The 71,875-nt window shown below is 46.2% G+C and overlaps 1 protein-coding gene and 1 long non-coding RNA gene across 2 annotated transcripts; one reads left to right on the forward strand and one right to left on the reverse strand.

Annotated features, from left to right (window-relative positions):
• Positions 1-3,715: 3,715 nt before the first annotated feature.
• Positions 3,716-8,555, reverse strand: LOC134372034 (uncharacterized). Its single transcript, XR_010022889.1, has 3 exons — positions 8,471-8,555; positions 3,878-4,010; positions 3,716-3,785 (listed from the first exon to the last, which is right to left on the reverse strand). It is a non-coding gene; the product is annotated as an uncharacterized LOC134372034 (long non-coding RNA).
• Positions 8,556-16,124: 7,569 nt separating this feature from the next.
• On the forward strand, positions 16,125-59,715 carry TUNAR (TCL1 upstream neural differentiation-associated RNA). Its single transcript, XM_063090277.1, has 2 exons — positions 16,125-16,470; positions 57,337-59,715. Exons 1-2 carry the CDS (start codon positions 16,459-16,461, stop codon positions 57,520-57,522), a joined length of 198 nt encoding a protein of 65 aa, XP_062946347.1. The 5' UTR covers positions 16,125-16,458; the 3' UTR covers positions 57,523-59,715.
• The last annotated feature ends 12,160 nt before the right edge of the window (positions 59,716-71,875 follow it).

Here is a 71,875-nt window from a genome sequence, read left to right on the forward strand (position 1 = left end):
CTCTGTGTTTGCTTTCCCCATTAGACTGTCACACCCACCTAAGGACAGAGACCATGTTTTTGTTTTTTTGTTTGTTTGTTTTTTGTATTGTTTTTGTTTTTGGTTTTTGGTGGCTGGTGGGTAAGGGGATCTGAACCATTGACCTTGTTACCAGCACCGTACTCTCCCAAGTGAGCTAACTGGCCAGCCCAGAGACCAGGTTCTGTATATGGGTCTATCCCTAGTGTCTAGCATGAGGCCTTAAGCTTTAACAACTGAATGACCTGAAGGACTCTCTGACCAAATCAATGAATGACAAAGCCCAGTGACACATGCCCATGGTCATGTAGAGAGTAGCAGAGGAGCAGGGCCAGATCCTGGTAAGTGGCCTTCCAGTTCTCCGTTCTTTCTAACACTTCCCAATGTAGATAAGGAGCTGGGCCGTCCAAGAGTTTTAGGATTTTTTTCCAGGTTTCTGGAGTGCCACAAAACATACCAAACAAGTAGGAGTTGTCCCAAGCAACCAAACCAGAATGTGTTTGCCCGTGATGCCAAACTCAATCACTCATCAGTGGTTTCTTCTCTGGAAGAACGGTATCCAGGGCATTGCTAGTTTAACCTTGCATCCTGAATGACTGGTTCACAAAACAGGCAATGATGCCCTGGAAGGAAGGCTGCTGACAGCATGGAAGATGGGAACAGAATTCAGAGCTGGGAGCAGTTTGGAGTAGTGGCAAGAGCCCTGGACAGGAACCTGTGTTATATTTCCAACTCTGTTACTAATTTACCAGTCTCTCTGGGTCTTGGCTCACATTTTCATAAGATGAGAGAACAGGAATATATTTTCTCTAAGGCCTTTCGCATATCTCAGTTTCTGTACATTTCTATCTGTGGAGCTCATTTTGTAAAGACATGAATGACTCAGCGGTTAATAAAGAAGACAGAACTTTTCCAGTCAGGTGGTAAGTAGTAGATTTATTTTCCAAGTCTTCAACCATCAACAGCAAATGTAATAAAAATAATGATAATGATAAAACGTGGAGGGTTTCCTAAAAACAAGCCTACTATGTTCAATTTAGAATTAATTCACTTACAAGTAATATCCTAACCATGATCTACCCCATTACCTACAAATCCTTCTACTGATCCCTGTCTCTTATTCTACTAGAAACATCCTTCCACCTTTTCTTTTTTTTTTTTTTTCTTTCAGTGTGTGGGGGGCATAGGGCCTGCCTCAGTCTATCTATACAAAATCCTGGCAATAGCAGGTGTGCAATAAATGTAGGTTGAAGAAATAAAAATTGCACTTACATTCCAAATCTTCTTCCATCAGTGATGAAATTCAATTACAGTCCTTCCCAATTATCCATACATAAACTATATCGTTTAGTCACTGCATTGGTATTCCATGGTCCCACACCTTTAAAATAAAAGGGTTAACTTGATAATACTCCCTTCTGAGTGTAGGATTTTAAATTTCCAAGTGCTTTCAAATTCATTATTAGTGAATGATAAAATCATTACTGGTACTTTTGTGGAGTTTTGAGGTTCGTATAAGACTTTCACATCTGCCATCTCATGTGCTGTGAGGCAGCAGTTATTGTCCGCACCTTTCAGGTGAGGTAACTAAAGTTCAGGGATTAGAAGTGACTTGCACAAAGTCTCACAGATGGTCAGGGGCTGAGGCAGGGCTGGAGTCTGGGTGATCTCCCCTCAACACTGCAGAGTGAGGCCCACTGATATGCTCTTCTCCAACTCCTCACCCATCTACTGTTGCCAACAAAAGCCAACTGGAAGGGTCTGCAAATTCACAGATTTGCTTCAGTCTTGCTCCCATTTTCTTCTTTCCTTCGTTTTCAAAGAAGAGGTATTTTGCTGAAACATTGAAAGTGATTTTAAATAAGGGAGGAAAGCAAGAAGAGAAGATGGAAGGAAGGAAGGAAGGAAGGAAGGAAGGAAGGAAGGAAGGAAGGAAGGAAGGAAGGAAGGAAGGAAGGAAGGAAGGAAGGAAGGAAGGAAGGGAAGGGAAGGGAAGGGAAGGGAAGGAGAGAGGGAAGGAGGGAAACCCCTTACAAGATGACAAAGTGCACTTACATAGATTTATTTAATTCTCATAAGAGGCCTCTGAGGCAAGCCTATGGTCCTCATTTTACAGATGAAAGAATTAAAACTTAGATAAATCTCTTGCCCAAAGTCACACTGTTAGTAAAAGGCAGAGCCAAGAAATCTCATGGACTTCATGAGATTCCATTCAACAAGATGAGAAAAAGAAAGAAGAAAAACCAGTATAAGCCTCATGTGGACCCTTTCTCTCCTTTCTCTCCTTCCAAACAAAGCTAGGTTGAAACTGTCTTATCTGATAACAGCAATATGGGTCAATAATTTTACTTTACTATACTACGATGAAAAAGAAAAAAGCTAAAAATGGCTCTCAGCTTTTGAAAGATGTGGCTCTGCTTAATAACTACCCATTTTGCCTATGCTTTTATAATGTTTCATCTTTATTGCTGATGTTTGAAAGATTTTCTCTGTGAGTTACACTCATTTCTAATTAACATCCTTTTGGAGTTTTACAATTTTTGATATTTCACAGAAAACCAAAAGAAAAGGAAAAAAAAGCTGCAAGATGTAAATTGGTGGAGAAAGCAAATTCAGCCCTTACACAATGCATTTAACTGCTTAGTGGGAGTGATTTGGCTCAGAAAGGTGTTCGTTGCAAAGCAGGGAGCATTTGTTAAGAGTCTGGTGCTTGACATGGGGAAAGGGCTGAAAGAAAGATGAACAGTGTAGTTGACTTGACTTCCAGGAGATCAAAATCTGCTGGGAAAGATGGACCCAACCAGTAGTAACTTGAGTATGAGTCCCTTTGGGCAAGTTCTATAATAGTCTTCTCTCGGCTTCTTGCACTGAAATTCAAAATTTTTTACCCTCTTTGCAGCTACCTTATTGGGTGTGTGTGTCAAGTAGAAAAGGCATATCTGCCTCCTACATCTCTTTGTAATAAATTCCACAGCACTGATACTGTTATTGCACATGTCAATTATATTTGTGTAGTGTTTTAATGTTTACAAACCACTGTCCCACTCAATGTGCCTTAAAGCCACAGAATTAGAGATTTTTAAGTTCTGCAATGTTTTTCAGCTGAAAGTATTTATGTTCAATTTTCCACAACTAGTGAATTTAAGAGATTATTTTTTGCAATTATTGTAAAGAGAGCCCCTTGCAGGTCATTTCCAACTATGCCAAAAAGCATGCTGACACCAAGTATTAAAAAGAGCAAGCAAAACTTTTCAACTATTTTGACTATGTGAACCAAACCAGTGGGGAATGTGCGTGACACTGCAGGAACAAAGAACATTATTCAGCAAAAAAAAAGACATGCATTCTGCATAAGGCTATAAAATATTTTTTTCCTAGAGCATATTTTTAGATTGTTGAACTGCAAGAATGCTGATGTCTATCTGAAACAAGTTGATTATCAAGAATTACTCAACCTCTGTTAAAAAATAGCAACTAATCTAAATTCCTTCTCTGACAAACATTAAAGAAAATTATGCACTCACAGCCGTAAGAGGGATATGCTATATAGTTCTCATATGTTTTGAGACTGTAACTCATATCAAAACCAATAATTTCACTCAGCTAAGTTTTTGTTTGGTACATAAGATATTTTTTATTTCCATCCTTAATTTATGGACTCAGGAAACCATTGGCCAGTCAAGGCTAAAATGCAGAAGGGCCTGTGCAGCAAGCCGCTCTCCATGGTCTGAGTTGCCCCGAGTAGCATCTGCTTGCTCCTCTTCACCCTGGGAGGGCCAGATTCAGAGTCAGGATTTAGAATCTTGTTCTAGCTCCATTGCAACATGACTAATTGTGTGACCAGGGACAAATTACTCACTTGTTCTTTCTCACCCTGGATTTCTTCAGAATGTAAAATGAGCACGCTGAAAAGAGGGTTCTCCACTCCAACATCTTATGACTTGGTGACTTTAAATTGCCAAAATATTTAAACAAGTGGCAGGATTCTCAATCTGATTGGACAAAATATTATTAAGGGTCATCTATCATATTCCATGTACTGTGTTAGGCACTAAAAATACAATGATATATTAGTTGGAAACTTTCAAATGGACACAAAACACACTGGTCTGTGTGGGAAAAGGGTAGTGATGGGGTAATTTGGGGGCTCATGTAACCGAACTTGTAGGGTTCCAGCTGGGACTTGGGTACAGTCGGAATGAGACCCTGTCACACCCTCTGGTCTTCTTTTTTAATTCTTTTTGCTTAATTTCTTTATTCTAAAATGACTTCTTCTACCCAGAAGGTGTGTGGCAGACAGAGTCTAGGATAGCCCCCAATTATCCCAACCTCCCGGCACTCATAACCTGTGTAATCTCCTCCCCTGCAAAGTGGCCAGGGCCTGTAACTTTCTTCTAGGCAACAGAAGATGGCAAAGGCAATGGGATGTCACTTCTGTGATTATGTGACACAGGACTGTGACATAATTCCTGATAACGTATTTACCCTTGCTGGCTTGGATAAAGCTAGTGGACATGTTGAGGAGGCCCATGTGGCAAGGAATTGGGAGCAGTCTCTGCCAACAACCAGGCAGGAACTGAAGGCAGCCTCTGGCCAACAACAGCTAACACACTAGGACCCCGAGTCCCATGGGCCACAAGGGCCTCAATTCTGCCAACAGCCATGTGAACTCAGAAGGGACATTAGAGCCTTGAGATGGGATGGGGACATCACTTGACACCTTGATTGCAGCTTTCAGATGAGGCCCTGAGGTTGAGGCTGCCCAGTAAAGCTGTGCCCAGATTCTTGACCCACAGAAACTGTGAGACAACAAATGTGTGCTGCTTGAAGCTCCTGAGCTTGTGATAATTTGTAATGCAGTAGATAGAGGACATAAGGGGCGTAGCCACTGAAATCCCTGGATGCACCTTTCAGTCTTTGGAACCCAGACAGATATGAAAACTGCTTTTTCCCTTTCATGTTCAAAAATCCCAATGAAGGGCTTGGATTATCCCAGATCGTGCCCAATCTGCTAACCACTGAGGCCAGGGAGGTGGGATCAGCAGAAGACAGTATCCCCTATACCACCTAATGGAATTAGACAGAACGTTTCCCAGAATAAGAGAAAATGCAATGATGGGCAGGTGAAACAGTAGCCGCCCACTGCAAATGGGGAGCAATGCAAACACGATCTTCACCCATAATCTAGAGGTAGATGTAGATGAGTTAGATGCCTGTTAAAATACAATCATTCATGTACTGCAGCAGGAGAAAAATTCAGCTCACAGAGGGACCTTTAACACAGACTTGAAAGTCAGGAAAAAATTCCCAGGGAAATCCTACCTAAAAAATCCCCTGAAAACTGAATAGGAGTAAACCAGGTAAATAAGGGACAGCTAAGAATGTCTCAGACGCAGGGGACATGAGGTGGAAAAGCCCAGGAGCTAGAGAAAGAGTATTTGGTGGACTACAAATGGTTGTAATACAATCACATCACAGCATGAGCGTATAGGGAATTGCTGAGAGGGAGGCTGAGGAAATTTGTCATAAAAGACCTTGTACTGGTTAGGATACTTAGTGACAAACTGCAGACTCCACTATATCAGTTAGGGCACAGGGTGAAGACACCATGCAGCCAGAAACTATGCAGCCATGACCAATACCAGAACACCAGAGCACCAGGGTTGTCAATGCCCACCACTCGGCACCAGTAATCCTAGACTGGATACCAGAAGCTGCCCCAGAGAAATCAGATTCCTCTGCTATTATGCCTGACAGAAGACAGTCTTCCAGGGTATGACTAGGTCTGCTACCTCATGCAACACTCCAGCATCCAGTTCTCCCAGGAGGGATCTGATTGGAAGAATCCAGGTCACAGGTCACAGGTCACAGGTCTGCATCCTAGCTGCAAGGGAGACTGGGCAATGGTGCTGCTGATGCACCACCATGGGAATGTGGGAATCATGTGTGGGGACTGTCAATGTGTAGAGAGGTTGTTCAAAAGATGCTTGTCTTAGACATCCATGAGTGATAGCAGTCTGTGATGGGCCTCACGAGCCAACCAAGGTGTTTACCTATGTCTTGGGGGAGGGAATAACATGGTTACTTTTACAGTTCAGGAAGTCCACTTGGCCTATAGGGTGGAGTATGGATTGGAGGCCAGGTGGGAGCCTGTTGAGGAATTCAGGTGAGGAAGTCTGAGTGCCTGAGATAAAGTCGGGGCAATGAGAATGGAGAGAGGGATCTGTGGGTGGATCCTAGGAGGTACATAAAAGAGTACTTTCTCTTAAGTAGACGAAAATACTTAGCAAATTACCCCATCCTTCTTGCCTCCCATCTTAGCAACTCCTGGGGATCCTCTTCTGTACATAAGATCAAATTTGAATTTTTAAATGCATTTCCCCGAAGAAATATTATAGTGGCGGGTTATCTAGGGGACATGTGCAACATTGATTCTCTGAGAAGTAGCTTCCAAATATATGGAATCTTTCTTTAGATGAAATCTAACATAAAACTTGTGAGGGTGGATGTTTGGTTGTGGGGGGTGGTGTTGGGTTCAGAACACTGCCCTCCCTTTCCACCTGCAATGTCAGCCCTGGGGAAGCTCTCAAGAACCCTGGGGCTGATTGCCTCATGGTTTGAGAACATGTGTCACTTGAAAGTGTGTCTTGAGAAGCCACCCAACAGCTTGCACAAAAAATGGTCAGCAACAGAACTGGTTTACAGTTACTGTGTCAGCTTTTGTAAATGCTAGAGAGATTCATTAGGGAGAGAGAGGAAAAGAAAGGCTGGACTCGCTAGAGAAGACTTCTTGGAGGAAGATGTGGGAAGAACTGAGTCTCCAAGCATAAGAAGGATCTGCTGAGGAGAAAGAGCAGCAGGAGAAAAAATCCTGGAGACTGGATGCTGGCAAGGACACTTTCTGGAACTACATGGGTGAGAGTGTTGGGCAGACTGTAAGATGTCCCCAATGTTCTTTGCCCCTTGGTGATCACACCTTTGTACAATGCCCTCTTTTTGAGTGTGGGTGGGACCTGTGACTTGCTTTCAATCAATAGAATACAGCAAACGTAATGAGATGTCACTTCTGTGAGTAGGCTACATAACATTGTGACTTCCATCTTTCACATGGGCTCTATTACCTCCTCAACTTGCACACTTGGATGAAGCAAGCTGCAACATTGGAGAGGCCCATGTGGGAAGGCCCATGTGGCCTCTGGTTAACAGCCAGCTAGGAAGTGAGGCCCCCAGTCCAGCATCCCTTGAGGAACTAATCTGTGTCAACAACATCATGAGAAAAAGCCTGGAGCTGATAATTCCTTGGCTGAGCCTTCAAATGAGCCCCCAGCCCTGGTCAATGGATGGATTTCAGCCTTGAGAGCAACGCTGAGCAGAAAACCCAATTAAGCTGTGCCCATATTTCTGACCCACAATAACTGTGGGGTAATGGACGTGTGTTGTTTTAAGTCACTAAGTGTTGTGGCAATTTTTTTTTTACACAGCAAAAGATAACTGATGCTGTGGCATTGGGCATGTTCTTAACATCTTTGACCCTCAGCTTTCTTCTCTGTAAGTGAGAATAACATGGACTTCTCAGGTTTGGTAGAGAAATTAAATAAATAAAACAAGATGTGGAATGCCAGCATTCTGCAGGACTAGTGGGAGGTGTTCAAAAAATGGTAGCCACTGCCAACACCACTACTAACTGTGCGGAAAGAAGAAATAACCTCCAATAAAATTTTACAAGCTGTTCATGTTTGCCACTTAGTGAAAGAGTCAATATGACCCCATGAACCTCTCCTAGAAATTTAGCTCCAGAATCACAGCAAAAAACAAACAAATATCCAGTCCCTTTCAACACCTCAGTTCCTAGGGTCAGCCCTGACTGCACAGGGTCCTCCTTCACACCGCACCAAAGAAATCTCTGGGTCCGTCCAGTGCTGTGGCTGGATTTGTGTGATACATATTAATTACTTCCTCTTATGTGAGGAGAGAGAAAGGCAACATTGTGCTAATTTCTTAAGACAGCATTCCCAAGTTAATGTTAGAAAAAAAAATTTGTATTTTCTTTATCACTTTTCCATCATACTTGACCCCCAATGCATCACTCTGCAGTTGTAGGACTTAAAATTAACAGGGTAAACATATATTTTGTACTGTTTTGCCAGAAAAGCTCGGCTGATCCAACAGATTTTTAACTCTGTAGGACAGATTTTGCTGTATTTGTGCTTTTTTTGTTGTTGTTCAGCCTTCCCCAGAGGAGTATTAGCTCAGAGTCATCACAAGAGACCCACCGCTGCCTGCTGTTTTTGTACCATCCCTTGCAACCCTCCCCTTTTATGACTTCTCCAGCCATTTGATTAAGCACACACGCACTCATACACACACACACACCAAGGATGCCAGCCACTTCTCATATCGCAACAATTTGATTGGAAAATTGGGAAAACGATAAATGCATTTTCATTCTCACTGATTTCGCTTTCATCTGCCTTTTCAATTCCTCTGAAGCCAGCAGCAGGACTCTGCTCTTGAAATGTAAAAGCTGTTATGAAACGCGGTTAGCGAGTGATCTTTAAAAAGGACTTAAGACTGAAGTGGGTTGGAGGCTCACAGAGAGGTACCCTCTGGACTTGCATTTCCAATGATCTCGAAAAGTGTAATAGGTTTCAATGATGTTTTAACAAGGTGGCTGATACTGACACCTGAATGGTTTAGGAAAAACTGATGAGAGATGAAAGAACATTTTTTCTTTGTCCAAAAATAGGTACAGTGACTAAGTGTTTTCAGTGGGTAAACTCTGAAAATAGCAGTAGTTTAACATACTAGCTATTTAGAGGACAAAGAGGTAAGTTTTTCAGCTACTGCTTATTCTGTTACTCTGAAAAGGGAGAAATTCTCTCTTGAAAGTTTTGCGTTGATGTTCATTGATGAGACAGAAGGTGTTGCATTTTGTTAGCAATAGCCTTTGGCTAGTCAGATAACAAATATATTTTACTGTTACCATTAAATGAATCACTTCTAACAATCTGAAATATTCATCAGCTAAGTTTAATTTTTGAAGATTAAATACGGTCTTGGGCTTTGGGGATAGCTGCTTCTTCATCTGTGAAATGGTAATAATAATATGTACATATAGAGGCTTTGTGAATTTTAGGTTGAAATAATATATGTGAAACTGCCTGTCACAGAATAGAATCTTTTTTTAAATTTATTTTTTATTTTAATTTATCACTATACAATGTAGTTGATTTTCATGTCCCTTTCCCAATTCCTCCTCCCCCCACTCCCTCTCATCAACATCATATCTGTTCGCTTGTCTTAATAAGTTCAAGGAATTGCTGTGATTGTTGTGTCTTCTTCCCCCACCCCTGTTCATTTGTTTGTATATTTATTTACTGACAAATAAGTGAGAACATGGGGTATTTCTCTTTCTGTGCCTGGCTTATTTCACTACATGTAAGTTTCTCTAAGTCCATCAATGTTGCTATGAATGGTAGTATTTTTTTTTTTTTTATAGCAGAGTAGCATTCCACTGTGCAGCTATGCCACAGTTCCCTCATCCACTCATCCACTGATGGGCATTTAGGCTCATTCCAACTCTTGGCTGTTGTAAAGAGAGCTGCAGTAAACGTGGGAGTGCAGGTATCCCTTCGATGTGATGACTTCCATTCCTCTGGGTATGCACCCAGCAGTGGGATGGCTGGGTCATATGGCAGCTCTAACAGAATAGAATCTTAATTAACGCTGGCCATGATGATGATGATGGCCACGATAACTACGATGACGAAATTACAGCAGAGATTTGTATAACCCGATTATTCCTATTGAAGGCATCAGCTTTCTTTACTCAATGAATGTTTTTGGAAATTTTCCTAGATGGGATAGTAGTGTAGTCACTCTAGCAATTCAATATTCCTATGTTTTATGAGATATTCCCGTTTCATAAGAAATCTGAAGCCCCTCCTTTCTTATTCATGAAGAGGAATCTCATGTAAGGAGCTTAAAATGGATTTGGCTGTATGAGGAGTCTCAAACGGGCCAAGCTGGCCTCCGGCTGACTTGCCGAAGTAAATAAAAATCTTAGTAAGAATCTTGATTGGAAAGACAAGGTGGGGAATGCTTTGCCTTCCTTGTAGTCAAGAGACTCCTTCCTTCAACACGACTGAGGGGACAGGAGGATGGTTGGCTCCAGCATTAGCAGATGATGTGCTTAGCTGGCTATGTGCGGTGGAAGGGTGGGTCACTGCTCATGTACCAGCGCTGTGGCAATGTTATCTCTTAATTACCATAGCTTCCCTGTCATTGGAGAATATTTGTAAGCTTTTAGAGCAATTAACATTATGAATAGTTGAGACTCAGAGTGACTTCGACAACCTTCACATTTTTAATAACTTTATGGAAATGTCTATTTTATGGAACCATCTCCACAGCAGAACTAAATTACTACATTAATATTAATCCTCGGAATAAGGTAATGCCTGTACGAGTGTACACAGAGCGATAATTTAATAATGCTTTCCAATTTTACCTTGGGAGCCAAAACCAAACGTGGACAGTGAGTAACTATAAATAAAATATCTAGGAATATTTGTATCACTTACAAATAAATCACTTTATTTGTAATTAACTGGGGATGAGGCAATTATTACCTCACCCCCTGTACTGTAAGTTATCATAAAACACAAAACACAAGAATCAACTCTCATTTAAGAATTCAACAGCATCCGTGCTATGGCCATGGGAGATAGTGAAAATAAAATGAGGTTAAGGCTCATGTGTCCTGTGGCTTGGTAGGGAGGCCACAAAGAAGGATGAGGCTAAAGAAGAGGCCTTAATATTGAGATTAGACAATGCGTGTCACAGACAAAATGGGAGTAGGAAAGAAAGGAGCGACTGGCTTGGGAATCCCTGAGAAGGTATGAAACGTTTGGAGCATTTTTTGTGATGCTTCTTTTATGTCTTGCCAGGTGGAAGTCCCTGGCATTTTTCGTGGTCTTTAAAAATTTTAAATAAACATAGAGCAATACTAAGATTTCTCCTAGCTGGAGAGCAAAACATAATTTTGGTTCAAATAGGTTTTGAGTGTGATTAAGTGCCTTAGAATGGATGTGCTGGGGCCTGAATAGTATCTGAATGCGTCTCAGCAGAAAAGCTCTTAGGGATATCTGTCTCTCAGCTGGGGAATCCTGCCGATGGCAATCTGCAACCAAACACCTTGATTATCTAACTGTCACCTGAAAACAAAAACAGCAGCAAGAAAAATGCAAAATGTAAAAATGTAAAATGAATGTATTGACGAGGGAAAGGAATAAAAACTCAAAGCAATGAGGGCTTTAGAAAATCAGTACCTGGAATTCACTGTGCTGTGGACTGGACCAGGCCACTTAGGAACAGGAAAGCCATGCAAAGACACTAGAAATAGGATTTAATCAATTCGGCCTTTACCGAGGCTCTTCACAGGGGGCACCCTCCGTTTCTGGCTGGGAAGTCCTCGCTTCTGCACGCAGGCTGCAGATGACTGCACGAGAACATCTTCTTTTGTTTCCATCACATCACAGTGTTCGCAAGACAGTCTGAGGTGGGCAAATTGAACTTGTTTGCATCCCATCTGGCTTAGAAAAAGATAGAGAAATGACCACAGACTTTTTTTTTTCTTCAAAGAGATCATTTTGATTTTCTTTGTGATCCCACTTGGAGAGAAAGCAGGTCTCTTTTTACAGCATTGTGCAATGTTGTTGCTTGGCTGGATAGATGTACCTTTGAGCACGTCTCTCCCTGCCTTTGGGATCTTCCAGATACTCATCACGCTCTGATCGAGCTAGCTGGGGCCTTGGTGACCAAGGGTAGGTGCTCAGTCCAGCTAAAGATCTGGCAGCGAGTTTGCTGAATGACATCCCTAGAGACCCCAACAGAAGCCCAAAGACACTGATTTCCCTGATACCTTATCTAATCCCTTTCAAACACACAGTAACATGCGAGCCACATGGGTATATTGGTGGCCCAGTTATTCATCAGTGGGCTTACACGTGAGCGCCTCTTCCCAGTGGGAGAGGCTCGGACGTAAAAAGATTTCTAACAGATTTCGCCTTTGAGATTGTCTGAATTTGTACATCATCTATCTTGTCATATTAAATAGGCAAAGAAAGCTATTGCTCTCTTTCATGGGCATTAGATAGTAGTGATAAAAAACTCTAGACCTGATATCCTACTGAGGCTGCTGATGGATTCTTTATCTATAGTTGTGACTACTGCGACTGGCAGGCAGCAAAGAAGTCTGAATAATTGTCATCAACCGCTGGACTCTTATAATCTCAAAGGGACAATATAGGTCACTTTCATCATCACTGCTTAACAGGCCTCAGCTTTTGCTTGAACAGTACAGGTGTGGGAGAATTCACTACCTACCAAGGCAGCTCATTTGGTATTTGGATTGCTCTAAGTCAGGCCCTCTTTCACACATGGTGACTGGGGTAGTGTACTGTATCCCTCACAAAGTCCCTGCAAAGTGCTAAGGCCGGCAGGATCACAACCCTGTTGTCCTTATGAGAGACGGGAGGCACCCCAGTCAAGCATAACCCCTAAGTCTTTGCTTGGGTGGATGCCTGGAGGCTGGATCCTCTTCTCTGGCTACCTGCCCCCCTGTCCACTCCACAGGCCAGGCTCAGCAGATGGCCTTACCTCATTCTTCAGGGAGGAAACCAGCACTAACAGGAGCCCAAGACTCCCCCAGCTCCCTCCCTATCTGCCTCCCTCAGATAGAAGGTCAGAAGTTCAGAAGAAGGTCAGTCTGTCTATAATTTTGGGACTTTTCATCCACCTGTGTCCTTCAGCACCCCTAGGACTTGTTCCTCTTACTCCCTGCCTTGGGTCTGTCTCAGCTCCTGCCCAGACAAGCTGCTTGTTCATAGCTCTGTGCATTTCCCCTGTATAGTCCTCCGGATGAACTTGTTCTTGCTCCTGCCTTCCCCACCTACCCAACACCTCCTCACCCTCACCTCTTCTGTGCAGCCAGCTGCAGTCCCTGAAGACTGCAAGAATAGTGTTTGGTAACTTCTTTAAGATAGAACGAAATTCAGAACAACACTGAGGGTCTGATGATGATAATAATAGCTCTCTTTTATCGAGGGCTTGCTCTGTTCCAGGAACTGTGTGTACAAATCTCATTGGTGATCCTAAACATCAAGTTGGTACTATCTATATTATTATTGTCCCCATTTTCCTTTAGCCTGGCAGACAGTACAGGGTAGTTGTTAGGAACTTGGGCTTTGGGTTCAGGAAACATTGGTTGCAACTCCCCAAGTCCACCATTGGCCAGCTTTAGGGAACTTACTTAACCTTTTTGAGCTTCCCCTGTTAAGAAAAGATAATGGACCTACCTTACAGGGTATGGCTAGGTTAAAATGAGTCCTTGTAGATAAAGCTCTCAGTACCTGGAATTCCTGGCATGGAATTATATTTATAGCCCTCTATAAATGCCTCCATTAGGACCTAGAAGATGCAGGGCTTATTGAAGTCGCCTTTGCATCCCTGGTGCCTAACACTGTGCCTGCCTTCAGTAGACACTCCTCCAAATTTGAAGAGATGCTCTTCACTGCACTGCAGATGGACAATGCCTGTGTGGCTTCTTGAATCCTGGCTTGCTTGTGCACTCCCTGCTTCCGTTATTTGCAAAGAACATGAAGATTGACAGTGCGATATAAGGGGAAGTTCTCCCTGCTTTAGCTGCCTCTTCCCCACCACTGTACACACACTGTGAGGGATGGATGTGCTGACTTTTGCTATGGCACAAGCCAACGTTTTTCAAATCTCCACAAACTGTGAATGAGATGCTTGTGCCATCAAATCACACTTCCCTCCAGGCTGCTTTGTTTCCTGAAATAGTGGGTCCCAGACAGTGATTGTGCGTAGAATACAAGCTCTGAGGTTTCATTTATTGTAAGCACTGTACTCCCTGACCAAATCAGATGTCCAGTTGTACCTGCATATTGGGAAGTCTGGACTGAAGAAAGAGCCAGCTACCAGGTCCTGGGGTTTCTGTGCATCAGCTTCCTGGCTGCCACCACCCATAAAAACTCTTTGGGGAATTCACAGGTGTTGCTCTGGGAATTTCATTGGGAAATGTTGGAATGCAATTGTTACACATGCAAAGTGTTTCTCACAGAAAAGTGCTGCCTTTGGACCTTGGTTTCTTAAGACAGGGGTTTCCATTACGTAGGTTTTTCAACAGGAGTTACTGGCATCTCAAAAAATAAAACAAATAATTGGAAGAAATGTCCTGACACTGAGCCAGCAAAACTACTCAGGCCCTGCCATTTTCCAAAGCCCTTGGGGAGGTGGGGAGGGGGGGAAGGGGGGCTGCCCTGTTGAGATCCAGGGCTGGGGGTGTACAATTTCTATTCTTCAGCTGTAATGGGAGGGGGCAGCATTTCAGTAGGTGGGTGGATCTTCCGAGAAGTGGGGAAAGAAGGTTCTTTGCACCCAGCTGTTGAAAAGGGATAGTGGTGGGCCTTGGGGACCTGCTAACCAGTGAGTCTGGGTTCTGTGCCACCAACTAAACCTGGGCAAGATACCTCCCTCATCTGTGATTTGTGAGGCAGTGATCCCTGCCGGCTCTGACCATGTTTCATGGCCCTGACCATGTTTCAGGGCCCTTGCCCTGCTTTTCTGGGCTTTGGGGTGTATTGTAGTGAGGTCCCAGGCCTGGAGACAGGCTGTATGCCTTATAGAAAACACACATTCACATTCATGGAATGCCTTAGGTATTAGTACTTAGCCATGAGCTTTGGGGACAAAGTCTCCATTTTACTGAAGATGTTAAGTAACTTAACATCCAACATATGCAAGCAATTGAAGGGGACTGGATTTGAACCCCTGTGAGTCTGACAGGACCCAAATTCAGAAGGAGGAAGGAGCCCTGAGGCAGATGATAGGGTTCCCAAGACAGACAACTGGATGTGGGAGTGGGAGTTGAGGGCCTCCGGGCGAGGGTCAGGGTTCTGCCCCAGCTGCCCGGCCATCCTCCGGCTCTCTGGAAGGTAGCGGGGAGCTCAGAGAAAGGAGCTGAGCAACCTAGCTTCCATGATGAAGAGACAGCGTAGGAGCAAAATGTCCAGGAAGGAGGGAGGGAGACCAGAGGAAGGAGGAGGCGCCTCTTCCAGCTGCGTCTCCAGGTCCCCCTGTACGCCACGTGGGTGGGAGCGTGTCGCGCACACCCACGCGCCCACAGCCACATTCACCACGGTCCCGCGGGGCCGGGCTCCTCTCCGCGCCCCTGTGGGCGCCGGACCTCCACGGGCCATGTCGCCACCACCTGCTGCACCCTCAGTGCGGGAAAAGGAGCATCTCCGCGCCTCCTCCCAGCCCCCCTCCCCGCGCTGAGGCCACGTCTTTCCCGGCCTCCCACCCCGGCGCGGAGGGCGAGGCGGAGGGAGCAGCTCCCCCTCCCTTCCCCCCAACCTCTCCCGTCCCCTCCCCCCAACCTCTCCCGTCCCCTCCCCCAACCTCTCCCCTCCCCCTTCCCACCCCTCCTTCCCCTCCCCTCCCCACTCCTCCTTCCCCTCCCCTCCCCACCCCTTCCCTCTGCCGCAGCCCGACCAGCCGCGCGCGCGTCATTGTGGGCTCCCCGGAGCGAGTCGCTGGGTAACGCGGCTGGCTCCGCAGACCCGGGCCGGGGAAGCCCTCGCGTGTCGTCAGCAGCGGCGACGCGGGGCGGGGCCGGGGGGCGCACAGACCCTCCCCCATCCGGGCCTGCAGACACCCGACCCCCTGCAGGGACCCCGACGCCGCTAACCCCTTCCTCCTTCGCAGCCGGTGCGCACGGCTCCGCGCGCGGCCGGGTGGGCGACCCGCCGCTGCGGTCGCGGTCGCCGTCGCCGCCGGTAAGCTGCGATCTGGGGCCCGAGCTGAGGCGGGGAGGGAGTGGGGGGCGCGGGACGAGCCGGGCAGCTCGGGCCACCGCGGCCTCCGGACCGGCCATGTGCTAAAGTTTCTGGGGCTCGGCGCCCCGCCGGGCGCGCAGCGAGGGCGCAGAGGCGCGGTGGGTGGGGCGTGGCTGCCGGCGCCCGCCCGCCCCCGGCCCCGCGGGGCGCAGCTCTGCCCGCTCTCACGCTCGCTCCTTCTCCCCCTTTCCCTCCGCGCTGCTTTCCTGAGGTCCTGCCGCTGAGCCCCGGCGCGGGGCACGAGAAGCCCCCCGGTGTCGCCCGGAGACCACCCGACTGCGCGCACACCTCGCCAGCGGAGCACCGGGACATGAGCGGCGCGCACGGCGTCCGTTGCCAGGAGGCCAGCCCCAGCCGGTGGCGGCCAGCGGGTCGGCGCTGCCCGGGAGAATGAGGCAGGAGCCGGCGGCCGCCTCCTCTTCCTCCGGCTCCTCGTCGCCTTCCTCCGGCTCTGGCGCCCCGGGCCCGGGCCGGGCTGTGGCTCTGCCGCGTGCCCCGCGCGCCCCCCGCCCGCCTCCGGATGCGCTTCTCGGTAAGCCAGGCCCTCCGCCTCGGGAGCAAAGCCCCTTCTTACGGTGCAGAGACTGCCTGCGAGCCCCCTACCCGGTCCCCACCCAGAGCCTGGACTCCTTCGGGGATTCCGAGTGATTCCCCCAATTTCTCCTGCCCCCAGACCCTGCCTGGAAGCTGAACTGCCTGGGCGCCTTTGAGACCTGGTGCTTTCCTCCGCCACCAGGGAGACACATACGGGCTTGCCACGCAGGCAGGAGACCTGTTTGGTCTAGATAACGATATATGTGTGCAACCTGGGCTCAGACTCATGGTTTGGGAGAAACAGCTCATATTCACTGGTGTCCAGGCTGTGCTGGGCAGTGTGCCTCAAAACCACTCCTGGACGTAGGTGTACCCCTTTCTCCATGGCTCAGATGAGGAAACTGAGGCCCAGGGAGGTTGAATGACTTAATCAAAGGTCACACAGCTGTGGGGAGTGGGAGACCAGAATTAGAAACTAGGGCACTCTTTCTATGTCTCAGCCAAGCTGATGTCCTTGTAACAAACACACGGGCTCATTTCTTGTGCTAACTGCTTCTGTCTCAAGAGTCATTGCATGTGTGTGAAAGTACTCGTTCCAGTGAGTATCTGTTCTGGTGAAAAACTGCGGGTAGCATGTAGTTTTTGTCCGCCCTTCCATCACGTTCCTGCTTGTGTACTGTAAGTGCGAAGCTACTTCTCTTAGTTACGGTGGGAGGGTAATACGTTTTCCTGGGTGCTTTCTTTCCCCCGATTCTGTTTTCCTAGACCTCTTAAGAATGGAAAGGGCAGTATTTGGTTCCTCTGTGTGCCCCTTCTGTGCTGTGTGCCCAGTGCATGCTTGGCCTCAGAACCACATCCTAAACCTTTCCCGAGGGTGAGGACTAATCACAGATACCCACCCTCGTTGTGTAAGTCAATGAGCTCGTTATTTAACAACAGGAGCTGGGGCTGATCCTGGCTGGCGGTGTTGCCAGGGCCGACCCCATCTTGGCTCACATTTGCCAACCCTCCGTGTCAGCAGAACTTCACACTTCTCAGTCCAAAAGAAAAGGGGAGGGAGTTTTAATGCAGATGTGAGGTCTTCTGCTTGCACCCCGGTTCTCTGGTTTGCAGCTTTTAACTGTTTGCTTAAGTGCATCCAGGTTGATCTTGAAGGGAGAAGCCACATGGAATCATTCGGTCCTGTTCTGAGCGGCTTGTTTAAATACTTGAGTCATAAAGTGTTGAGCTCAGTTGCCTAGACCGCGTGTATAATGTTGGTGTTGCTGCAGGGAAAGTCCCTTGGCAATAAGGGGCCTCCGTGTTCATGTTAGTAAAAGGAGGAGGGTTGGGCTGGAGGACCTCTCAGGTCCCTTCCAACTAAATGATTGCATGAGTGTGAGAACCAGTGGGTTACAGGCCTGAGCGGCTGCGTGGGAGCTGGTCAGACACAGACGTTTGGACTAAGAGCTCTGCGCTGAGTGGATTGTTGTTTTCCAAGAAGAGGATTTTGTACTGAGGGAGCTATGAGATTCAGGTTCAGCCCAAGCTGTGCTTTAGTGTATTATTATTTATTAGAGTAAAGCATGGAGGCTATAATATGTCCCCATGTGCCAGTTTGGGGTTATGGGATAGGTTAGGCATTTCAATTGGTGAGACGACATTAGCTCCTAAGAACTGATGAAATACAGTACATCAACTAGATGCCCCACAGGCTCGAAGCAGGAAGCTGGTGCACCTGGCCTGTCCCTCGCAAAAAGAATTAATCATATTTGCATAGGTAAAACCTTCTCAGCCTAAACAAGTAGTGCCAGTAAATTAAATGATTTTTTAGACTCTCCCAACTGCATTGCTTGCTGACGATGTAAGTGATAAGTGGAGCTACCTGAGCAGGGGTGATTTCAGAGAGGCTATGACAAGAAAGGTGGGCCACGAGGTTCAGATTCTGACTTAGTTTTTGGCTGTTGATTACAGCTAAGTTCATCAACTTGACCTGTGGGCTGTTAATGGGGTTGTCCTCTGTCTTTTTAAGATGTAGATTAATGAATCTTTTAAAGTATTACTGAATCCCAAATGAAATGGGCATGTCCCAAACTAAGACTACTTGAAATTCACAAAACCAGAGCTAAGCTTTCATTTCTGATAAGCTCATAGAGTCTGCGAAGGGAAAATAATGCATCTTATATGGGGATATTGATCCCAGAAATGTTTTAGCGCCTCATGATTAACTGGTAAGATTTTTAATAAAAATGAACACAGAGGAACAATCTTCATTAAATTACTTTTGAAAATAACAATATACTTATGAAATAACAGTTTTTATATCATGTATCATACTACTAATATCCAAAGCTGGATTATACAGTAAATATTACTCCCATTTCTGATATTTAGCTTTTAATTCATCAGTTTTCTCACATTTTTTGCTCTTTTTTCCCCCCAGTGTGAAATGTGAAATCAAGAATAATTTTTTTCTTTTCAGTTTTGCTTTGTCTTAAACCTCCTTCTTTTCTGGAAGATCACTAAAACCAAACTCTTCCACACCATACATATAACGGCCTAGTGTTAAAATATGTTTTAAGTGTCTCAGTTTTCTTTTAGGAGAGCAGGAGGGGTATGTATCATAAATAAATAACAACAGTGAGATGTTTCCTTTGTTTGCTTACCATTTCTAACTCAGTAGTTTAGGCCATGAACTCTTGATCATAGCGGTCATGCTCAGCGTTGTAAAGACTCAGTTCGAATGCTGCAGGGTTTGTGCATTATTGAGAATGCACGCGTGGACATAGCAGGGCTGGAGAGAAAAAGAACAGTTTCCAGAGGCCAAGAAACCTGGGATATTCCTGACTTGGTTGTTAATTGGTTTTGTGGCCTTGGACAAATTATTCCCTTTCTCTGGGTCTTGGTTTACATATATGCAATGTCTGTGTATGTTTGTATGTGTCTGTGTGTATGTGAGTATATTAGTACCAGGTGATCCCCTCCTGAGTCTAAGCTGGAAGAATCTTCAGAATTTTTATGCAGTTGGTTATTAATAGCTCCAGAATGCTTCGTACTTTAAGGTTACATAACATTTTCAGTTAGACATCATAGATACAATAAGGAGCCAGTCATTATAAAAGATGCTAGTTATTACTCTAAGCAGAGACTCTACCCTGAATGTGTGATGATGGAATTTCATCTTCAAGGTGATCATGCCAGCTTTCCTATCACGGTTCCCTTGCCTGGTAGAGTCTCGGTACACATCTGTGAGTACCAGAATGAGCTGTGACCCTCTGTAGTATCCAGTGGCAGGAGGCGCAGGAATTATGTAATTTGGGTCAACGGGGTAGGAAGAAAGTGACGATCGATTAGCTGTATATCCTCGAGGTCCAGGGACTAGAAGATGTCGCCTCGGTCTCAGGCTGTTCCTGGAAGGTAAGGAGGGGAAGTACGTAATCACTGTTTGCAGTTGCTTTGAAAATAGAAAGTACTTTAATTAGAGCCTTGAACTCAGCTGAAGCTGAAAAATTGTGAGAAGTTCGTCGATTTGGAAGTAGCATTTTTGCCAGATTCTGTGTGCAGGCTTCCTCGTGACATCCAAGGTAGTACGCTGTCTGAAGTCAGGCTTCCTGGTGACGCTGATGGGAGAAAGGAGCTACCAGTCCTTAAATGTTTTGTCTTCACAACTCTGCAAAGTAGATGTTACTAACCCCATGTTCCAGGGGAGGCTCCTGGGCTCAGAAAACTGAAGTGTCTTGCTTAGTCTTGAACAATTATTGAATGGCAGAACCAAGCAGGATTTTAAATGTACTTTGCTAGGGTTTAAATCACCCCATGCTGTAGCTGGTTTGCCACTGTTGCTGCAGTGTGTGTCTGGCAACCAAATTGCTTCTTCCCGAATTTCTAAATAACACCATGGCACCAAAACAGCATGTAAAAGATTTGATGGAGGTAAATGTGGGGATGATTGGGTCATTGATAGACTTCTGAATTCACCAAGATTTTTGTTAGGACATTGGATTTCTTTTAACTATGTGATGTCAAATGGATTTGTTCCCAAAGAGTCAGAAATAAGCCAAATGTAACCATAGAAGGATTAGTGCTGGTAGTTCACTGAGGGAAGCTAAAATAATATAATTCCTTTAGGTCTCACACCCTGAGTTCTGTGGGAAGTGATCACAAACAGACACATGGGACATTTTGGAAGGCGATGCTAGCTTGCACCTCCTGAAGAGGGACACAAAGTAAAAGTTATGTAACAGAAGCTTTAGAAAGGACTGTTTCTCCTCATCCAGGATGCCACACAAGTTAATCCTCCTCAAAACAACAAACTAGAGGAGGAATTGGGAACGTATAAGACCTTAAAGGTTCACCCACAGCTCTTAGGAGTTTCCAGCACTTAGGAGGAAATGTAGGTTTTAAAGAACTTTTCAAGCTACCGAATAGAGATGCCATCGTATCAGATATTGGGGGACATTGGGGTGGCCTTTGGAAGTTCACCTACATCAGTATAGCTGCTGCTGTTCTTTGTTGATAGATCTGCAGGGCTGGCTGGCTATCAGCCATAACCAGGACAGGAGATTCCAGCGTTCCATCTGCAACACACAATTTACAGAGAGTAAAGGGAGGTCACTGAAATACATTTTAGCCCTGTCACTCGGCTTTACATCCCAGAGTAATGATACTCTGACTGGTTTTCTTTGCCAGCAGTTGAAAATACTTCCATCCCTGAGGACAGCCTTGCCCGTGTCATGTGAGTGATGTCCGAACAAACAGAACCCTCCTTCCACCTCTTCTGGAGTACCGAGCTGCTTATATGCCATAAGCTTCAAGTTTCATGATAGGTGATTAATAAGAAAAAGCAGACAGAAAAGAGTTAGAAAACTCGATTGTGATTCATCTGTGCTCTCTGGAATACTGACAACATCTTAGCAGTCAGCACAAGTTTTTGATTTGGTAAATGAGGAATAGCATTGCCTATCTTCAGTGAGGCCCATCTTTTACCCTCATACTTTGAGAGAACAGGTGTCCAATAGCTTCAGCTTTGGGCCAGGTTTCTAATACGTGTGGTTATTTAAAAAGTGGAAAGTGCAGAAGTAGCTATGCAGAGGCTTCAGAGGGGTTAAGATAAGAAAAGCAGCAAAGTCCATGACCTCTGATTCATGATTACTGTGTTTAGTTACTGGGGACATGGGACATGGTAAGTAGCAATGACTTAACATCCGTTTCCAGCGTCAAGAGTCACAATAAATTTGCTAAGGAATTCTAGATGTTTTCATGCTGTCTTTGTATGTGGCTTATGACAAGTGTAAATGACACTTTATGTTTCAAAATCTGCACCTTCGCAAGCCCTTCCTGGTAAAGAAGAGAGGTGTGTCAGTATTTGCCAGGTTCAGCGCCTCGGTGGGGAGGAGCGGTGTGGAGACCTGAGGTACGAGGTTGGGTCGTGGGGCTTGTGGGGGTCCACATATCCCTACTTGGCTCCATTTCTTAGTAATCTGTGATGAGCTGCTCTATGTGCCTCATTTAGCATCACGAAGCAAAAGAGCGAAGAGGGAATGCCCAGGGCATTTTCCCGTCATCCAGGGTTTCTGTATCTGCAGAATCTGGGGTTCTGACCAGCACACTGCTTTGTTCTGCCGCAGATAAACTGTTCAAGTTCACATCGGCCTTGCGTGCCATCCCCCGCCCAGGATTCTTGATTCATTTTAATTCAGAAAATGATGATAATGACAATCACCTTCTTTTAATGATCAGTATTGACAAGTGTTACATTTTTAAATCAAACGAATGTGCCCGGAGAGCATAATGTGCAAGAGTGAAATGATGTATGAATATAAACAGTTCCCTTTAACTGCTGAGAGGGCTTTACTGAATACTTCTTAAAAAGTAAGCCCAGCTTTGCCAGGTTAAAATCTAGAGATAGAAATGAAAGCCTGCGTCCTGTGTTCTCCATATAAAAAGCAAGACTGGAAAAACACACTTGGTTTCTAAAAGGGAATGTCAAGACTGCTCTTCCAAAAGTTTGACCGACAAGGTCAACATTGCCTTGGTCTGAAAATTCCCTGTGGATGCAGCTTCTCCACCAGGGCTGGCTGTCCTGCTCGAGGACATTCCTGGGGCAGTGGAGAGCTGCTCTGTCCATCTGTCCAGGCATGGCACCATCTCCTCCACCAGGGCGAGCCTCTCTCTGGTCCTGTCTCATTATTGGGATTCCACACCCCCCTCTATCATTCTTCCATCAGACAGAAGTCAGTTGTCAACTGTATAACAAGAATTTATTGAGCACCAGCTCTGGTGTAGGCACACTAGCTATTGAGGCTGCCATGATGGACCTGAGATAGCTGCAGTGTGTCACACGCCACTGCTGTTTTGGTAGCCCTGGGATGTCACCCCCTGCCGTTTGTAAGGGGGCTATTCAAGATCTGGAAGACTTAGCTGTTGCAGCAGGACATGTAGGCAGGTTGGGGCCGGTGGGAAGAGCCCAGGCTGGGAGGCAGGTGACCTGCCTTCTCTCTCGTCTCACCTCGTGCCTGGAGACAGGTCATTGCACCAGTCTAACCCTCCCCTGATTTCCATGGCTGTCAAGTGCAAGGATTGAGCCACTGCAGGGTTTTTTCCAAGTGGGATCTAGGGACCACTTTTGTGAAAGCACCAGGGGAGCTTATTAAAATGCACATTCATGGGTTTCGGTGCAAACCCGTCGAGTCAGAGCCTCTGAGGGTAGGGGCTCAGAATCTATTTTTAACACACTCCCAGGTCATTCTCATTTCAGGAACAATGAAATTGAGAACCACTGGTTTTTACAGGTGGTTGATCACTAATGCCCCTTCCTGCTCCAAAGTACTCAGAATGTGTCACCCCCTCCTATGCTGGCCCCCTCCCCACCTCCACCGACCACCATTCTATACAAACCCCTCGGCTCTCTCCTAACCATTCTTCCTACATTCTGTCTGCACATGACAATTTGTTTTCCATCTGGCATCCGGTGTGAACCTTTTAAAAGATCACATCTCTGCTTGGCTTGGAGATCTTCCATGCTCCCTGTATCCCTGGGAGCAATAGCCAGGGACCATGAGATGACCTCCAGTGCCCTGCATGATCTGGCCCTCAGTGTCACCTCCTCTCCTACCACCTGCCCTCTTGCTTCTCCCATCTAGCCACACTGGCTCCCGTGCCAGCGCTAAAACCCACCCAGCTACCAGGCGTCCACTCCGAGAGATCCCATGGGATCTGGGTGGGGAACAGCCGCAAGGAGCTGCCGTATTTTGTCCCACCACTGCTTTGAAAACCCACACAGACTGATATTCTTAAGCCCCTTTGGGCAAATCTCTTTCCAGGCCCACCACCCCAGAAAAAGTTGATTTAGAAGCAGCTCTTTAATTCCAGGCACATGATATAGGGTGACTCATCATTGGACCGGATGGTCAAAGCTGCTCTAGAAATCTCTTTCAGAAAAAGTTTCTAGAAATAGACTGAACCCCTCTTGAGCTGGACTGTGTCTTCAGCCGCCTTTGCTCTCAGTGGCCCTGCCATCCCTCTGCTTCCAGCATTCACAGGCACCTGCTATGTCCGGGCACCGCTCTGGCCCCACGATATGAGTCTGCGTGGTTTTCTCTCCGATGCTCACTTTTCTTTTCATACAGATGGAATGGCGAGCTCTGGAAAGTATTCCTCTGGCCTTTGTTTATCTTCTGCCAAGAAGAGATGCTCTGGCCTGTTTATTAACAGTGGCCCTCTTGGGGCCTGGGTTAAGCAAACTGCACTCAGAAATATCGATCGCTTGGTGAGCAGGAGGGAACGAGCAACCATCTCGTAAGATTTTCCTTGGAGGCGAGCTGAGCGCCTGACGGAGATCTGTGGGCTATGCGGTCGGCACGTGGAGCTAGTATTTGGTTCCCTGGAAGCCAGCAGCATTATCAGCATGAAAAAGGCCATGAAAACGTCTGACCCTTCTGGGCTCTGCCTGTTGTAGATGCTTTTCCTTGAATTTGGTGAAGGGAAGCATTTCCACTCTTAGCATCAGTCTTCTTTGGGATACCTGCAGTGTACATGGGCCAAATCTTTCCTGAGAGGCTGTAAGGCAGGGTGGTGTGGGGGAGGAAGGTAGACGAGATGTTCCCTGTCTTCAGTGGACTCAGAGACAATCAGGGAAAATGTGTTATGTAACTACCTGTAGCTTATGAGAGTGATTGGTGTGCACTGAGAAGACAGAGGTGGGAAAGATGGGTTTGGATGGGGGAGGATGGGGGCATTTGACCTGAGCCTTGAAAGATGAGTAGGAATTTGTGGAGCAGAGAGGAAGGGAAAGGCATCCCAGGTAGGAAGGAAGGCCTGACCATCGGGGGTAGATGGTGTGGGGCTGCAGAGTCGGGCTGAGCCTGCATAGGTGGAGACAAGGGCTGGATCCATCCTGCTCAGATGGGAGTGGCTCTTAAATGCCAGGTTAAGGAGTGTTCCCTGTCTTATAGGTGACAGGAGCCATGGAAGGTGTTTGAGTGAGGGTGTGCATTTTAAAACAATACCTGGTGGCCCCCTGTCACCTCTGTATTATAGCATAAAGAAGATGTGTAAAATGTTCAAGAAGATATACTGCATGGGAATGAGCCTGACTGTTGTGGTGTGACCTCCAGGTGCTGTTTCTCTGATTGCAGTGTCTCCGCTTGTCTGTAGCTGTTGAGTGATCCTTCAAGTCCCCCTGCCCAAACCCCAGCTCTGCTGACCCTGCTGGGGCTCGAAGGAAAGGCAAGGTGGCCGCTGGCTCCAGCTCTTGCTGCTCAGCCATCGTGGACTCTGGCCAACAGGAAATGGAGCGGGCAGTGTCCCAGCCTGATTCACCGAGCCGTGGGTCTCCCTGCGCCTCTGCAGATGCATTCAGGCTGCTCCTGGCCTAAAAACAATGCTCCCAGACCTACATCCACAGCTGAGAGAATCCAGGGCATGCATTCGCCGGTCAGCTTCCCTGAGCTTCGCCCAGCATCAGGCTTAATGGGAGGGAAAGGGGGTCAGTGTCAGGAACCAAAGCGTGTGCCACTCTGTGACTATTTGCTTTGAAATCAACGTGCTCAGCAGGGCAGGTGACTTCTGCAGAGCTGGCTGGACAGATGGCACATGAGGAAGAATGTCCCAGGGGTCATGGGTGGTGATGCCACCTCTGTCCTCCACCTTCACCTCCTCATGGCTAAGGAGAGGAGGAAAAGAAAAGCAGGCTCCACAAGCCAGTGGGCAAATGCTTAGCTGTTTTCTGGGGAGTTTAGCCCTGGCAAAGAGCCTTCCTCAAGGCAGGCTGACTGCCAGATCATGCCAAGGGCACAGCATGCTGGGCAGTTTGCCTCCCAGTGAGGAACTGCCATCCTCTGGAGGGCTCCCAGCCCCAGAATGTGGGCCTGGGAAAGGAATGCAGCTCCACCCTCCCAGTGGTCCCCTTTACAGTTAAACAAACTGAGGCCTAGACAAGTGAAACGACTGGTCCCAGGTCGCACCGTGGCGCTGTGGCTGAGCAGGGCATCAGATCATTCTGGAGCTGGTCATGATCTTTGAGCCTGGCCAATGCCCGTGCTGGCCAAAGTCCACTTGGAAATGGACAGTCCGTACTCATTCTGACTTGCTGCCAACCAGGCGTGGAGGATGTGGCTTTGTCTCCTTGTGCCTTTGCCTTTCCTCTTGGAAGCCAGGCCCAGCGCCAGAGGGCTGGCCGTGAGCTCTGGACCTCTGGCCCTTTGTTTACTCCTTGGTTTCTGAAGTTTATGTGGATGTTTAATGCGAATAGAGAAAGGAATTTAGTAGCAAGTTATCAGAGCAGATTAGAATGGTGTCTAATTAGAATGGATCTGGGCATGGGAAGAAATGAGGCTGAGCTCTCTGTTTGGAGCTTTGGGGACCAGGAATTACACCATGGTGTCCTGGGAAAGCCTTTCACCCTGGATCTCAGAGCCCTTGCACATACTTTGGGATTAGCCCAATTCACCAGTGGTGGCTCTGTCTCCTACTTGCAACTTCTCTATCTCCCCAGTATCGGGACAGGGCTTGCTTTGCACCTACTAATTGCTCCCAGCCTGGTAGTGACGATTGAGGAATGCACTGTGGAAAGGGACTTGCTCAATGCCAAGCCTGGCTGAGCTTTGGGAGCAACCTGGCTCTCCCAGCCGTTTTGCACCTTATGAAGTTGGTTCTCCCAAATGCATGAGAAGCTGATGACAATTCTGCTGGCTGACTTCAAAACAGTAAAACCTTTAGAGCTTTATCAGGCAGATCTATAAGTACAGTTCCCACTCATAAAATGCATCCATCACAGCCCTGCAGAATGTAAAGGATTTGTTTGCAACTTTCTCAGGTTATTACCCCCAAACTTGGTTAATATATGTATTAGATAAATAATCTTGAGAGGCCCATAAATTATTGCAGTTTTAGACAGAAGTAATCTACCTGCTGGCAAATTTCATAGGTTTCGCCACCTTATTGACTCCTATTTTAATGAAAAAGGAGAGCAAAGCTATAAAAATTATCTTCCTGGGGCAGGGACCCAAACAGATGATGGATGAAAAAATGGATTGGAAAATGTATGGTGCCGTGCAGTTATTCAGAGGGGTTATTGTTAAGACATTTTGAGTGTGTGGACTCAGTTCCTTTTGTTTTTCTGGGCAAGGACCTAGGACCACCCAGATTCTCTGCGCTTGGCCGACTGATACTCTGTGCCTAAAATCCCACCATTGGAATGACAGTTCTTCAACAAGATTTTGATTGTTATCACAGCAACTTTTATTCAATTATTCGAGGGGCACACACTTTTTATTCGAAGCTGTTTTAATAGTCATACTGTGGAGCATTGGATAGATCTGGGTTTAAATGCAAGGTCATCCTCTGACTCGCTGTATGATTCTCGGACAATCTGCTTTAATATTTCTGAGCCTTGTTCACTCTTCTGAAAAATGGGCATCATAATAGCAAGTAATGATAATCATAGCTTTTAAATACTGGGTGGAGACCCTGTAAAATAAATGCTTTCCATGGATTATTTCATTTAATCTCTACCTGAGCTCAATCAGGTAATTACTTTTATTGTTCCCATTTTACAGATGAAGAAACTAAGGCATAGAGTATTTACTGCTGTATACAAAACACCTCCAAAGAGTGGCTTCAAATACTAATCATTTATTTTGCTCAGCTAGGTGGTTCTTGCTGAGCTCCATGTGTGAGGTTGCAGTCAGACTGTGGTGGGGGTTGGAATCATCTGGAAGGCTTCCTCGCTCACATGTCTGTCACCTGGGCTGGAGAGAGGCACATGGTCTGAGAGTGGGGGTGGGGAGGCTGGCACAGGCAGGGATCCTCATCTCTCTATGTGGACACTGCATATGGTCTCTTTAGCACGGCCGTGGCGGGGTAGCCACACTTCCTACATCTGCGTAGCTCAGGACATCATCGCGTGTGTTGCAAGAGAGAGCCACAGGGTTCTATCTCTGTCACCTTTTCTTACCAAGCCTCTGAAGTCACTCAGCGTCATTCTGGCAGATTCTGTTTGTTAGAAGCAGCTCTCTAAGACCAGCCTGTAACTGGGGGTGGGGTGGGGGGGGACAGGTAGACTCCATCTTCTGTTGGGAGGAGCAGGTTTCAAGCCACCAGGGAGCGCTTAGGTGCCTTGCACAGGGTAGACTGCTGGGAGGCGGTAGAATGGGGTGTGACCCGGGCAGCCAGATCCTGAGCATGTCCTGTCACCTTCTGAAGCTGAAGTCACTAATCACCGAGCACTCCGTGAACCTGGAGCTCTAGAAACATCTGCACCTTTTCCCTATTGACCTTTCAGCTGTCCTCCCCGAAGAAGGAAGTGCGTGAGTGTCTGGGTGTTGCCACTTGTGGTCCAGAGGCCTTGGCACCAGCTCCTGGTGCAGGCACCCCCCACCCCCACCACGTCCTCACTTTCCCGGCGCCTAGGCATGTTCGCCTCTACAGGCCCGTCTTCCATAAAAGAAATGAAAAATGACGTCTTATGTCTGAGTTGATAGCAAGATGAATATATTCATGTTATATATTAAAACACTTGCTTCATTTTTTTCCCTCTGATTTTAAAAGAAATGGAAACCTTGTCGTGGGCCCTGGGCATGGTGCCTGCTGCATTTGATGGAGAAGTCGAGCTTGCCTTTGCTGCCTTTGCTGCCTCCTCTCCCTCTCTCATTTTCCCTTGCCTGTGCCTCTTCACCCTTCCATCCTGGTCACCACTCTGCAGTGACCACAGCTGCAAACACCCAGGTTCTCTGTACCCCCGGGTGAGCACTGTGACTAGCAGCAGACTGCTCCCAGTGACTCTGGGCTTCCTCTCTCTCCTGGTCTTTCCCTGAGGATGGACCTGCCTGGTGAGAAGCTGAGACATCTTCCCCGTAAGCCCACGCGGTCTGGTTTCTGGCTGGTCCCTGAAAGCGGAGCCCCGAGGGGTCCTCCTTTCTTGTTTCCCTGAGAGCTGCAGAGTGTGGTGGCAGCATGGACAGACAGCCTCTCTCCTGAGGCTCCTGTGTCTCAGTAGGCACGTGGGGTCGTGAGAATTAGACACCTGCAGCCAGCCTAGCCACCCATGAGTGATCCACTCATCCATCTAGCAAAGCACTTTTTATTGAGCAGCTGCTATGTAACAGGCACAGTGCCAGGCTTTTCACGAGGCTTTCTGGTCTCTGGCATCATGGAACTTGGAGGGGCAGAGAAACCCAAAAAAAAATCATCAAATGATTATAAACAAGGGGAGATTTTTGATAAGCAATTGGCATTTCATGGAAACCAGAGCAAGAAATGCAGTCTGGCTTCACCAAGGAGAAAGGGTGCCCAGAAAGTTACCAGCGATCACAATGTCTTTCTTCCTATCTGTCCGGAGCCCAGGTCTCACCGTCTGGTACTTTCTCTCTTTCTTCTCTCTCTCTGTGTCTCTCTCTGTCTGTTTGTCTCTCTCAATTTTGGCTTTTTCTCCTTGCTCCTCTGAGCACATGGCCAAATAATGTTCACCCCCAAATGCAGCCTCAACCCTCATCTGGGTGACCTCAGAACTCACCCTATATGGGCTCCTAAATTCCCCGGAGAGAAGCTGAGCCACCTGCCTGGGGCGAGGAGTCCTGTGGTCTAAACAGCTGTGGCCGGGCAGGTGGGGTCACGTGAGACCGAGAGCTGCCCCCCAAGGGGCTGTAACTGGGAGTTTTCCAGGAAGGGCGTGCAGGGGTGGGGAGAAGACGTGCTTTGCCTTAGACCTGTTGCATGGTCTAGGGTTGTCATTGCCAACCTTCTCATGCACATAGATGAGGAAATTCACTGAATTGAGGAGTTGACATAAGGTTGTCAAATTTTAATCTGCCCTCTGGTATTGCCATCATATGATAAATAATTTTTTTTTAAAATAGGAAGACCTTAATATGAGAATTTTTAAAGGTATTTTTAATTAGCTAATAAATTAAATCAAGTAAAGATAACTCAATCAATAAAAGCACATTGTTTTTGGTTTTCTCCTCTTACCACAGACAGCAAGGATTTTGGTCACAGACCTGAGCTGGTCTGTGGGCTCACACTGCAGGTCCACGGCATTAGGTGTCCTCAGAGATCATTTAATGATAATGACCTAGCACCGCATCAACTACAAGAGCTACTGTGTCTAGAACCAGTCAAGGTTGAGGTGCAGGGATGTAACATGCCCTGGTCTGTGATATACAGATAGCCCTTTGGCAGTGGAGGTTGAACTAACGTTTACAAATTAGAAATCTGTGCTAGCAAACACTTTTAAATAGAGCAAATGTTTGCCTATGCAGATACAGTCAAATGGACTGATTTCTGAAAACACATCTCCATATGGAAGCTGCAGCCAGGGTCCCACCTCCTCTAGGGCCTTCCTTGGAGCATGAGTGTCCCTTACCACCACTGAGTCTGGAGACACAGGCTGGGGGCGACTGGAAGACTGACCTTGACTTTGAGTGTTGATTGCTTTCTTGGAAGGAACTTCCGCCCTTTCTCCACAAGCGTCCTGTGACTCATATGAGTTTCATGTGTAAAACCCTTTCATGGGCACAGTTGAATCTAGCAACTCTGTGGATAGGTGGGCAGGGCTTCCTGGCCCAAGGTGACAGTTTCGAGAAAAGGCTCATCAGACTACCTCTGACACCTGCCCAGGGTCACACAGTGCCCAAGGGATAGAGCAGAGATGTGGACTAGAATCTTTTTGCTGCCAAGTTGACCCCTGACGATGTCATAGCAAGTTCATGCCCCTATTACTGTGCACTCACTGCACATGCGTGTGCGAAGGTGTTTCTGATCTTGACTGTCCGATGTTCCTCATGGGCCTAGTGAGTGTTAGTGTCCTAGAACACCCACACACTGGGTGGCTTAAAGCCACAGAAGTTTAGCGTCTCACAGCTCTGGAGACACAAGTGTGAAGTCAGGGTACCGGCAGGGCCGTGCTCCCTCTGCAGGCTCTGGGGGAGCTCTCTGTGCCTCCCCTTCATTTCTGGTGGCTGCTGGCTGTACTTGGCACACCAGGCTTGTGGCTGCATCACTCCAGCCTGCCTCCATCTTCACACGGCCTTCTCCCCATGTGTCTCTGTCCAAATCCCCTTCTCCTTCCTCTTGTAAAAACACTAGTCGTTGGATTTAGGGGCCATCCTTGATCCCATCTGCAAAGCTCCTATTTCCGAATAAGGTTGCAGGTACTAGCAGTTAGGACTTGAACATATCTTTTGGGGGGACACAGTTCAACCTGTTAACACTGAGACTGCCAGGGGACCCTTAGTGGCCAAGCCCTCAGCCACAGAAGGTTCTGTGAGTGGGCAGTACTGTCCTACCCATGAGGTCTCACCTGTCTTCTGCTCCAGACGCAATTGACATGCTTCCGGTGGGGCCCTGTGTCCTTCTGTCCCTCTGCCAGGATGGGCGTGAAATCAGCTGCTGCCAGTGTGGAGCTCTTGGGGACGTGCTGTGCCACTTTGGCATCTGTTTGGGACACTGCCAGTGCTTGGACGCAGTGAGTGGGTGGCAGCTTGGGCGCGTTGCCTGTTCCGGGGAGCAGGGCCCTTCCTCAGGGCTCCTGGAAGCACCTGGTGCATTACTCAGTCGGGTCGTTCTAATCTCAGGGTAGACAAGGGAGCCGTGTTTGGGGAAGTGGCAAGGAGCTCAGACACTTGAGCTGGCCTGGTTTTTTTTCCCCAGATGACAACATCTGTAGGGCAGCGATGTCTGGTCATCTCTGTTTTCCCTCCAGCACAGTTTCAAGCCCATGGGAGCTACCATGTGTCTGCAGCTTCAGCCGCAACTGTTTGGGACTCCCCTGGGCAGGTCTGTCCACTCTGAGGACCCTGCAGGGCTGCTGTGGCATTCGATGAGACAGTGCATAAGGAAATCATGCACTCCGTAAACACTGCAGCTCTCCCTCTCATCTGGGAGATGCATAAGGAGGAAAAGGCAGGACTAGATTGAAGAACAGAATTGAAGGTGGCACCTCGATGTGTGTGACCACAGGGGTGGGTGATCATGTGGCCCCAGCTGGAACTGCTCAGGAAAAGGCGGTAGTTTGGAAAACTTGATGCAGTTGCAAATGAATGTTTGAAGATGCGTTGTGTTCTAGAGCCATTGAGCCTGCAGCATCCGGGGCCCGTGGGGCAGGAAAATTTTCACACTAGAGGAATCCAGAGAGAGGGAATCCCTCTGAGAGTTTTGTGGGGGGTCTTCTGCCAAGAACTAGAGGAAACTCAAGGAGGGGGCACAGCACGGGGGCTTGGGCAAGACAAATCTGCCCTGGTGGTAGCACGGGAGGCAGCCTGGGAAGGCCTGGTTTGGAGGATGGAATTCGGGTTTCAGGACACAGGAGCCTGGAGCAACCTGGCTCTTTAAGGAGAAGTTTGCTGCAAAGTGGAATCCAAAGTGGTCCGGGGCCAGCTGGGACCATCCTCTCCTACCTCCTGATAGCTCTGAGGCCTTGGCCCTGATTCCCAAAGCTGCCTGAATGCCTCCAGAGGTCAGGGGCTGCTTCTGAAAGACCACAGGATCTCCCCACAGTCAGCAGAGCACCACGTGCATAGTAGGTGCCCCATTAACAAGAAAAGACAAGACCCTTTACCTGATGCATCTTGCTTAAGTGCTGGAATTCTCACCCCAGCTGTGTATGAGAATATTCTCCTTGGGAACATTAGGTCTGAGGTGGGGCCCGGGCACCTGTGACTTAGAAAGCTCTCCACTGACGCTGCATTCAGGGTTAAGGTTCACCAGTAGGTCTGGATCGTGCTGGCACTTTGTGGGTACGTGCCCTTCCTTGCTGGGCCTGTTTTGTCATTTGCAAATGGCCAGAGGCCCAGTCTTGCAGAGACATGTATGTGGTCATGGGGTAGTCCAGCGAGTGCCTGGAACGTAGAGACACCCTGGCTACTGCTAATTCAAAGTGGCAAGACGATTCCGTGAAGCTGGCAGATTTCCAGAAGAGGGGAGAGAGACAATGGGTGTTGATCGGATTGTCCAAGCCGGGTGAGTGGCCGTGAGCACTGGTTTAGGGTGTGCTGTGACAGTCTGCTGGGATGATGAGAGTGTTTGAGAGGAAAGAATGCATCTCCTCAGTCTAGGTCTCCTTTTGGTGAAAAATGGCATTTTGTCAGAAATTCCACTGCTTGGGGACAAGGCGGTGCAGTTGGTGTTAATGAGCCCTCACTGAACACACGCTATGTGCCGCATCTGTGCAAGGGCTCTGGGACCCCTAAATGAATTAGACAAATTAGACAAAGTCATGCCCTGTTGGAGCCCAGCGTGCTTTGGGTCCCCCCTCCCCAACACCTTAACCTAGGGCAGCTCCACTTCCAGGAGGAGGGTGGGAGAGGGACCGATTCACTGGTGAGGATCAGGGCTTGAGACATGGTTTGCAGGGCCACTGGCCACACTCATTGAAACATTTTTTTTCTTGGTGTAAACTGTTCCCAGTCAACTGAGAAAGGAAATTTGGAACCAGGCCCATGACCTTCTGCAGGTGCTGAGCTGTGGGTCTATAGATTGTTAGGTTTTTACGTAAAACACAAAGTCACTAAGGACGTGCCTGAAAGAACATGCTTCCCCTCAAGTTGACCTGCTTCTCTTTGCACTATGCAGTGCTTCAAGAGATCTTGAAAGGAGCATTGCGGCCCCTACAGCAAGCCTCGGGTGGGGTTGGGAAGATATACAGCTGAGGTGTAGATGCAATTACTGTGACGGACAGCATGAGGAACCAGGCCCAAAGTGTCCTCAAGCACAGGAGGACCATCAGCACAAGTGTATTGGTGTGGGGTGCTGTGAGACGGAGCGTCCTCTGTGCCACACGCTTCTGCTGAGCACTGCCTCTCTGCTGGCACTGGGTTGGAGCTGAGGGCACAGAGATGGGCAAGGCAGGAAGTCGGGCCAGACAGCCAGTGTCACCAGGGAATGGTGACAAGTGGTGTCTGTGAGGTAAGTGCAGGAAGCACAGAACCAGCCTCGAAACCAGATGAGGGTCATAAAAGGTGTCCCAGGTAGGGGACTTCTGGGCTGTGTCTTGAAGGAAGAGTAGCAGTTAGCCATTTGAAGAAGGGAATTCTGGGCAGGAAGACCAGATCTGTTTCCCAACCTGGGAGGAGAGCTCTAGGCAAGGAGTGCTGAAGCTTAGCATGGGCCCCTGGGAGGGGCGGGAAGCTAGGACAGCTTTGCACACAGGTTCGATTTCATGGAGGAAGCGCTGGGACCCCATTCTAGCTCTGTATCCAAAGAGCTTGGTTCCAACCAAGCACACGTGCATGTGTGTGCACCTGTGTGAGTATGCATGCATGTGTGTGGGGGGGGTGGAGAGTTGTAGAATGAGACCAGCCAAAATCCAGACAGTGGGATGGTCACGTCAACGTCTGCTTTACAAGGTGGTTCCCAGCGTAGAACAACACTAGGTTTCAGGCGTTGGCCAGGGTCATGGTTTACTAAACCTCACAACATTTCTACAAAGTGAGAATTTTACCGATGGTTTAAAGTTGTTCCACGGTATTGTGGGCAGCTTACAGAGCCCCTGATCTTCCTGGCATCGTTTTCTTGCATCTTCCCTCACTGCTAGCGCACCCTGTGCGCTAGACCTTCAGAACTTCTTTCAGCCCCAGTTTTTCCTTCCTTTGAGCCATGGCCATGCTGTTTCCGCCGCTGGGATACATTCCTGCTTCTCTTCCTCCTTCAGACCTTAGCTCGGCTGTCTCCTTCTCCCTGACCTCTGTCCCTCGCACCCAGGCTGCTGCTCCCGGATCTCTGGACTCCTCAGGCACAGAGTGCCTGCCCATCAGAGCGTCCACCACACAGTGGCCTTTCTCTTGGTAAGTTCCTTGCAGGCTTACCATGTGCCTTGTGCACCTGTTGAATCCCCAGCACCTAGCATGGTACCTGGCCCCAGGCTGGCACTTAGTAAAATATTTGTTAAGTAAATTACTGAATCATTAAGAAAGCCAACAATCAGCAAGGTTCAGAAATGTTTCTGAGATCACACTGCCAGTAAGTGGCAGAGTTGGCTTTGGTTTCTTTGGCTGCACACCTGCACCATCCAGCCGCTGCTTCTCGTGCCAACCTGGACGATTCTGCGGCCAGCAGTGGGAGAAACGTGGCTCAGCATCCAGACTCCTAGACAGAGGGTGCTGGAGTGAGTCAGGTAGGGTATCAGGGCCTCAGTGTTTGTGCTTGATGGAGAAATTAAAGCCCAGAAATGGAGATTGGGCTGATCCAGCTAAGTAGAGGAAGTATGCAGGCCTGTGCCCACTGGAGGCTTCATCTGTGGCAATGAGATTTCTTGCAACCCACCTCCGGGGATAAGGTACCTCCTGCCCTGTTTAGCTCAGAATAAAACTGGGGACTTTCATGAAGGGGCTGGGTCAGGCCAGGGGCAGGCCAGGAGCTGTACCACGTCCTCCCGAACTCTAGAGGCCATTCCCGGCCTCACTTGTTTGTCTTTTCACAGAAATGGAAGTAAAAAGCCTCTGCAGCACATGCCTGACTCTGCAAATAAAATGGACTTGGTAGAGTAGCGATTTGAATCTGACTTGAAAGTAGTTTGTAAAAAGTGCTCAGGTTCTCCAAAAGGTGAATATACTTATTTTCTGTTTGCAAAAAATAGCACTTTGTTATGTTGATATAGAGCAGTAGAGCTCTGTACAGTTTGCTCACAGTTTGGGAGTGTAGAGGCCAGAATGTCCTTCCAGGCCTCTCTCTGGGAAGGCTTCCTGACCTCAGCCTTCCTCCCCTGTGTTCCATGTCACTCGTCAGCTCCCAGGGCACGCTGCCTTCCCCTGCTTAGCAGTCTCCAAAATAGTACTTTACAGTTTATGGCCTGATTCAAGTCCACTTTGGCATTTATTCCTTCAAATAGGTCTGCTCAGCGTATCTTCTTATTCAACATTAAAAGTTCTTTCTTAATTAGCCCATGCACATCGTAATAAATCAAATTGTATAGGCAGGTGTATAGTAAAATTCCTGATATATATTTACACCTGTTGTGTGCCAGGCACTGTCCTGAGGATGTTCCTCATATAAACTAGTGAATCTTCACCGTGACCTCCTCTACCTGGTCTTACCTGTGCTTCTGTCATTTACTTCTTCTTTTTTTTTTTTTTTGTCTTTTTCATGACCAGCACTCAGCCAGTGAGTGCACCGGCCATTCCTATATAGGATCGGAACCCGCGGCGGGAGCGTCGCTGCGCTCCCAGCGCCGCACTCTCCCGAGTGCGCCACGGGCTCGGCCCTGTCATTTACTTCTTAATCTGCAATCTGTGTCTTTCTCTGGCATCCTTTCACGGTGCTCTGGCTCCTCGTTAATAAGATGAGGTCATTAATGCCTTACTGTTTTTCCTGCCTTTCCTCTCTGCTTTGGTGCAACCCACCTACCACGTTAAGGCTGACTTTACATCAGGGTTGTTAACATTTGCATCCTTTGAGCATCTGCTCAAAGCAGAATGGCCTGGAACAGAATCTAGTGGGTTATCTTTGCTTCCTCTCTATCAGTGGCTTAAAATCACACCATCGTTCAGTTTGCTTCATCTTTGGAGCCTGACTTTATTGTGCAGGATTTTTTCCTATAATTTGTAATTGCCTTTCTTTTTTTCCTTATTGCTTTATTTGCCTTTTTCATGCTCTCCCCTTTTTCACCTATTTTGTTGAGTCCCTCCCCACTGTCTTTGTCCTGGAGGACCAGCCCCTCCCAGCACGCCCCCTTCCCTTACCAAGGTGTGCTGCCTTCTCCCGAGCCCGCTGCCCACCGCTTCTCGTGGGCTCCCTTCATTGCTTTTCTGGGTTGGAGCCTCTTATTGCTTAACTTACTTCCTAAGAAAGGGCACATGAAAGTAAACTGTCTGAAAATGTTCATTTTCCTTAAGAATTTCAAAGGCTTTAGAGCTTTCCTTGTTGCTGATAAGAAGTCTGATTCTTGGTTCAAAGGTGGATTTTCTATTTTCTGTTTGTCTTTCCTGAAAGATTTTAGGAATTCTTCTGCATCCTTGGTGTTCATATATTACATGAAGATAGTCTTCAGGGTGAGTCTCTATTCATTTGTTATTCTGGACACTAGTGAACCCCTTTAATCTGAAAACCCATCCTTTAGCTCTGGGAGATTTTGATGTACTTGATTATTTTATCAGCACCGCACTCTCCCGAGTGAGCCACGGGCCGGCCCGTACTTGATTATTTTAAAAGCTCTATTTTTCCCCCATTCTCCATTTCTGAGCCTCTTATTTGTTGGCTTTAAAACTGTCCAGAATGGGTCTGTATTCTTTTACATTTTTCTCATATTTTCTCATTTCTTTGCCTTATTGCTATTTATTCTAGATTTTACTGGCTTTGTTTTCCAGTTCTTTTTTTTTCTTTTTAAAAACTAATGTTTTTTAATTTCTGAGAGCTTTTCCTTCTTTTCTGGTTGCTCCTTTCCCTAGTATCTATTTTTGTTTTATAGGTACTAATATATGGAGTACTGGAATATTTACCAGAGTTTTTGTTTGTTTACTTTAGTCCATGAATTATTTCTGTCTCCTCTAAGGTCAGTTTTCTTGTTTGTTTATTCTGATCTTGCTCTTCGTGCAGCTCATCTCCTTATGTGCCTGCTCACCTGGGGTTGAGAAAAGTCTAGCGGCTGCTGAGAGTTTCTTCTTTGGCCAATAAGTAAACAGGCTCAGAAAGATTGGGTAATTGACCCAGTTAGGTTGCACAGGTATAGCTGGTAATCGGACCCCAGCCTTCTGATTTCTACTCTGCTTCTCTTCTCCCCAAAGACTTGATTGATTTCAGGTAGATTTAGGCCAAAGACTTGTCCTGCTTTGCTGGCTCTGTGCAGGCTGGTATTACCTGTTAATCTCTGCTTGCCCCAGCAAGAGGCATGCTAGAGTTCCAGGAGCTCCCTGGTTGTCCCACCCTAGGATGGTTACTTTCTTCTCGCTGGCCCGTTGTCCTTTGCCAAAGGTGAGGCGTCAGAATTCACTCCCAGGTGTCTCACAGCCCCTGCTAAAGAGCCAGGCTCCACCCTCTCAGAACACGAGACCCTCCACTCTGGGATGCTGCAGGGGACCCCGCTACATCTGCTGGCTGCATGTGGAGCAGCACCCACTAGAAGTACTCCTGAGTCCGCAGGCTTGGGGCTTGCTTAGAAGTAATCCCTACCTGCCTCAGGAGAATTATGACTACAGACAGGGTGCGTGGCTGCTGTAACAAAATACCATAAACCAGGTTGCTTATAAACCACAGAAATGTATTTCTGACAGTTCTGGAGGCTGGAAAGTCGAAGATCAAGGTGCCAGCAGATTCAGCGTCTGGTGAGGGCCTGCTTCCTAGTTCATAGACAGTGCCTTCTAGCTGTGCCGTCATGTGATAGAAGAGCCCTCTCGGGTCTCTTTTACAAGGGCACTACCCCATCATGAGAGCTTCACTGTCATGACCTAATTGCCTCCCAAAGACCCCACCTCCTAATACCATCACCTTGGGGGTTAGGATTTTAACATATGAATTTTGGGAGGACACAAACATTTAGACCATAGCAGTGCAAAATTAGAAAAGTGTGGAATAAACTTGAACCTTGGGTATCTGAGCTCATTTTACACTCTCCTGCTGTTGAGAAGTTTCTCCTTTAGAATGTTCTGACTTGTAAGAGGAAATAATAAAATCATTTAAAGGAAGTTCTTCACAATCCTCCAGCTTTGGGAGCTCCTCAGATCACTTGGGATCCAAGACTGAGCTGTTCACTGGGTGCTTTTTTTGATTCCTTTAGGTTTTTTTTTTTTTCATTTATTCAGCAAATGTATAGGAAATCTTCCTGTAAGCATAAAACTGTGGTGAAGTACAAGGGGTGAGGAGGATGCAAAAGCAATTAAGACAATCTCTGCCCTCAAGGGTCCTGCAGCTTAGAGGGTGAGATGAACGTGTGGACGGATAGACTGATGCAGAAGGAAGGCTATGCTCCCAGGAGGAGCAGATAGCTGGCTGTGTGGTTGCAGAGGGGGGACCATGAATTGTGCTGGGGGGATTGAGGCGGACTGGAGCAGAGACCACATTGGTGCTGGGCTCACTGACATGAGTTGAATGTGATTAGATGGAACCAGTAAGCAGAGCAGGGCCCAGTTGTGGATAGAGCAAGGGCTAGGGACCAGAGGTGCACACGTGTGTGGCTTGTCCCAGGACTCCAGGGCATGATCAGCAGGAGCCCAGGGCAATGGAGGACTTGGCCATGCAGAGGTTTGGTTCCTTGTCTGATGAGGGCACAGGATCTCCCTCATGCATAGGGCTGTGCTGGGGAGTAAATTATCCCACCCCGTCAGGGGAGGGCTCAGTACCAGGTACACAGAAGGCCTTAATCCAGGTTGCCTCGGTGTGAGTAGGTCTGAGAGCGAGTGTGCTGGATTTCAGAGTACCGTCGGCGTTAATACATAGTTCATGGCAAACGGGGGGAAGCACATGCCCTCAGAAAGGCTGAAACCACCTAACCCAGATCCGCATTTTATGGACAGGCAAACAGAGGTTCGTGGAGGGAAAGTGTGGCCCACGTGTGTGTGGTGAGACCAGACAGATGGCATGTGGCTTATAGGTGTTTTCTGCTTCTATTTATTTATTTTTGCCTTCTTTTCCTAATTTGAAAAGTATATTTCCCCCTGCTTTTTATTTTCAGTAATCATTTGATTCTTTTATATTCTAACAGTGTTTGAGATGGGTAGGAGGTGATCCAAGAGACAGCTTCAGAAGGCGTGTGTTGAGCAGAGACGTAAGCGAGTGCTACTGTCTGGCTGGCATGAGAGCTTTGCGACCGCTGGAGCTGGCAGGAGGGATTGCCTACGGACTGCCATGGGGGTGGCGATTCACACAGCCCTTGAAATGCTCAAACAGAAACCTGGGCAAGTGTGTGGGTGAAATGATTAGAGAAGGGACTGAGGGTTCATTGGGCGGTCAGACCAGAAAAATGTTAATGTTCTGTTCCTTCCTGGACAGTCAGGGTTGGGGGACTCTGCTCATGTATTTTGTGAGCAGACGTCTTGTGGGTGATCATGGATGCTGGCAATAAACACGTCTAGGGAGTGAGTCAGGAAATGTAAATTATGCAGATGTAGAGCTTAAGAGTTAATCCAACAGACTTGGGCTCATGACAACCCTAGAGTTGAAGCTGCCGGCTCCTAGCAGTGCCACTGTGGACAAATTACTTACCCCCAGGGAGCCACAACTTTCTCATCTGGAAAATGGGCACTTACTCGTTCCTTCAAAAACTGCTTACTGAGCTTCTGCAATGTGTTTGGCATTGTTCTTGGCACTAGGACAAGATAGCTGTCAAGTGGCTTGTCTTCAAAGTGTGGAAGAGAACGAAAAAATAACATACTTCCAAGTAGTGATGAATACTTTGAAAAAAATGAAGTAGGGCACATAGCAGGAGAGTGATGGGCATGGGGGACCTTTATAGACAGGGTGGCCGGGAAGACTGGTGAGGAGATGCTGTCTGAGCAGAGTCTGAATGCTGTGACGGAGCAGGCCAGTGCAAAGGTTTGGGCAAAGTGTGTTCCAATAGGGAAAAGAGCAAGTGCAAAGGCCCTGGGGTGGTATTTTTAGAAAAGATAAGGGGGCTTGCGTAATTGATACAGGGTTGACTGAGAGGGAGAGCAGGAGGAATTTGGACAGGTAAGCAGGGACCACATCGTGTGTATTTTTTCAGTGATGGCACCGTATAGCAAAATCCATTTTTGAAAAGTTTTTTTTCCACCATTAGTTCTGGACAAGTATTGGATCAAAATTGTAAGCCTGACTTTTTGCTGTGCATCTGTAGCAGTTTCTTCAAAAAAATTATCATTCAGAAGGATGCTATTTCCAGCCTGGACACACTGTTGGAGGGATCCGTATGTAAAGATAAGATTTTTGTATCTCAGGAGATGGTAAAACCCACCCAGCTGTCTGGTCATGTCGAAAAAATTACATTAAAATGCAAATGCTCCTGAATAAGTGAAATGTTGATGAGCACACCCGTCAAAGAAAAATATTCATGAAATACAAGCTGTTGATCCACAGCTAGCACGGCCAAGCCTGAGCACTATGAAATCTCAATTGCAGGAGCTATTCTGTGCTGTGCCCAGAGCAAACCCCAGTCTCCCCAGGGGCATTAGAAATGCGGATGCTCAAGTGCTGGGTAATCATGAGATGGGGTGGGGGAGCCCACTTCTTACAAGGACTGTCTGGCCACATCCCTTTCATGTCTATCTAGACCTCTTAGCATAGACCTTAGGGACAAAGAATAGAGACTGTGACACTTCTGTGTTGCCAAGCGTAAGGGGTCCACCTTCCCATGCACTTCCTTCAGCTTCTTCTGTTTCTGATCGGATCAGGGACTCCATGCTGGATTTCCTTAAAAAGCATTATTCTTTCCTTTGAGGGATTTTGAGAAGGAAATGAGAGCATACAGTCTCTCAGTAGATGTCCTTTATGTGCGACGTTGAGCCATAAAACATGGCAGTGGGGAGAGAGGGCGGTGTGTACCAGGCACCGTGAATGTGTTCTCATTTAATACATACGGCACTTTTCAGGTAGGTATTATGATTGCACTTTGTAGATAGGGAAACAGGCTCAGAAGCAACATAGTGGGGCACTTCAGAGTGAGGGGGATCCGAATCCCAGCTCTCCCATGCCCACCAGCTGTGGGACCTGCCATGGGGGGTTCCTTTCCCTCGCCGGCCCCTTTCATTCACTTATAAACTGTGATGGTAGCACCTTCCCCTCTTCAGCTGTTGCAAGGATCAAAATCGTCAGTGGATGTCATGTGCTTAGAACCTTGCCTGGCCCCTAGGACGTGCTCAGCAATGCTGGCGGCTCTGCTGACCACTTTTAATGTGTCCAGGGTCGCTCAGCCAGCAGCTGAGAGACGACCACATCGGCACAGCCAAGTGGGACTGTTTCTGTGGGGGAAAACCAAAGCCTGCAGGATCCTCTAGATCTGTGAGAGCTCAGAACTGTGGCACAAGGATTCCAGAATGAACCCCCTCCCACAACGGCAGACGCTAGACACAAATCACGCAGACAGCGGCTGGGATCGTTGTCCTGCTCACACGTTCTTACTCGATTTCCCTGGGGAGTTATTCCTACCACTTTACAGATGAGAACATTGATGTTCCTAAGCTTTGCTCTGTCTGCCTGTTTATCACATTTCACTGGAAGCTGTTGCTGCCAAAGAAGAAGAAAAACCTTTAAGGACTGCAGCCAAAAGCCTCTTAGCCTGTGTTCCCATTATCTAGTACTGTGTGACAAGCCACCCTAAAACTTAGTTATTGTTATCTCTCATGGTTCTGTGGAGAGACTGGACTCAGCTGGGAGATCTGGCTCGGGCTCTCTTGTGAAGTGGCATCAGACGGTGGCTGGGGCTGGAGCCACTGAAGGTGCCTTCACTGCACGCCTGTGTCTGGTGCTGGGCTGGGCCAGCTGGCATCATGGGGAGCTGTCAGGCACCTCTCTTCACGTGCCTCTCCAGGTGGCTAGCTGGGGCTCCCTCACAGCAGGCAGTCGCAGGGGAGCTGGATTTCTTACCCGTGATCAGCTTCCACCAGAGTGGATCATCCAAGACACAGGAAGGGCAAGCTGCCAGTCACTAAGGCCAGGCCCAGGAGCCCGCACAGTCTCAGTCCACCATGTGCTGTCACCCGAGGAGAGGGGCACCGACCCCCGCCTCTGGATGGAAGGGAGGGTCACAGGACTTGTGGGTGTCCGTGATCCCCCTCCGTGGGGGAAGGTGGACTGTGAGACCCAGGGAGTCTGAACACGTTGGGCAGTTCACTGCCACATACCCTCAGCATAGATCCAGGGCCTTGCCTGATGCAGCTTCTCCACCCGTGACCTGGGCAATTGGCTTAAGCCAGGACCTGGCTCTTTGGGGAGCTGGCAAAAGTCAATCTGGCAGACGGACTAAAGCCAGGCAAGTTTCTGTCTCTGGTTTCAGTCCAAGACTTCTTAGCATCTATTCCCTCCAGAGGAATTTACACTTAAGCGAATCCTTAAGCAGGGCCTAGCAAGGCTCTGGTCGTTTGGCATAAGTATTTGTGAAGTAATTGAATGATGGATTTAAACGTGACCTCTTTTTTTTTTTTTTTTTCAGCTAATTTAGATTTACAAAAAGTTGCAGAAATAGTACAGAGAGTTTCTCCCATCCAGCTTCCCCTCAAGTGAGCGTCTTATGGAACCTTGGTACAATGAGCAAACCCAGGAAGTTAACACTGTTCAGCCCTACTAACTAAACTGCACACCTTCAGCTGTCCCACTAATGTCTTCTTTCCGTTCCAGGATCCCTTTAGTCGTCGTGTCTCCTTAATCCCCTCCAATCAGTGACAGTTACTCAGTCTTTGTCTTCCACGACCCTGATGCTTTGGAGCATCACTTATGTTCCTTTGTCCAGTGTCCCTCAGTTTTAGTTTGTCTGATGTTTTGTTTTGAGCTGACGTTGTGCATTTTTGGCAAGACCCCACAGAGGATGTTGTGTCCTCTTCGGTGCCTCCTATCGGGGTTCATGGTGTTGATGTCTTATCACTGGCAGTGGTGACCTCGATTGCCTGGCTAAGGGGACATTGCCAGGTTTCTCCACTGTAAAGTGACTGTCTTTCCTTTGTAATTAATAAATGTCTTGAAGGAGATACGTGAGACCATGCGAGCTTGTTCCTCCTGGAACTTACCCTCGTTAGTTTCATCATATTCATCGGTGGTTCTTCTGTGCAGCAGTATTACCGCGGTGTTTGCCTAATGGTGATTTTCTGTTTTCCCTCTTTCCTTCTACGTTTATTAATTGGAATTCTACTGTAAGAAAGAACTGGCCCTTCTCGCCAATTTGTTTATGTGGTTATCTATTTATATCAATAAAGACTCATGGATATCTATCTTATTCTATGAGTTATGATCTAATACTGTGGTTATTTATTTTCTTCTTCAAATCTTTCTGGCTTTGGCCATAAAGAGCTCCTTCGAGTTTGCTCTTGTTTTTTTGACCCATCTTTGTTTAGCACTTTCTTACTTCCTGTCATCATAAGATGCTCAAGGCTCGTCTTGTATTTTTTTTTTTTCTCCAACCCTGGAATCAACCACTCTCCAAGGAGCCCCTTTCATTGGAGAATGATGTATAGAAACCAAGATCTGGGTGTCCCGTGTGCTCACTGCTGCTGGGCTGTCATTGTCTCTAAGGGGACAGAGCTGGGAATTACAGGGACACACACTAACACATGCATCCACACTCATCTGTATTTCTGCATACACTCCCTGGAGGCATATTAAAAACCATAAATTTTTACCAATATCTCTAATTCCAGTCCAACAGCACAAGGCTCATTCCTTTTGCCCTTTCTATAACTTCTTTCTCCGGCAGTGAGAAACCCAACTCTCTTTGGCTAAACTATATTTATTTAATTCTAGAATACACTAAAGTAGTTTCAGATTTGCTACCTTGTACCCCTGTGAGAAACACATTGACTAAGCATTTGTATACGGTCTCTTTGTCTTCAGCCTGACACTATCCAGTCGAAATACTGCTTTCCAAAGTTACTGAGGTTGGCTCTTTTCCTTCCTCACCCCCTTCCGTGTGGTTATGTTACTTGTTTGTAATAGTTTGGTCCACTTGTTAATGTCTGCATTCCATGTGGGGTCTCCCTCACATCTTGATTGCTTGTAATTGTTGGTGCATGTAGGGTTGTAGGAAGGGTGTGGAGACATTACAGCTCTGTACCAGAAGTATCCCTCACTCCTCACCCCTGCCACCCCAGAACCCCCTTCTTTACCCCCTTTCTCACTCACCTCCTCTAGGTAACCAGTCTCTTTAATTTCTAGTTTACCCTTTCTGTGTTTCTTTTGAACAAATGAGCAGAGACATTTATTTTTGTAATCCCTTTCTTACCTGAAGTATAGCTTACTATTGTATGTTCCATGTGTGTAGAATCCTCTTTTAGACTTTGCTTTTCTAAGTGTGTCCTTGAAATCTCTCCTAGAGCTTTTCTTCCTCCCTTTTAATAGCTGAGTAGTACTCCATTCTGGATGTACAACAGTTTATTCAGCCCCTCTCCTCGAGCTGGGCATTTAGGTTGCTTCCCATATTTTTGGATTTACAAATGATGCTGCAGAGAATAACTTGCATGTGTATTTTTGTAGTGCTGGAGGTTATCTTCTGGGTATAGTCCAAGGAGTAGGGATGCCAAACTGGAAGGTAAGTGTGTTTGTAGTTTTGTCAGGTGTTGCCAACTTCCTCTCCAGTAAGCTGGGCCTTCAGTTGTTGTAAAATATTAGTTTCTTGTTCAAAGTAACTGCAGGCACAAGGGACGAGGTGGGGGCATTGCTACTCTGGTGGTGGCTCTTTTCTAGGTCCACCGGGCAGTGACCTATCATGCAAAGCATGTTCTCCCATCTGTCCCTTAGGATGTGGCCAAGCAGATGCCAGTCTCCCTGACAGCTTACTGAGGGCTCTCACATGCGCTGCCTCAGTTGGTTCTTTCCCAACCTCATGAAGATGCTGGGGTTACTCAGTCATCGGCTGCATTTTAAAGGCAAGGAAACTGAGGCTCAGAGAAGTTAAGAGATTTGCCCAAGGTCACACAGTTAATAAGGATCACAACAGAGTCTCAAACTCAGTTTCCTCAGATTATGGGCTTTGTTCCCTGCTCTCCGTTAGACTGTTGGAGCCGGAGGAGACCTTGGCCATCACCCAATTTGAGTGTATCGTGAGTCCATTACAGATGAGGACCAGAGAAGGGGCTTGATATATTCAAGGTGACACAGCTTATTGGGGTCAAGCTGGAACCCAAATCCTTAGCTCCTCCTCCTACTTCCTGCTGGTGCTGGGAACTGGGGGTGGAGTATACTGGTGAGTGGGGCCAGTGGCCCAGTGGAAATAGTGGGCAGGCAGGGCTGACATTGCAAGCGGGGATGAAGATGATACTGTAGGCCTGCGTCTCATTTCCAGTGCTTGGTTTAAACATTCTTGCCTCAGAGCTACCTGTGACTTGTGTTCCTTGGAGAAGTCCAAGCTAATGTAATCAATTTTTCCCACAACTAAAAAATGCGCGCTCATCGAGCAAGGGAAATACTGATTAATTTACCCTGAAGTGTTCGTACAGGGAGCTGTTTCTCTCTTTATATCAGTGTTTAAACTTTTCTTACTCAACACACCGTAAACTAGCCCTCCTTTGGATCAGACTCCAAGATGAAGAGGAAAATAAGCAAGACCCCCAGGGCCCCAATACATTATCACCTGCATCTACACCCTCCTTATACCCATGGATACATGGAGCCTGGGGAGATCTGCCTAGGCTCTTTCCCCAGGTGGGAGTGGAGTGAGAGGGTGGGTACCGGTCTGCCAGCTCCTGGCCCAGAGCTTTGAATGCAACACCTGTAGGCATCACCATTTGCAGAGAGCGGACAAGCAAAGAAGAGGCGATTAGCTTCTGGAGCAGGAGGATGGTTTCTCCAACTTAGCCCCAAGGCCAGTGGCCCTGTCTCTCCCCAGTGCATGCTTATGTGAGCACACACACGCAAATACATAGCCCAGCCTGCACCCTCTGGCTGCCCCGCTTGGTGCTTCAGGACAGATGGCACACTCATTAGACACAGCTTCTCCTTGCTGATCATCTCTACAGTGAGGCCCAGCTAGGCCGGCTGGGCTAGACTGTCCCCATCACCCATTTCACTTGCCTCCCATGGCTTTCCCTCCCCTAACCTGGAAGCTGGGCCTCCCCAGGCTCTCTTGCATTGCATCCATTCATCCGCCTATTCATTCATTTATTCATTCACTCACTCAGCACACTCAGCACCATGGCTACTGCAGGCCAGGTGCTGGGCCAGAGGACATGCAGATGCATCAGACCCACCCAGGCCTGACCCTCCTAAGCAGCTTATGGTTCAGTGGGAAAGGACCCAAATGAAGAGCTGATTGCAGAATTGGGCAGGAGATGTTCAATGTGGTCTGAAGAAGAGGTCCCTAGAGATGCCACAGTGAGCTGAGCCTCAGACGATGAGCACAGTCAGCCACGCCAAGAAGAGAGTGAGCAGAGCACTGTGGTTAGCGAGCTCAGTGGGGGTGGGGGGGCAGGAAAGTGGTGGGCATTTGAGGGCAGGCAGGAGGTGGGCAGCGTCGGGGAGCAGCGTTAGCTACTGGGTTCAAATCCTGACTCTGTTTTTGATCAGTATTTTGTTTTATTTACTGCTATATCCCTAGTACCTACAAACAGTGTCTGGTGCATTGTAGGTGTTCACTAATTATTCTGACTTTCAATTATTTATTTCTGAAATGGGAATAATCCATATTTCTGTGTTTCCTGATAACACTGTATCTCAATACTCTAGAACAGGGCCTGGAGTACCACAGAGGCTAAATAAATATTCGTTGAGGGGGTTTATGATGGTCCGACAGTGCTTAGCCCACACCCTGTACTCCCTAATAACCGTGATTGTCATGTGTAGCTGGCCACATCATGAGAGGTATCAAATGCAAAGGCAGGTCCTGCAACTTCTTGGCAATTGGGGAGGGACAGCACTCTAATTAACACTAACACTTGTGAACCTTTGCTGAGCAGGCTCAATGCTTTGCAAATGTTTTCTCTCTTCAATGGCTCTTTGGAACTCCTGGGAGTGAATTCCAATCACCAAGGGTGGTCTGGCTGCCATCTCCCTTTGTAGCCATCTGATGACACTTAGTCCCCTCTCTGGCCGCCTGAGCTGGGCACAGCACATATAGAGGAGTTTGTTATTTCAAAAACTCTTACCCAGCCCCTGCTGAGGACCTTGCCTGGGCTCAGGGTGTCTGTCGCTTGGATAAGGCTTCCAGCTCATTTCCTGAAAGCCTGGAAGGCAGCAAGTGAGATCTCACTGTGGAATGTTGGCAGAGCAGGAGGCCACCATGTCCAAAGGTTTCATCCTGGAGAGCAAGTTAGCAACTTTTACTTACTGTGGTTTGATTTTAGGAGCTGAGTGGGTTTTTCAAATTTATCATGCGGTATCTCATGCATACAAAAGAGAATAAATAGTGTATATGTGTGGTTGAGAAAATGCATACGAGGACAACATCCATGTAGCCATTGCATCTTCTGCATAAATTTCATAATTCTGGTCCCTGCTTCCCCCTCCAGCCTCAGCTACCACCTCGCCATGATGTGTTGTCACCCAGGCTTGCTACAGCATTTTGCACATTCTTCTGTGCACCTGCCACTTTCCTACGTAGATGCTCTTCTTCTTCCATCATCAGATGAGCTAGTCCTGCTAGCCTTTTACTTCTCAGTTCAGACGTCCCATCTTCCAGGGAGGATTCCATGTGCCCTCCCAGGTAGGTTGGGAGCCCCTATTGTCTGTGTTCCCTCAATGTCCTGGGCCCGTGCGGCTGCAGGGGTCTGTTTGTACATTCTCCTCACTGGGCCATGAGCTCCTTGAGGGCAAAGGCCTGTCTTTCCTTTACATATGCCCATTGCTTAGCACAGGGGTTGGTGCACTGTGGCTACTCAGAGAATATTAGAAGCCTGGGTCTTGGGTTCCCGAGGGACTGCAGTGTTTTAGGTGATCACTGAGGTCTCTTCTTGGGAGAGAAGTCGGTGCTTCTTCAACACTCGGGCATCATCCACTAAATTTGTCAACCAGCTATTTTAAATTTCCAGGCAGGAGTTTGTCCTTGTAAGTGGGATCAGAATGAACCTTCCTCACTTAAAATATGAAAATGTTCTCAAGACAGAAAAACACTTGGAATTACAATTGAGCCTGGGCCACTCCAGAGAAGGCAATCCATGAGTAATGGAAAAAATTTAGATGAAACTGTCTCTCCCCTTCTTTCCTTGAATGGGTGGTAGCTTTTAGCACCTCAGGGAGCAAAGATTTAGTTTCAAGACCAGCATTATTTTGAGAACCAAGTTTCAACTAGAATTAAATGGCACTGAAGCCAGCACCCAGTGAGCCTGAACATTTCTGCTATGTACCAGTGAGTCATAATCTCATGATTTTTTAATTCCCCAGTTTAGTATTGATCTTTGAGTGGTTTGGCAAGGGGAAATTTCTGGCAAGTCGGTGTAGTGAAGGAATAAAGAGGGGCTCCCTTAGAGAGTAAAAGGGGCAGAGCAGGCTAGGACCCAGTAGCACGGGTTCCTGAGACTGGATATCTGTCAGCCTTGTCCTTTCTGGCAGGGTCACTAACCTAGTACACCTATAAGTCCTAGCTGGACTTCCTGGTGTCTTTGAAGAAATATGGAGAAATATGAGCAGGAGGAGAAGGCAAATTACAGAATGATAGCCTCAGAAGAGTGCTAATTAACCGTTAGTTTTTAGCCTGGAAACCTAATCAAAAACTGGGAAACGAGTCACTCAGATGACAGTATGGAGGGTGTGCCTATCCAATCTGTGGATTACCTGGAGCTGGGAGGAGAGTGACCACATGGGAAGACAGAATCACCAGGGTGACAGATATCCAGTCTCAGGGCGGAACAGCAGGCAGAAGTCTGCTCTCTGAAAAGTAATGCAAACATGCAGGCCTGTTCTTGAGTGCAAAACACTCACCTCCTGCCAACAGGAAGGGTGCAACGTGGCTTTGAAGCCTCATGAATCCACAGCACAGCGTGGTGGCCCCAAAGCTGGCGTGATTCTCAGGAGCATTAATGGATGTGCTGCTTCCAGAAGGTGGGAGGGGGGGAGCCTGCCCCATTCGGGCTGGGAAAAGCTTTCCTGGAGTAACAGTTTCCTTATGCATGCTATGATTCTAGGATAGGCCTTTCCAGGAGAGGGACCGTGTTTAGGAGGAGCTGTCTGGACAAGTAGGGAACAGGGGGTGCTAAACTGGAGAAAAAGGGGCTCATGAGGCCATCATCATCATGGTCGTCGTCATCTAATCATAGTGGCTGCCGTCCTTTGAGCTAGGCAATTTTCAACCATTATCTTTAATCCCATGTGCTAAGTTTACTCTCTCTTTACACATGAGGAAACAGGCTCAGAGATGCGGCAGCTTACCCAGGTCACACAGTCGTGAATGCTGGGGACTAGATTGCGTCCCAGCTGTATCTGAAGCCGGAGTTGTCATTTCTTTCCTGCTAAACATCAATTTTTCAAAAACTGAGGTGTTACCTTGCAGAAGATGAGGGAGACTTGTTCTTGTTTAGTTCCTAGCTATAGAAGTTGCTCCAGAGGGTGCAAGCTACAGTGAGGATATTCTGTTTTAGAGCAAAGAAGAGCTTCCCTGACTGAGCTGTGCGCAGGTAGAATAAGCTGTCCTGAGAGGTGGTAAGTTCCAGAGTGATGGGAGGTACTCAAGAGGAAGCTCTATTGGCACTTGGTGGAGTTCTTCTAGGGGGAGGTCAAAGGTCAAGTGAGGACCCGGAATAAACTTGAATATTCCTTCTGTTCAAATAGAAGTTCTTTGTTTGCATGCAGCAGATACGATAAGAGATGGGGTCCTACTGCCTTAAGCAAAAACACACTATTTTTGAAGGGATATGGGGTAGCTCATGGGATAGAAGGAAATGGTGAACTGAGCTTTAAAAAGGGCAGAAGTCAGGCTGGCTCCAGCATCCAGGCGGCAGCAGCTAATGGAATCTCATTTCAGCACCGCACTGTGGCTAGGATGAATCAGCGTTTACAACTGCCCCACCTCATATCACCCTACCTAAGACTGAGTTTCAGAGACAGAGCATGTGGTGGGCTTAGCCTGGATTCCTTCCTGTCCCCATTGGCACCTTGATTGACAGCATCCATGGGAGGGGTAGTTTTCCCAAGGAAAATCAAGACACCGATACCGAAGGAAGGGCCTGGACACTGGGCAGACCCAGTGAGCAGTGACCTTGGTGCCTTCTAGCTCTGAGTGGCTGTGGCTCCAGGAACTACACGGACCCTCACTCCCCTTCAGGGCTCTCCCCAGCTACCCTGCAGCCCCCACACGCAAGCTGCACATGGCACTGTATCACCATATGCTCGTGTGGTTTACTTTCTAAGACATACATCCTGGTCAGGCAAACGATTAAAAATTCTCAAGCATTTATATGTAGCAGCCCGGCAGAGGACCAGCTTGCTGGGAACTGTGCTCGAAAGGAGTTGCACATCACCTTGTCACCAAAGGGGTGCTCTGTCTTTGCAGGAGGGTGGCTCCCTTCCTGGTTACAACACAGGACTTCTTTTGGCATTTAGCATAATACTTAATAGGCCTGGTCTTTAGAACTGTTTTTTTTTTAAAGTTGTTTTTATTAATTAGTTATTTATTTGTCTTCATTATCTGTATTATTTTATTATTAATTAACCAATTATTCCATTATTATAATAGTTATTCATTCATTAATTGATTAATTATTGAATACGTAAGAGAAGCATATTTAGAGATTATAAGGTATAAAGAACAAGCACCCAGGTACTCACTACCAGCTTAGGAAATATTACTAGTGCTTTAGAGGGTCCCTGAGTATCCCTTCCTCCCCATGCCGTCCGCTTAGTGGGAACCACTACCCTGGCTTTTGGGTTTATTATTCTCTTGCTTTTCTTTGCAGTCTTATTACATGTATATCTCCAAACAACGTTATGTTAGGTTTTCCCTATTTCTCAACTTTCCATATAAATGGAAACATCCTTTCTGTAGTCTTTTACAGTGTACTTTTTACTGAACATTATATTTGTGATTCATCCACTCCATGGCCTGTCCCAGCATCTCATTCCTTCTCACGGCTGTATTAATTATTCCAGCTTAAGAATCTGTGACAGTAGGTCCAGGTCACTGTTGACGTCCATCTGTGTTATGTCCAGCATTTCACTAATACTGACATTGCTGTCCCTAAACGTTCCTGTCCACGCAGCCTGGTACACGTGCGCAGGTGCATTCGGAGTGTGTACCTGGAGGTGGGATGGCTGGGTCACCAGGATATGAGTATGTTCAGCTTTACAAGAAAATGTCATTCTGTTTTCCAAACTGAGTGACAGTATCAAGTGATACCCTGCAACTAGTATCTGAGAGTTTGTTGCTTTACAGCCTTTGTCTGTGTTTGGTGGTTTTGTTGGATTTTTGTTTAGGATTTTTTTTAGGTCTTGCTGATCTGATAGCTATTTGGTGGTAGTTTACTGTTTTAATTTGCATTTCTCTGCTGGGGTTTAGCTTCTTTATGGCTATTTACTATTTTGAGACGTGGCTGGACATGATTTTGCCCAGTTTTCTACTGAATGTTTATCATCTTCTTACTGATTCGATACTAGCAGGATATACATGACATATGTGGTATATACATCATATACATGGTATATCCCAGTTTGTGGCTTAACTTTGAAAGTTTTATAACATTTTTTGATAAACATATATTAAATTTAACGTCATTGAATTTATTAATAGTTTCCCTTATAGTTAGAGTTTTATGTCTTACTAAGATACCCTTCTTTACCCCAAGGTCATGAAGATATTCATGTATATTGTCCTGTAAAAGGTTTTAAGTTTTTCCTTTCTGCAGTTATCTGTAATCCATCTGGAACTGATGAAATACTGGTTCTGTTTCATTTATTTTTTCATATGGATACTCAATTATTCCAGCACTGTTGATCAAATACCCATTTTCCCCTGTCGATCAGCAGCGTCCATGTGTGTGTGGAGCCTTGTTTCTGCTCCTTTGGCCTATTTGTCTCAGGCTTGTATAATAATTCTTGATGTCCTACAGGGCATATCTCCCTACCTTATTCTTGTTTACTAAATATCTTGTCTTTTTGTGTGTGTGTGTGTGCTTTCGTATACATTTTAGAACTTTCTTGTCAAATACCACCAAAACCCCTGTAGGAATTTTGACTGGAACTGCAACAAATCTATAGATCACTTTAAGAAGAACTGATATTTTTAAAATATTGAATCTTGCATTCTATGAAGATTGTCTATCTTCCTTTTTATGGAGATCTACTTTTATGTCTTTCAGTAAGGTTTTATAATATTCTTTATAAAGGTTTTGCATATTTTTGTTAGATTTATTTGTAGGCACTTTATATTTCAGATACTATTACAAATGCCCTCCCTTTAAAATTAAGACCTTTACTGAAATTTAATTCACAAAGCACAAAATTCACCTATTTAAAGTGTACAATTTGATAGCTGCAGTATATTCACAGAGTTGTGCACCCATCACCAAAAGTGTTCTAAGTTCAGAACATTTTCATTACCCCCAAAAGAAATAGCTTTCCCATTAATAGTCACTCCCCCCCCCCTCCACCTAGCCCCTGGCGGGAGAGAATTAGTGAATGAGCAAGCGAATAAATGAATTGATACCCTTGTGGTAAGCCTTATGTCAGGCATTGCCAGGCCCTGGCCTTTGCTTTTTGTTTAATTTTGCTTCTGTTTTCCCCTCCCATCTGTTACTGCCCTGGTTTCCAGGCTTATCTCCCAGCCTCCATCAGTCTCCTCCACCACTGTTCACCCTCTACATTCTGCCCAGACAACTTCTCCAAAGAAAGCAACGTATGAACTACTTCCCTCTTAGGAAGCCCTTGCTGAGTCCCCTAGGAATCCAGCCACACTCCCAGCATGGTTTCTATGGGGAAATGCAGGTGATGACCTGAGCAACTTAGGAACAAACTTTGAAGGTGCAACTCTGTTGTGAGTCGGACAAGGCCTCATCTAGGCCTTTGCTTTGCTGCAGAGTCTTTGGACAGTAAACACAGTCGACCTGATTATTCCCCTCCACTTCCTCCTGAGTCAGAGTTATCTCGGGTTAACTCAGGGAAGAGGCTAAATTAAGCCTTGAAACCAAGCAGCCTCCATGACAGGCACTTTGTTTCGCTTGAGTGACTGTGATGATGGGTCTTTGGTTATAAGGGCAGCACTAATTGCATCTCTTTAGACTGACCTTGGCCATCTATTCTCTGCCCTGCAGAGACAGAGAGATGCCAGATCCCTCCACAGTCCCCACTCATTCATTTAGCACAGATTTCATAAGCGCCTGCTCCATGCCAGCCACTGTACTTGAAGGTGGGGACTCAAAAGCTCCCCTTCTCAGGGCTTGCAGTCTACTAAGGAGATGCACAGTAAACAAGAGACCCCATTAAAGAAATGACTGGTACTTGGATAGATGTCTGTCTGGTGCAGAGAAGGGAGTAGATTTCTAAGGTACTTATACCTGCTCATGACTTTGCGCAAAGTCTGGGGCGTGGAGTCACCAAAATAAATAGGGGGATCATTTCAGCACTTATAAACAAATAAACAGATGCAACTGCTTTGAAAAACTGTTTATCAGTATCTACTAAAGCCGGACGTAATCATACCTTATGCCCCGGTGGTTCCTCTCCTGGGTATATGTAGCCAATAGAAAATTGCACACATGTAAATTTTACATCAAAAGAAAAACTGTAAATAAATATTAACTCCAGTTAAAATATGCATGCTGCAGTTTTTAAGGCGAAGTGTAATATCTGCATTTTACTTTGAAATGAACCAGAAAAGAAAATGGATGGATAAGGGATGGATTGATACATGATAAAGTGGATATAGTAACATCTTAATGGTGGGGTTTAGATGGTGAGTATGTGGGTGCTCCCTGTAAAATTTTTTCAACTTTGGTGCATGTTGAAAATTTTCATATAAAATATTGGGGAAAATGTGTTCATATCTTTGCCAGGAAACAGGTACAAGAATGTTCACAGCAACATTATTCATAATAGCCCCAAACTTGGAGCAACTCAAATGCCCATCAGCAGCAGAGTGGATGCATAAATTGTACGTGTATTGATATGATGGAATGGTGTTCACAAATGAGAACGAATGAGCAATAGCCACACACAACAGCACGGGCGGATCTCACAAACATAATGTTGGGGGTAGGAAATCAGACTCAAAAGAGGACATTCTGTATGATTCCATTTATATGACATTCAAAACCAGGCAAAACTAATCTGTGGTGTTAGAAGTCATGATAAGGGTTTTCAGGAGGAAGGAATAGGACTAGATGGGGCACCATGGGAAGCCACTGGGATGCTGGAAAGTTCTGTTTCTTGATCTTGGTGCTAGTTAAACAGGTGTGAAAATGTATCAAGCTGTATGTTTAAAGTTTGTGCACTTTTCTGTATGTTCATTGCATACCATTACAAGTATACCAGAGGGGCAAAAAAGCAAGAAAATTAAACAAATCCAGTTAGATGCTTTTCCCAGCTGAGCTATGAGAATAGGAACCCACTCTAAGCCTAACTAATAAGCCAGAGGCGGGAAGGCAATGAAACTTACCTTTAGGATGTTCATTTGTTCATTTATGCCCACATTCATGTTGCATTATTTCCTCCAGTCTTGCTGATGTGCTTGTCTCTCCTTCATACAGACATCTATTTGTATATTCTGTTTCCAAATCATGAGTTGATCTGCAAAGCACGACCCAGCCCTTTTCCTCTGTTCACGTGCATTTTTCAGACACACTCCCACCTTCCTGGATTCCTGTTTGTGATCTGTCCTGGATATTGGCCCTGAGATATCATTTGACCCCTACGTTAGTCAGGGTTCTCCAGAGAAAAAGAACCAATAGGGGATATATACGTGTGTGTGTGTGTGTGTGTGTGTGTGTGTGTGATACACAGTATATATATGTAAATGGATTTATTATAAGGAATGGATTCGTGTGATTTGGAGATCAGCAAGTCCTAAGATCTACAGGGGAGTCAGCTGCAGGAAACCCAGGAGAGCCACCAGTGTGAAGATCTAGGCTGAAAGCCCACAGGCTCAAGACTCAGAAAGAGCTGACTAAAATTTAACAGTTCAATTCTGAAGGCAGGAAAAAGCCGATGTCCCAGCTTGAAGGCAGTCAGGTGGGAGGAATCCTCTTACTCTCGGGAATGTCAGCCGTTTGTTTTCTCTTCAGGCCCTCTGCTGATGGGGCAAGACCTACCACATCTGCTTCCCTCAGTCTACCAATTCAAACGTTAATGTCATCTAGAAACACCCTCACAGACACACCCAGAATCACGTTTAACCAAATGTCTGGGAACCCCATGGCCCAGTCAAGTTGGCATATAAAACAACCCTCACAACCCTGAAGCATGAAAAGCCTTCTGTCCCTAAAGGCAGAGCTCTCTAACGGAGAAGCGTACCAGGGGCCCATCCCTCCAAGTGGACAGGCTGCCACCACTACACACAGACGGGCCATTTTTTACATATGGTTTAGATAAATATCTTATCATTTTGCAATGGGTGGAAAAGAAGGTTTCAGCTGCCCACCGTGCTTCCTGGATGGCCACGTTTTCTGTCTTACATAGTAAAAAATTATTTTGTTTATTGCAAAATATATGTTAAAGAAGAGCTGAAACATATGTCTGCAGTTTAAAAGGTAATGATAAAAACGAATACCCAAATAGCCACCTCTGAGCTAAACAGGGAAATGGCCAGTGTCTCTGAAGGCCATTGGTGCCCCTCCCCTGTGGCATCCCACTCCACTCCGGCCTGGAGGAAGCCACTCTCCTGAATTGTTGTGCTCATCATTTCTTTGCTTTTTACAGTCATCAAAGTGAACGTCTCTAAAACAATATATTATTTGGTTTTGCCTGTTTTGAGTGTTTATGAATTGGATCATCCTCTACATATTATTCTGCGACATGCTTTTCCCCTCTACGTCAAGTGTCTGGGCTCTGTCATGTTGCCACGTGCAGCCGTAGTTAATTCATTTGCCATTGTGTAATATTGCATTGCACGGGTCTACACCACGTGTGCATCTGCCCTCCCCCTGGTGCACATCTGCATGGCGTCCAGTCCTCTGTTGTGGCAAGCGAAGCTTGTCGGAGTGCTCCTGTCCACATCTCCGGGTGCACAGAAGCGAAGCTTTCTCTAGGGTATACATCGGGGAGAGCAGGTGCCCAGCTGTAGAATATGTGTCTCTTCCCTTTTCGAGGTAACGCCAAGGAACTTTCCAGAATAATTGTACCAATCTATATTCCTGCCCAAGGTTATGAGGGCTTCTCATAGTGCTGCCCCATCTACACTTGCCATCCTCTTGGGCTCAGCAGATCCCCTTCCCTAGGTCCCGTCCAACGCCCGCCCCCCCCATTCTGCAGCCAGCACTTCAGAAAGGGTGGGCCTGTGATACCCACTACACACTTTGTGAATACACAGGACAACACATTTCTTGGATGAGATCCAGTAAGTGGAAGGGTGTAGAATTCCTGCCGCCATGGGGGAGCACATGTGTCTCCATTTGACGGCTTTGCAGCTGTTGCAGTTTCTCCTTCAAGAGGAAGGAGGGAAAAAGCTCAACAAAGTGGGTCGTGCCCAGGCTGGACTTCCAGGCTCACATCTTTATGCCACTGTCAGGACGTTTGTCCCTGAAATTGATAAGCTGTGTTTTGCTATTTCTCCAAGAGTGATGTGTCCTCAGATTGGATCGATGTGTAATTTGTCACCCCCACCTGTGGTCTAGTCCCTGAGCATGAAATCGCAACCCCCAGCAGATCTGCCTGGCTATAGAGAGGATGCTCATAAATAATAATCTTTTGTGCTGCCTCTTTCCAATTACAGGTTAGCCTGGTGAGGAAGATAAAGACATTTGCAACCAAGATGGTAATCACGAGTGGAAATGATGAAGACAGAGGAGGCCAAGAAAAAGAAAGTAAAGAAGAGAGCATCTTGGCAATGCTGGGGATTATCGGGACCATTCTGAATCTTATCGTCATCATATTTGTCTACATATACACCACTCTGTGAACGGCCCGGAAGACGGGAGTCCTGTGCGTCAAGAGCTCAGTGACTGGACCCTGTGAGAACAAGCAGGCTGGACCTACACACACCGCTCGATCAAATGCACCTTCAGACTTTATAAAAGGCCACAAAAATCAACCAATCCTGCTGCAAGGAGCAGTCGCTAAAGCACAATGAATCCAACAGAACTCGTTCACACCACAAGGAACTCAACGTCCTTGGCAGGGGACCTGAAAGAACGCTTGGAAGAGCAGCCTTGGACGCCATCGGTGAGCGGATGGGTGCAGGAATTCTTTATCCCAGATCGCTGACGGATGTCACATATTTGAAAAGATGAATGGGTTGGACATGGCCCGGCCGTGTGTCTCCCAAGACAAGTGTTTCGTCTCAACTCAGTGAGCTGTTTAGTTCGCAAAACCACAGGGGCAGGTCTTTGACAGGCATCCCATTCATCAAAAGTGTCTAACTATTTGATACCAGGGAGATAACTTATTTTTCTTTTTTCATTGGCTTGACGTGTGTATCTGTTCATATCAAGGTTTATAAATATATATTTTTAATAAATGTGCTCTATTTTTTAGCATGAACCAAATATTTGGAGAGGCTCTCCTGGATCCACAGAGCTTTCCTTGTTTTATCTGCTTTGCCTCCTGACTGCAGATGCTCCTGTGTGTGGCCATTCCAATCCTCGTCTCATCTTGAATCTTTTACCTTTGTGTGCGCTCTCTCCCTGTCCCTCTCTCTCTCGCTCTCTTTCTGGTCTGGAAAATATTTTTCCATAATACCAGCCACGGTCTTAGTTGGTGCATGTTTTAAGATTGTCTGTTGAGTGGCTTTTTGTTGTTACGTTGGAGATATAAAACGATCGTGGGCATGCAGACCCTGGATGCACCTTACCTTTACTGAGAATTTTGCATGAACAAGGGCTGAGTGACAGATCAGCTTTAAAAAAAAAAAAAAAAAAAAGACTACCATTGAGGAAGAAGAGCGTGGCTGTATTATTTACAGATCTACCATTGGACAGAATATTCACCTTCTTACTGGTGGCATTATTAATTATTTCATTCTTGTGACCATTTGTTTATCAGATTTTGATTTTAATGGCCGTGTCCTACGAGAGATGGGAAGAACAAGGGGGAAACTTGCATTAGGTGCATAATTCTTTCCTTAGAGAGATGCCTGGGATCCTCTTCAAATGTAGGTGGGTTGTGAATAACATGTAAACTCTGCACTGTGAGAGCCCATGGTGATTGAGGCTGTGAGGACACCCCGAGACAGGTGACTTTTCGATGGCACTAGAAGGGGATCTGATGATTGCCCTAAAGGATTGCTGTGCTTCTCAAAGCTCCTGGTTTACACCCACATGAAGCTACTTCCTCCCTGGCAGGGATGGTTGAATACATATGAATTTGCTCTGTTCTTCCAGCTCCCTGAAGCGAGCCCTTGCCTGGCTGCAGCGGCGTGGCCTTGAAGAGTGGGTCACTGTTACTTCCACCGGTGCCAGCCTTGGCTGTGGGCAGAAGCAGTAGCACTCTGCCTCCTGGTTGCTCAAGTGATATCGAGGAGGTCTCTGCCTACACATCTCCCCCTCCCCCATGCTATGGGGTCTGAAATTCCATTAGAGAGTCATTTATTGGGCTCTACTAAGGGATCAGGCTCTTTTGTAAAACTAATGTCCCTGAGCACCTGGCTCTGACATTGATTCATCAGATGCCATATCTTCCATGCCAGAAGGAAGGAAGCTGAGGTGTATTTAGGGCATACTGTGTACCAGGCGCTGTTCCAGACACTTACAGAACCTTAAGTCCTTCCCCCACACTGTAGAAGAAAGGAGGGCTCAGAGATCAGGAAACGTCCCCGAGATCACGTGACTAGTAGTGGAGCCAGGATGGAGACCCTGATCTATCTGATTCCTTAGCCCGGTGAGGGCCTGGAGGCTGCTGGGGAAGAGAGGAAATGGGGAGGTGGAAAAGTCACAGGAAAAGCCACTCGGGAGGGACAGCTCTGCACACCTCCCTCATAAAAAGAAATGACCCCTGGGAACTCCTTCCACACTGGCAGAATATTATATAAATAAGGACAAGGGACAAGAAGTAAAACAAATGTCAGCAAGAGGGAGCTATCTAACAGGTTCTGTGTGATTCTACAAGGACTGTATGAAAATTCTGAACAGTGAACAGAGTAAAAAATAAAGGTGCAATGGGAAAAAAAAAGATTGGTGTCTTTTTTTATTTCTCCAACATTATGGGATTTAAAAACCTTCAGTGTTATTCCTTTACCTATACATATTTTTTTAATTAAAAAAAAAAAAAACCTGAATGTCATTCTGTTAAACAGAAACTGTTTTGTTTGGACTATAGAAGCCCCTGTGAATTTTCGAGTATACTAATTTGAAATTTATTGAGGGGAAAAACTGCCTTTCCAATCCTCCAAACAGCTCCCCGGATGGTTCTTCTAGGTGGTTCTAACCACAGCCTGGAAATAAAGCTGCCCATGCAGTGGCTGCCAAGCAGAGCCAGGACTCCCCCACAGCTCCGAAGGCCCTGTCTTATTTCTGTTCTAATTTAGCAGAAACTGTGAACACACGTGTGCAGGGCAAACACACAGCTCCCCCAGAGCTGAAGCCATCGTGAGGGTGCAGAAGGGCGACTGCCAGCGGCCCTGGGCCTCCTCATCAACATGAGCCCAAGCCCAGCCTTGACCACCAAGAGCCGTGCCTGAATGACACCAGGGCTGCCTGCTTTACCCAGCACTTTCCACTCCTGTGGGACATACGAGATGCGTGTGCTTGTGCCCATTTTGCATGATGAGGGAAAAGGCTCAAAAGGTGAATTGACTCTCCTGAGTTCACACGAGGTCTGCGTGGCCCAAGCTGGGGGCTTGAGCTCTGTTGGAGCCATCTGGCTAGTTCAGTCTCACCATCCTCAGGTTACCATCAACCCTGCCACATCTTGATCACCGTGCAGCTGGCCCGGGGCGTGAGGCTGAATCAATGCATTTCACCTCCACCCCAGGAAAGCAGCTCGGCCCGGGTCCTAGGAGTGGAAGGCCAGGCGTGTGCTGCTGGCAGTGTTGCCTGGTGGTTAGGAGCTGCAGGGTGCTTACCCTGTGGCCAGAAACCACCTGGTCCTGAACCCATCTCTGCTTTTTACAGTCTGGGTGACCACGGGAGGCTCACACCAACTCTGAGCCTCTGCTCTCCTTACCTATAAGTGGGAGATAATAATAGCACGACCTGCCTGGAAGAGTTCTGTGAGGATTAAGGCACAGACCACCCGACGCTGTCAGCACAAGGCCTGACCCGTGGTAGGTGCCCAGTTAATGGGAAGTGTCTGTTGCTACATGAAGGCAGTCAGGGAACTGTTGGGCACATACTGCAGGCACTTTTATAGCCATGATCTCATTTATTTGCCCCCCAAATCCCATCTGGTAGGTATTTCACCTCATTTACCTGATGCAGGAAGTACAACCAGGAAAAGTGAGTTGATAGAGCCGGGACCGTGAAGTCATGCAGTGGGGAGCCAGGCCTGGGTTTTAGGCCTCACTGCCTTCACCTTTACAACTCAGCAACAGTATTTAAGCCCCCAAATAAAGAGCCCCAAGGGGCCTGAGGTTCATCGAAGTGGGGAGGATGCCTCAAGGACTTTCAGGTTCAATTTGAGGGACCCTGTGGATGCAGAGGAGGATCTTGGGGGTCCCACTGATTCTACAGGATGGGGTGGGACAGGGCAGAGAGACCCTTTTCCTAAGACTTTTGTTTTAACCAATAAGGCAACTAAGACCCTACAGAATCCAGTCCCACAGTCATACAGAGGTCTGGAGGTCTCAGGTAACCTGGGAAAAGAAGGTTTAGAGTATTTTAAAAAGGAAGAAAGCTTGTTTATTTGAGGCTGGACTGCAAGGCCTTTTCCCATTGCCAGTATGTCTGTAATTTCAGAGCAAATGGTTTCTCAAGAACTGAGCTCTGGCCGCACCTTATCCTCAGGATGTGGCACCCTAGCCCCAAGTAGCACAGCCTTGGGGGTCCCCTCCCGGCCTCACCCCCTCAGATAAGAGATTCCTCCAGCTTGCACAGTGCCCCCACCTGCGGGGAGGCCAGAGAGACCCTCCTACATCAGCTGCAGAAGAGGGAAATGGAATAGCACCTAAGTCCTCCTCTTTTATTCCTGCTTGTCTTTCATGAATCACACATGCGTAGTCAGAGTCGGACAAAAACATCATTTAAAAAAAATTCTACACAAACAATTTTTAAAAATTAAGATAACCCCCAAATCCCAACACCCAGAGCAACTACTTAACTTACAGACCAGCTTTGGTGAGGCCATTTTTCTTGAAATTTTAAAATCCCATTGCCTTTAGGCAGACACATGCTTTAGTTCACTGTTCCCATGTTCTCTGGAGTCTTATCATGGATAGTGTCCCACACTTCAGTTACTTGTTGGGTCCAAAGACATTCCAGATGGCAGTCTTGAATGGCCATCCAGACACTTCTCCATGCACAGTAGGTTGAATATTATGATTTGCAAAAATGGCCCCATGCTGTGAATGTTGCTCCCAGATATTTTTGGCAATTACAAATATGCTTCCGTATCAATGACTTTGTTTTGGCAAGCCGCTCTGATGGCTGTTTGGTGTTCTGTTGTTTAGACCGACCATCATGGATTTCCCTGCTCTCTTACTGTTGGACCTTCAAGGTTTTGTCAGGGCTTTGCTATGAACCATTCAGCCTTGCTCTTTAAAGCATCCCAAGCATTGCCCTTGCCTCCCTCATGACCCCTTAGAGTGGTCTCCGCTGGTGTCCTTTACAGCAAGCTTCAAGGGTGGTACCCAGACTGCCTTGCACACTAAACCGGTGGTAGGAGTCACCTGGATGCTTATTAACAAGACGCGTCCTCAGGCCTCTGCTCCGGATCTTTGGTTAGTAGCTCTGGAGAGGGGCCTGGCGGGAGTCTTTTTAAGGAGTCTCCCAAATGATCAGGCAAATTTGGACATGTTGATCTGGATGGAGCCCAGGACGACAGCCGGGATTAGGAGACTGATTCCAAGACCCTGGGATGCTGGTCGTTGTGCTGATCTTGGGAAAATCACTCGTCTTTTTTCACTTGGGTTTCCTCATCTATAAAAAGGTGATAGTAACATCTGGGTCACAGGTTGTTATGAACATCAAATGAGACAATGCATGTATAACTCCCAGCAGAATGTCTGGGAGAACGGTAGGGCTGTCTTCAGTGTCCTTGTGTACATCACAGGACGGCAAAATCGCAGGAAATCTTTAAGTTAGGTGCACAGTCTATCTCCCTTTCTCCCTCCCTCCCTTTCTCCCTCCCTTTCTGCCCCCCTCTTACCTCCCCCCTCTCTCTCCCACTTGCCTCCCTCCTTGTTTCCCTCCCTCCCTCTGTCTCCCTCCCTTCCCCACCTCTAAGCTCCTCTAGCTCCTCTAGCACCTCTAAGCTCCAGGGCCTCAGCTCACTTGCCTCTTCTGTGAAGGTTGCAGCCACTCATGCTAAGCTCAGGGCTCTCTTTCCATCTATTGCCTGCAGAACAGCAGAAAACCCACATGCCCTCCCTGTTTCATTGCGCCACACACAGACAATCCCATTGGCACATAAGCAGTTTCCTCATAGGTACTCCAGGAGCCCAGACTGGCTATGAAAATGCCACACATTGGGAAGAGAACTTGCCAGAGGCCAAATTCCTGATTCCTCTTCTGAGAGAGTTCTCCTAGAAGACCCTGTGGTCCCCAATTCCCTAAAAGCAGGACCCCTTTTTCTCCAGAAAGAGATCCTTGTGGGCTGGAAAACCCTCTGACACCACTACGTAATGATTCTTCTCTCTCATGGGAAGCAGATGGAATGAACAGATTGTTAATATTTTCTGTTGTTCATAAACAGGTTACACAAAGCTGCACATCCTTTTCCTAGAAGATGAGCTACATATTGCCATAAGAAACAAGATCACATAATATCTGTAAATTTTCTCCTAAAAGACTCTTTGTTAAGAGGTGTGCTTGCTTACTTTCTCTGTTTCTGTTAGAGAATAATGGGGAAACTTTCCAGAGTGAAATAAAAGAGTCATGAGTGGATGTCCCCACTGGAAGGTAATAAAACACCAGCACACCCTCTTCCTGGGACAACAGCCTGCCATGTGTGTGGAGACTCAGCCTTGAGGCCTGGGCTTTCAACTCTCTCATCTGCTCCTAATCACCAAGAGGGCAACACAGCTCAATGTCCTGTATAGACAACAGAAGTATCTCACCTCCCAGCCAAGGGCAGGAAGCAGTGGGGAAATAACTGAATAGTCCTAAGTGTTGTAGTTAATAATAATAATAATAATAATAATAAAAAGGACAATGTTAGGTTCAGCGAGAGAGAGAAAAGAGAGACCTGAGCCAGGAGCCATTTCAGCCAAAAGGTTTATTCTGCTAACGTGGAGGGGAGACTGAACCAGATCGGTTCCCCTGAACTGAGGAAAGCAGGGGGTTTATAAGACTTTTAGGGAGGGTTCAGAGTAACGGGCAATTTTGAAATCAGTGGTATGCAAGGTGGCACAGTCCTTGTGGTCTGATGACATCTGGTAGGTTAAGGCATAGGCTCCTGATTTGCCACTATCTCAGTACAAAGCATTCCAGCGTGAAACCTGCTAGATGCAGCCCACAAGATCTGTTTCACTGATACTAAAGGATTCAAAGTTAGAAAAAGCAAGAGAGGTGAATTGACCTTCATTCTGGCAAGATCCAGAGATAACTCTTCATGTTTCCCTTATCCCTAAGCTGCCATCTTTCTCTTAACCAGGAAGGGAACGTTTCTAACATGAAAGGCCAAAGGCACAGAGTGACTGAGCCATCTGAGTGGACCAGCCACAAATCAAAGCTGCTGAGATGCCTACAAGTCACCTCATCTCTGGGACCTCCAGCCAGGAAAGGTTGGCATCAGGCACGTCTCACAAACCTGCATGTTCCAGAATCAACTGATGTAGGTTTCACTGGAGTCCATACGTGCTTAGCTTACCTAACCCCTGGTCAGTTCCCAAAGGGACGCATGTTCATAATTCTTAGAACAGAAACCAGGCAGCCCCCTCATCATGCGGTCGTCCTGCCCGCGGTTCTCATCACCGCTCCCCTGTTCCTCATCTAAGGTTTTATTGCCCCAGCCTCTGAGGTCATTACCTGACCAAGACTGGCCATGTTCTTTGTTTGGTAACTTTGTTTTCAGTTCTAGAGACTCCACTTCACTGTTCTTAGTCCTGAAGATTCTACTATAGAACTTTGGCTTCTGAAGTTCTGAGACTGCCTCAGTATTAAAGAGTCTTGTGAACTCAGCTTCAGGGGGGTGTTGTTGGTTTGATGCTGGCTTGGCCACCCCAGCTGGGCAGTAGCTTTTGCCTATCACATTTTCTTCCAGAAAAGTCAGTGGATAATTCCATTGCCAGGGGGTATTTGAGCAATAAATCTGTACAGAAAGCCCATCTTTTGCTCCTCACCAGGGACTACCCGCCTCTTTTTCTGAGGACCAGGAAGTTATCCAGAGATGGAGACAGGATTTAGAACAAGAAAACCTGCGTTCAGGTCCCAACTGTGCCATGTATTGGTCATGGGTCTTGGACCAGATCCTCAATATTTCTGAACCTTTTTTTCCTTGTCATGAATTTAATAATTCTGGTCTCTCAGGGTTATGTGGATAATATTTTTATGTAATGTAATTTTGTGAACTAAGGAATGTGTGTTTCTATTGCCTGTTAATTACAATAATTAAAAAGTATATATAGAGATAGATACAGAAATATGTATAGATATATATAGCTGTGTGTGTATTTAATTTTTTCCAATAAAGAATAGTAGTAAGATTATGATTATTAGTGGGCCTGAAATATAGCCCAAGTGAAATATGGACTAATACTTGGTCAGTTGAATTAAATGTTTAGTTCGTTATAAGTTTAAGATCCCTCCAAACCTAATAAATTCAATCAGTTTAAAAAAAATCAACGTTTAGTTCGTTGTAAGTTTAAGATCACTCCAAACCTAATAAATTCAATCAGTTTTAAAAAAAACAAAATGAATAATGGTGAAGATATGAGATGCAGATTCAATAATGTTTCAAAATCCTTGCACTGTCAAAATGAAGTGTAACTTCACTTGGGATAGTGGCAGAGGTCTATATATAATTGACAAACTAAATGTTAAGAACTTGGAAGTAACTACATATGAAACGTGAGCATGATGAGCTGTTTCAGTAACTTGAGATTTGGGATCTTCTACCCACAAAGGTAACTAGCAGAGGAATATTTATTAGTAAGGAAAAGGTGTGTGTGTTATGAGTTACATGACAGGATGGGAGAAATTTCAAGTCCTCTATACAGATGGAACTTGTATGTACTTTAACCCTTTGTTTCAGGTGATCCTCAGAAGAATCCAGAAGGAGACCATCCACTGATCGCAATCAGGAATTAGCCACATCCTTCTTGAACGTGCAGGCCAGTGCTCCTGTCTCCGATGCTCACATCCTCTTAATTTTTGCAGGAGAAGACAGAGACATAGGCATGGCCACTGACAGAGCTCAGCATAGGGCTGTGGGTCTCTGCACCAGTGGACAGTGTTCATATTTCTGAGATATATAATTTCTCTGAGCCTCAGCTTTCTTATCTGTGAAATGGGATGCTACCTTGCACAAGTTTGGTAAAAATCTACAGATCACGCGTGTCCATTGCTTAGCATGGTGCTTGGCACATGGGAGGTGCTGACTGAGTAGAAGTTTTCAACATTGTCTCCTAAAGACATTGGAGTAAAGGGCTCCATTCAGCTCCTTTGAGGTCAACCTTAGTAACCACCTCTTCCAACATGACATTCTAGACCCCTCTTGCTAAGTGAGCTCTCATTGGACAGTGTATAGAGTTGAATGGTTCTACCACTTACTCGCTGTATGACTTTGAGACAAATGAATTGTCGCAGTGCTTTTTTCTTAGGGGAGACAATGAAATCCATATAGAACCTCTGGGGATGAATAGAAACACACCAAATTAATTGTTCCTCCTTGATGTATAAATATTCCATATAATTCTAACTATGCCTCCAATTTGGATGCAAGATGATTTGGGAATCTCATCCTAGACCCTCTTTCCTGATTCCTTCCCTCCTTCTAGAGCTTGTCTTCAGCTGGTAGAAACCAGTGTGGATGTACTAGGTGTCATGGCTGATACCATGTTCTGATTGGTTATTAGCTCATTCTTATCAGTCAGTGCCATGCCATACAGGTAGGTCAATATTTTAAATATCACTTTGCCTCTATTATTCTTAGGCTTCCAAAAGAGGCCAAAACACTCCTTCTTTTGCTGCATCCTTCACCACGATTCCCCCAATCTCCACCAGCACCGCCCCCGCCCCCTTCATCGCATGCCTCTGCTAAGTGGAAGAATCCTTGAGACAAACATTGCTGCAGAAGCTCTAATTTCCTCACTATCATTCCCTATCAGAAGATATGCCAGTCACGATGCCAGCCAATGCCATCCATGCCCAACTTCCCCTTCCAACTGAGGCTGTCCCACCAATAGTACTCTGCAGAAAAATAGTGCCAACTCTTCTTTGCTCAAAGATAGCCACTGTTTGGTCCAGGAATGGATAATTGACCCCAGAATGACCTTTCCATTGACAGTCCAAGGACCCTTGATGTATGTAGACTGACTTAAAAAAGATGGGCTGAGCCAATGCAATTTTCAAGTGATATAAATAGGAGTTTCCAGTAAGGATCTAGATTGTAGTGGATTGAATTATCTACCCCCAAAACTCCTTGAAGCTTGAATTGTGTCCCCCAAGTTTTATGTATTAGAAACTTGGCCCCCACTGTGACTGTTAAGAGGGTGGGAAATCCTACTATGGTAACTGAAAGGTGGAGCCTTGAAGAGATGATTAGATTGTAGGACTCTGCAGTAGTGAATGGATTAAAAATGGTGGTCATGGGTGGGGTTCTGAGGGCTTTAAAAGAGGAGAGTCTGTCTCTCTCTCTCTGCTCTCTCTGCTTCCACCATCTTGCAATGCGAGACCCCTGGGTCACTGTCACCACCACCAAAAGGACTTTGAACTTCCTAGCCTCAGAAACTGTAAGCAATAAATTTTGTTTTCTTTATAAATCACCCAGTTTGAGGTATTTGGTTATAAGCAACAAAAACAGACTAATACAGAAAATTGGTACCAGAGAAGTGGGGTGTTGTTTATAACAAGTACTTGAAAATGTGGATGCAGCTTTGGAACTGGGTGCTAGGCAAAGGCTGGAGGAGTTTGGAAGACTCAGAAGAAGACAAAAAGATGAGGGAAAGTTTGGAATGTCTTAGAGACTGGTTTGTGGTGGTGAGCAGAATGCTGATAGAAATGTGGACTGTAAAGACATATTCTAAGGAGGTCTCAGATAGAAATAAGAAGGAGTTTATTGGAAACTCGGGCAAAGATCATCCTTGCTGTGAACTGGCAAAGAGCTTGGCTGTGTTGTGTCCACGCCATAGGACTTTGTGGAAGTTGGGACTTAGGAGCTATGAACTGGAATATTTGGTGGAAGAAATTTCTAGGCAGCAAAGCATTAAGGAAGCTGCATGGTTATTTCTAATGGCCTATGCTAAGTTATGACAGCAAAGGCATAATGTAAAGCCAGATTTAACAGGGAAGCAGAGTGTAAAAATTTAGGAAATTTGCAGCCTGGTCATGTAGTAGAGAATCAGAGAGCATGCAATGGTGCAGCTCAGTGACCATGAGCTAATAAGATTAGTACAAAGAAAGGGGATTATCAAGAGAAGGGGGAAAGGTCCCTGAAAGCGTTGCAGAAGGCTCTGGGGCCAACCCTTCCATTTCAGGCCCAAAGACCTAGGGAGACAGAATGGTCTTGGGGAACAGGCCAAACGGTAAGCAATGAATTTCATCTTCTTTATAAATCACCCAGTTTGAGGTATTTTGTTATAAGAACAAAAATGGACTAATACATAGGTCAAAATAAACATATTCACAGGGGTGGGAAAATCCTAGGGGTCGTGCACAGCCGGAAGGCTTTCATAAGGTGTTCAGAGAGACAAATAAAACGTGGACAATGTGGTAGGTTGAATTATTGATTCCAGTTTTTCACTCCTTTATGATAGTATAGTATATTATTCTCCCCACCTCCCATGGCCTAAGAGTGGGCAGAGTTTAATTTTCCAGCCCTTTACTTTGGGTTTGGATGCATGACTTGCTTTGGCTAAGGAAATGTTGGTAGACATGATAAAAGTAAAGGCTTGAAATGTGCTTTTGTGGTTGAGTTTTCCCTCTTTAGTTTCTGACATCATCATGAGAGAATATATTTTGGGTATCTGAGTCTGAAAATGAGACACCAGGGTCAGCGTTTTCCCAGCCATCCCACACACCTGCACCCTAATGTAGAGCCACACTTGTAAACCCAAAGACATATGAATGATAAATAGTTGCTGTTGTATACCACTGAGATTCTGAGGTTGTTTTCAGCAATAACTGAATAGGCAGAGAGAAGTGGACACATTCCTGACACTTTGAGTTTGAGCTGTCCTGAACCCAGTGGTGCCCCCCGTTTCCTCCTCTTGAGTTCCTGTGGAGCTCTTTTTGTATTTGTGCAATAAACTCTCATTTTCACTCAAGAAAATCTTCTTATAAGCGGTTGATTTGGTTTTGTAGGGTCTACAGTTTCTACAATTTGGAGACCCTCCTTAAAAACAATACCACATTACAAATGCAAAATTAGATACTAAAGGGAACACTTTCTTTATCATGAGAAAAACATCACAACAAATTACCTATTTTAAAAATCTGAAGAGAACTTCTACTTTGGGCCGTGATGGAGTAACTAATACCAGACCAGCCTTATTGCCATAAGCAACTAAAAACTAAACAATAACTATAAATATATTAAACAACTGTTTTTAACATCATTAGGCAACAGGTGGCACAGAAGTTTAATCCCCATGAGAAGGAGAAAACACATGAGCCCCAAATCTGCCTAGATTTCTGCCTGGAGGCAAGACTTGGATCACAGTATAAGAAGAGCCAAACACAGTATAGCAATTTCATTGGGCTGTTGCAGAAACCAGAGTTTGGGACTGTTGATGTACCTGGAAGCTGCAGTGTAGGGTTTGGAGAAAAGGGAACTTCCCAGGGAAAGATCTCCAGAGATCTGCATAGGGGTCTCCTTATATCTTTTTCCATATAATATGCTGTACATTAGAAGGGAGAGATTCCATGAGGCCTGACAGGGTAGCTACTGGGAAACTGTGAGCTGAACAGAAACCCTGGAAGTCACAGTGCTGGGACATGCAGGTGTTCCAGTCAGCCAGAGTAGTGAGACTGCTCAATATACCAGACCTTCTGTTGAGGCCCCCTAAAAGTTATGCCATAAGATTAGGGCTACTGTAACTCCCAAACAGCTTAAAACAAGCCTATAAGAACAAATCATGCTGGTTTGCCAGTAAATTAATTGTCGGGTTAAATAAAAGCATCATACTCTCCAAAGAAAGACAATAAAATCCAGACTGTCAACTGTGTAGCACACACTATTTCAAATATGCAATAAAAGATTGCCACAAGTGCAAAAAAATAAAATATGACCCAAACAAGAAAAAAAACATGAGGCCTAAAAATAATAGAAATTTTGGGATTAGCAGGAAAAGACTTTAAGGCAGCCATTATAAATACATTTAAGAATTTAAAGGAAAAAATGGACATAATGAATAAACAGATGGGGAAATTTTCAGTACAGTGGAAGGTGTATAAAAGAACCAAGTGGAAATTTTAGAACTAAAAAATAAAATATCTAAAATAAAAAATTAACTGGATAGATTTAATGGCAGTTTGGATACTACATAAGAAGGGATCACTAAACTAGAAAATGGGACAATGCAAACTCTGCAAACTGAAGTTTAGAGAAAAATGGCTGAGAAATAATGAGCAGAGCCTCACTGACCCATAAGATAACATCAGGCAGTCTGTTGTACATGTAATTAAAGTCATAGGAGAGGAGAGAAAGATTGGCACAGAATTTTTTTTCAGAAAAAAATGATCAAAAATATTCCTCATTTTATAAAAAAGGTTCATCTCAAGATTCAAAAAGCGCAATAAACCCCAAGCAGATAAAACACAATACCACACCAAGATTCATCATAATCAAATTACTGAAAAGCAGTGATTAAAAAGAAAAAAGCAACTGGAAGTGGGGGCAGGGAACATAATCATACAAAGAATCAGAAATAAGAAATACTGTTAACTCATCATGAAGAATAAAAGATGGAAGACAATGAATGCCATTTTTAAAATGCTGAAAGAAAAAAAGTCAAACTAGATTATATGTCAAGAAAAAATATTCATCAAAATGAAGACAAAATCAAGACATTTTTTAAAAAAAATCGGTAGCTGAGAGAATTCATCAGCAGATGAATTGTATGAATGGCACAACAAAATGATACAGAAAGTCTTGAGGCTGAAGGAAAATTATACTGGGCAGAAACTGACCCACTTGTAGGCACGAAGAACTCCAGACAGTAAGTATGGGGTAAGTATAAAAAGCATCTTTTCCTTCCTAATCTCTTCAAAATATAATGGAGTATTTAAATCCAACGTGATAACAATATAGTGAGGGAATTATAACACAGGTAGAAATAAAATGTGTGAAAATGACTGCATGAAACTGTGGAGAGTTTAATGGATGTATACTGCTGTAAGATTCGTATGTTACATGTGAAGTGGTGTAATATTAATACATGGTAGCCTGTGATCAGTTAAGGGTGTGGACTCTAATCCCTAGAGCAGCCACACACACACACACACAAATTCTTCCAAAAAAGGTATAGATAGAAAGCCAGTAAATGAAATGTAATAAGTCTTTTTACTGACACTCAATGCTATTTGCAGTACCTTGTGAGATAGGTGCTGATATTATCCACATTTTACACGTGAGAACATGGAGCTCAGAGCTCATAAGCAGAAGAGCTGCAATGTTAACCCAGGTTAACCACGATTCTACATTGCATCGTTTGATTCCTGGCTGTGGAGGAAGCCGGTCCGAGGGTGTGAAGACTACACTCAATGAGACACAAAGACGAGGAGCTGTCCCTGAGGCCCAGGTGCTTCACCCTCCTTCCTCGGAACTTAAAAAAAAAAAAAAGCTTGTGTTATGTCACTTGCAATGAACAGAGCCCAATTCAAGATGTCTGCACAGAATCTCTTCTCACACTGCCAGGGTCTGTGTGCAATAGCGTAGGGGGAAGAAGAGATATGAGCATATCCTGAGATCCTGAGAACCCAAACTCTGCCTTCCCTCCCAGGCCATCCTTTACCTAAATACAATCAGAATGCTGATTTCCATTTTGCTTGGTGGCCTGTGAC

This window comes from Cynocephalus volans, chromosome 3 (assembly GCF_027409185.1).
Source record: "Cynocephalus volans isolate mCynVol1 chromosome 3, mCynVol1.pri, whole genome shotgun sequence".
In the NCBI taxonomy this organism is placed as follows: domain Eukaryota; kingdom Metazoa; phylum Chordata; class Mammalia; order Dermoptera; family Cynocephalidae; genus Cynocephalus; species Cynocephalus volans.